At 41.8% G+C, this 72,089-nt stretch overlaps 3 protein-coding genes across 3 annotated transcripts in view; 2 read left to right on the top strand and 1 right to left on the bottom strand.

Annotated features, from left to right (window-relative positions):
• Positions 1-3,244, top strand: part of LOC134444601 (PI-PLC X domain-containing protein 1-like) — a 5,289-nt gene extending 2,045 nt beyond the window's left edge. The window contains exons 2-6 of the mRNA XM_063193860.1: positions 343-509; positions 1,044-1,178; positions 1,369-1,524; positions 2,356-2,548; positions 3,018-3,244. Coding sequence (XP_063049930.1) covers positions 343-509; positions 1,044-1,178; positions 1,369-1,524; positions 2,356-2,548; positions 3,018-3,244 — 878 coding nt within the window. The remainder of the gene's footprint in view (positions 1-342; positions 510-1,043; positions 1,179-1,368; positions 1,525-2,355; positions 2,549-3,017) is intronic.
• Positions 3,245-4,704: 1,460 nt separating this feature from the next.
• LOC134444600 (PI-PLC X domain-containing protein 1-like) lies at positions 4,705-8,022 on the top strand. Its single transcript, XM_063193859.1, has 5 exons — positions 4,705-4,926; positions 5,779-5,949; positions 6,485-6,640; positions 7,031-7,220; positions 7,787-8,022. The coding sequence occupies exons 1-5, from the start codon at positions 4,705-4,707 to the stop codon at positions 8,020-8,022; spliced, it is 975 nt and encodes a 324-aa protein (XP_063049929.1).
• A 9,694-nt stretch (positions 8,023-17,716) lies between these two features.
• On the bottom strand, positions 17,717-54,243 carry LOC134444599 (NACHT, LRR and PYD domains-containing protein 12-like). The gene is made up of 18 exons (XM_063193858.1): positions 54,188-54,243; positions 51,358-51,456; positions 51,028-51,126; positions 49,842-49,940; positions 49,671-49,746; positions 46,219-46,420; positions 44,346-46,116; positions 43,962-44,135; positions 43,608-43,736; positions 43,168-43,341; positions 40,943-41,095; positions 32,792-32,815; positions 30,485-30,498; positions 21,791-21,944; positions 21,397-21,570; positions 20,471-20,644; positions 20,004-20,177; positions 17,717-17,894 (listed from the first exon to the last, which is right to left on the bottom strand). Exons 1-18 carry the CDS (start codon positions 54,241-54,243, stop codon positions 17,717-17,719), a joined length of 3,924 nt encoding a protein of 1,307 aa, XP_063049928.1.
• Positions 54,244-72,089: the final 17,846 nt, after the last annotated feature.

Below are 72,089 nucleotides of genomic sequence, written 5' to 3'. Positions count from 1 at the left end.
TGTGTGTGTGTGTGTGTGTGTGTGTGTGTGTGTGTGTGTGTGTGTGTGTGTGTATGTGTGTGTGTGTGTGTGTGTGTGTGTGTGTGTGTGTGTGTGTGTGGTGTGTGTGTGTGTGTGTGTGTGTGTGTGTGTGTGTGTGTGTGTGTGTGCGTGCGTCCGTGCGTTTGTGTGTGTGTGTGTGTGTGTGTGTGTGTGTGTGTGTGTGTGTGTGTGTGTGTGTATGGGTGTGTGCGTGTGTGTGTGTGCGTGCGTCCGTGCGTGCGTGCGTTTGTGTGTGTGTGTGTGTGTGTGTGTGTGTGTGTGTGTGTGTGTGTGCGTGCGTGCGTGCGTGTGTGTTTAAAGGGAGCCATGACAGCATGACTTATTGCCTAGACGCTTCTGGTGAGCTGGAGCCCAATAGTTCACCTGAACTTGATGGGCTGAAAACCCTGGAGACCCTCCTGCAGCCAATCATGCCTCAGATCAACAAGGACATCAATGACGTCATCAAGAGCTGGGTCACCACTCAGGTACACTGGAAACCACCAACATGTCCAAAATCGCCACAGTGTTTTTTTTCATTGGCTTTTGAAAAGTAGCTGAGGTGTTTGATGCTGTATGTTTCTTTTCTTACATAAAAAAATGTGTTACAAAATCTTTACAGTGGTTAACTGCAAGGGGTTAACATTTGAGACAATGACCCTCTTATAGATTTGCTAATACCAAAATGGAAATGATCAAATTTCAACTGACAGCAGAACAGAAATTCAAAAGTCAGGCAAGTTTAAAAACCATGAAACATTTTTTAAACCATGCGTTATTATTTTTTTTATATATATAGGACAATGTTTAAGTAAATACTCTGTGTAGGTCTAATGTTATAGTAATAGTGAAGTCTTACCAACTACGACTAACACAGCATTCCGATGGTGGAACCAGCCGTGCATATGAATTGTGGGTAACACTTTGTAATAATGTCTGCTTATAGTGTTACCGAATTGTGTACTCACTGGTCGTCGTAATTAGACAAATCTATTTTTCACTTCCTGTTGTGGTTTCCTCAGGACCTCACCATCGTGCAGCAGCTTCATGCCGGTATTCGCTACTTTGACATGAGGGTCGCGTGTAAGCCAGACGAAGAGGATGGCAGTCGCCCCCTGTACTTCGCCAAGATGCTCTACACCACAGCAGAGGTGGAGGTAAGGAAAAACATGTCTACCATACATATGCACATGTACACAGACACACATAAACACATAAACACACACACACACATGCACACATGCGCACGCACACACACACACACACACACGCCATCTCTTTAACCATTAGGCCCCGACCGCCCCCAAAGTGGCAAGTTGACTTTGCTCCCTGTATTTGCTCCAATAGGAGACCTTCAGGCAGATGTCCAAGTGGTTGGCTGAGCACCCCAAAGAGGTCGTCATCATCTCCTGCAAGAACTTCGACGGCATGAACAGCGATGACCACCAGGGCTTCATCACCCAGCTGATGGACATCTTTTCAAACAAACTCTGCCCCAACACGGTTGGTGCATTAATCATTATTACTATGCTATTATTACATGTTTTTGTTTATTATTATGTATTATTATTATTATTATTATTATTATTATTATTATTATTATTAGGCCTATTATTATTATTATTATTACATGTTTTTGTTTATTATTATGTATTATTGTGTAGTCATTATTGTTACACTCACAAGCTACGTCTCATGTTTTATTTATAGATTACCACCATGAAGGCTTGATAGCCGAAACACTTTTGCTTGTGGACATGGTGGTAATCTATAAATAGATAATGAGACTTAGCTTGTGAGTGCAGATTTTTCTTCTTTAAGTTGATACCTTTTATCGCACACCCAAAGACTTTCATTTTTTCCAAGAAGTTGAGGGCGTCCTCTGACAAACCTGAAAACATCCTTTTACACCCATTTCCCAGTCAGCTACATGCAGACATTCATTGGCCAGATTTCCCCCTTTGAAGGTGCACCGTGTAATATTCTCAGTAGAATATTTCCAGAATTCATTCTGCCCATGCACAAACGGTACCTTTTTGATGAATACTTGCCAGAAAGGTGGATCTTCTCCTTGTCCTCTTCTCCTTGACCATGTGCCATGAGGCACCTTTAAGTATGATAGCAGTAGTAGTAGTAAACTCCAAGGTTTATTATTTTGCCAAATTCAAAAGACACCGCACACTGCTTACTGTTCTTTTTCTTACTTTATTTTTCGGAGCGAAGTCTTTGAATTTTGTTCATTGTTCACCTTCTCCTGCCTCACACCTGCCCCTGCATTGCTGAGGACTTGTGCACAAGGACTCTCTTGAACTATGTTTATTATTTTGGCTCCAGGAAACGCCTACTCTTCAGGATTGCTGGGATAAGAACTACCAGGTGATCTTGTCTTACGCTGACGAAGAGCAGGCAGCCAATCAAGAGTTCCTGTGGCCGTGGCCGGAGACCAACTACTGGGCAGCCAATCAATTTACTGCAGATGGGGTTCTAGAATACTTGAAGAAGCGCTTCCAGACAGAGGGGAGAAATGGTAAGTCAAAGCTCTTCACCAATTTACAGTAGATTGACATTTTAAGGGATACCAAAGATTTTTTTCATTCTAATTTCATTTAGATCGTCTCTGGGGACACTTTAGATTTTCAACATAATTTCGTGGCTTTTCTTTTTCAACCTATGCAACCAAAATAATACCAGAACATTTTAATTATTAATATTAATTATTAGTTCATAATCTGTATTGCTGTAAGTGTGTGTGTGTGTGTGTGTGTGTGTGTGTGTGTGTGTGTGTGTGTGTGTGTGTGTGTGTGTGTGTGTGTGTGTGTGTGTGTGTGTGTGTGTGTGTGTGTGTGTGTGTGTGTGTGTATGTGTGTGTGTGTGTGAGTGCTTGAGAGGGAGAGAGAGAGAGAGAGAGAGAGAAATCAAGAAAGAGAAAGAGAGAGAGACAGGACAGCCAGTCCAAGACAGAGATATTTATTTCTTTGCATTGTGTTTTTCACCAGCTGGGTTCTTCGCGACTGGTCTGAACCTGACTCCTGATGAGCAGTACGTGCTGGAGCATCCGTATTCCTCCCTCCACAAGATGGCCTCTTCTGCATACCCTCAGCTGATGCAGTGGGCCACCAAGCAGCAGCCAGGAGCTGGGAGAACCTGCATCAACATCATCGCTGCTGACTTTGTGGACCCCTACTTTACCCAGCTTGTTATCAATATCAACAGGAAAGAATAATTGCATTACTTGTATTATTGAACATACTGGATGAGTATTAAAATGGAAATTAATTAACCCAGTAAGACATTGCCCCTTTTATAAATAAACTGTCACCAGAATGGCAATGAATAAGTCGTAACGTATGACCAAAGGCCCTGTGCACTGTCATAGTAGTGTAGTGCTATGGTGGTAAAGCTTTTTCAGTGACTATTGCAGCTTTCCACTGGTTTAATGGCGTACTTTAAGGGGGCTTGTAGTAGTATGAAAGTTTTACCTTTGGCCTTGTGTAACCGCTTCAGCTATTCCTCTGGCAGAACTTGCTTGCGTGGAATAAAGGATGCCTGTGATTCAAGAGTTTGCCTGGCCTCTTGATATTCAGACGTTGTCGTGATTATTCATTGTTCACGGTGGGGACACATAGATGCGAATTTGGCCAAGCAAAGCAAACTTCGCCAGGAGGAGGCGAAGGCAAGATAACAGAAGCGGAGCGGAGCGAAATGATTCAACCAAGTTTAATATTATGCAAATGAGGAGCGAATTGCGCGTGCGGCGCCAATCAAATCAACAGCTGAAAATTTCAATCGATTTGATTTGCCGTGAGTACCTACGATACGATTATACTTTATTGTCGGTTTACACTGAAATTCATTTTGCATCCCTGAGCAAAATGAATTTCAGTGTAAACTGACAATAAAGTACCTGATGACGGTTGAGCTGTCAGAATGGAACACTGAATTTGGCCTCTCTTTGCCTCGCTCGTTTTGCCTGCTATGTGTTCCTAGCGTAATTCAGAGGTTTGTGTTGACAATATATATATGTAGTATATATTATTTTGGTTTCAGAATTAACTGGATGTCCCAGCTCTCTCCCGACCTGACCACGGCTCCCCTGTGGAACCTTGCCATTCCAGGTGAGTACAGGCTACCTGAATAGTTATGCCACCTGCTGGTAACGCACCGACATACCACGTGAGTATACTATGTGCTGTTACCTGCAGTTTTAGATTTTTTTCTGAGTTATCTGTAAAAGAGTGGTTCAAACCAATATTGCAATGTTTCCAGCTCGCAAGAAAAATGCCAACTTGCTTAGCAATGACTAGCCATTCTCAATCTGGCTCTTAATTCCATAGTTTTATTTAGTTTTTAAGTGGTGTTTCTAGAGATTCTAATAAGCTTATACAGGTGGAAAGTTCTGATCTATTATTAACCTGTCTTTTTTTACCCAAATGATTAAGCATCCACTTTCCACTTACTATTTCAATAACTATTATTGTTTATAAATAACAGGTAACAGTTGTGCTGATAATGAATGAATTAATTATTGTTTAGAAGTCATCTCTTGTCACTGCCCTCTTTTGTTTCCGTGTGTGTGTGTGTGTGTGTGTGTGTGTGTGTGTGTGTGTGTGTGTGTGTGTGTGTGTGTGTGTGTGTGTGTGTGTGTGCGCGTATGTGTGTGTGTGTTTAGGGAGCCATGAGAGCATGACGTACTGCCTGGACGCCTGGGGCCCCATAATCCCCGATTCAGCCAGATGGTTGAAGGAGAAGAACATGGAGCTCGTGGTCCCTGACATCTCCAGTGACTTTGCCTGCCCCCATGGCCATGGTGGGAAGCTGGGCCCCATCGGGTTCCTGCCTCCCCCCATCCCTAATCCCATCCCCCCTCCCCCCATCCCTTATGTCCAGAGATGGCTCACCTCCCAGGTACAGTATGAAGGCAATGGTGGTGGTGCACACATCCGAATAACAGCTGCAGGACAAGAGGCTGAATGTCCACACACTTGCTGCCTTTCAAAAAAGTGAAAAATCCTCCCAAGGGCATGTATTCCTGTCTGGGGACGAGTGTATGCTTGAAAATGTTCACTTAGGAAAACATTTTTAAAAAGCAGAACTACAATTTTCTGTTGCTAAATGAGCGAATGCTAAGCTGTGCCCTGACCAAAACTATCCCTAAACCTAACCTGTCCGAGGTGCAACAACAACTTGCACGTTGTCATGCGGCAGTCTACTTGGAAGCAGCGGGGAACATAGAACCCTTTTTTTTAAAAAGCGTCCTAAGTTCCCCTCATTGTATGTTTCCGTGTTTACAAATAGTGCCCTTCCCAAAACCATCCCTAAACCTAATCTGTCAGTAATGAAATGTTTCTGAGTTGTACATTTGTGCCCTGACCAAAACTATCCCTAAACCTAACCTGTCAGAGGTGCAACAACAACCTGCGCTTTGCCGGCAGTCGACTTGGAAGCAGCGGGGAACATAGAACCCTTTTCTGAAAAAAGGTTGTGGGGAACATAGAACCCGGGGAACATAGTGATGACCCGCCTGTGCCCTGAGCAAAATCATCCCTCACCCTAGCCTGTCAGTCCAGCATTTCCTCCACTTTAATTTAGCCAATAATAGCGAAACAAGCCAGAAAAACAAGCAAAATTGTGCCCAGACCAAAACCACCCCAACCCATTGTAGAGTGCGAGGGGGGGAAAAATCAGGAAAACTCATTGGTTCACAGATACTATTCTATATACAGTACATTAAATGTGGACTTGTTTTGTTGTTTTCAGGATCTCACCGCCATCCAGCAGCTTCACGCAGGGGTTCGATACTTTGACATGAAAATTGCACGGAAGCCATTCCCATTCCCAGGGCCCCCAAAGAGTGATGGTCCCATCCCTCCCCCCTTCGACTGGACATTCTACTTTGTCAACGGACTGTACTCCACAGTGACAGTGGAGGTAAGCAAGAACTCAAACACATGCATACATGGCATGCACATGCATAGTATGTACAAACAAACATCATTGGCTATTTATTACTGGTAATTGGTAGGAAGGGGGAGGAAGAAGCAATGGCTTATTGGACACTATCAAGGGTTTGTTGATTGGACACCTCAGAGTGAGTTGATTGCTCTCTCCATAGCCATCCTCAGAGCTGCAAAACGCACACAAACACACACTCGCACAGACACAGGCACGCGCACATACACACACACACACACACACACACACACTTAAATCATAAACAATATTTTCATCACTCTTTCACGTCTTTTTTTAAACATCCAATGTTAAATGTTCATTTGTTATTTATTACTAATCTCCCTCCTGTCTTGCACTGTAATGTCAGTCTGTAAACGTCAGTCCTGTGTATGTCTATGTCCTCATATGGTATTGGGAGAGAAACGTAATTTTCCTTGTATGAATTGTGCATATGACGAAAGTGACAATAAAAGCTGATTTTACTTGACTTGACTTGCACATTGTCCAACAGCACACCTTCAGGGAGATGGCCAAATGGTTGGCAGAGCACCCGCGAGAGGTCGTCATTCTGGCCTGCAAGTCTTTCGATGTCATGAATGACGATGATCACCAGAAGTTCATCTCCCAGCTGATGGAGATATTCTCAAACAGACTCTGCCCCCATACAGTTTGTGAATTAAACTTTGTTGCTAAAACAATTTATGAACATTTTTTTCTTCAGCACTGATGTACGTGTCAGTGCCAGATTATCGCACAGGCTAGATATGGCCATAGCCAAGGGGTCCCCACCTGCTAGGGGGCCCCTGATTGGCTGAAACTGAAAAAGTGGGGAATTGTGACAAGATGCAATATTGCTGTGTTGTGTGCAGTTGGTAAACATGTTAGCCTGAACTCCTAGCTCGTAACTATGACACTGCCTATGTTGATTTTCCTTCTCGGGGCCCCACGACCATCTGTAGCCTAGGGGCCCCAGGCCATCTTAGTCCGGTCCTGTACGTGTGAATCTATGTGTACCAAAACTCCAAGGTGATTTACACATGTACGAATTTGTCTCCAGGAAGCTCCTCCTACTCTTCAGGACTGCTGGGACAACAACTACCAGGTGATCTTGTCCTACGCTGACCGAAAGCAAGCAGCCAATCAGAAGCTGCTGTGGCCTGAGATTGACTGCTGGTGGACCAAGCGGGTTACCGCTAAAGGGGTTGTAGACGACTTGACCAACCGTTTGCAGACAAAGGGGAGAGGCGGTGAGTACAAAAAAAAAAGAGAAAATGGCTCTTCGACAAGCAAGGGAGACTTTTGATTTCCAACTGAATTCAGCGGCTTTATATTTTTATGCAAATCAGCTCTGCATTCAGAGATGGCCATATATCCAACCATTAAAAGTTGGGACCTCGAGTATTCCAAGCACCTAGCTAAATAATAAAGTTAAGCAGGTTAAAGGAATAGTCCACATGTGTCAATGATAAAGTATGTTTTTCTCTGACCTGTGATGAGTTCATCCCAACCTTTCTCTTCTTCGGACACGGCCCCAGTCAGCAAGGCACGCGGCGCAACACATTTGCATTAGTTTAGCTCAGCTTTTCCTTGGGGAGCATTATGGGTGCTTTAAATTATAAGTGACCAAATTGTTCCACATGTTCCCAATGCTCCTCAAGGTACAGTACTCCCCTGTGTTATGTCATAGTAGAGTAGTACTTTTCAATGACTTTTACAACATGACTCAGATGGTACGGTGTGCATTATGGGGCTACGGCAGTGTGTGCATGCATGCCCATGTGCTTACAGTATGTCTGTGTGTTCTGTTTCTTAGAAGATGAATTCTTCGTGGCTGGCCTGAACGTGACTCCAGATGAGCAGTACATCGCTTCTCACCCAAACTCCTCCCTCCAGAAGATGACCTATGCAGCGTACCCTCAGCTGATGGAGTGGATCCCTAAACAGCAGCCCGGAGCTGGAAAAACCTGCGTCAACATCATCGCTGCTGACTTCGTGGACTTCGAATTTATCCAGCTTGTCATCAATATCAACGCTTTCAAAAAGAACTAGTTGAGCCAACCTTTTTAAAAAAACAGAAGGCAACATGCTGTGGGGGATTCTTTAACATTTATTCAACTCAATGCCACGTAATTTGGCATAGACCTAGTAGAGGATCATTTTAAGTTGATTCAACTCAAAATCACAAGTGCAAGTCAACGGTTAATACAGAATACAGCAATTTCTCTGTGGTGGCAGCCTCAGGGACAATATGGTGAAGAAGTCATCCATGTGTCTGCTTACTATTGTCTGTTATTCGAACAGAGGTGTCAAAGATCTGGTCAAATAAAATAAACACCCAGCCACATTTTCCTTCCAACATGGGTGACTTCACTGAGTACACTGAAAAAACATTGCAAGCTAGTTATACATAAAAAGGTAAGTTGCCCTGCTGCCTTAAAATGTATGTTTGTAACTCGACATAAGGCTTAACTCAACACGAGGCTTTCGCAAGTTGAGTTAACTTACAAGGGCAACAGGGCAACTTACTTTTATACGTCCAACGGGCTGCAATGTTTTACAGGGTTGGTGATCTACATGTCTTGAGTACATCTGGATTTGAACTTGCAGCATCTCGATAGTTAGGCCAATTCCTTCACCATTGAGCCACCATTAATCTATATTTGCTTGAGCCAGCCCCATTCATTTTAAGCACATGTAAGTGTGATTTTAAGCCCAGTTGACCTGGTGATCCTCTTCTGTTTGAGTATAGTAAACTCACCATGATAGGGAATAAGGGTTGCTGACCAGAAATGGAAAGTGTGTTTAGTCTCTACTTACTTGTTTCATCTAATTAAAGGTACAGGTGAATCAACTTACTTATTTATGACACTTTTTCTTTAAACAATCATTACTGAATTCTATTTTCAGTTAAGTGTTACACAAGTAGGCTTGATTTCACAGTTGCTAGGAATAGGGTTTACATCCCTTAATGATGATTGAATTATCTGATTGGTTTAACTTAATGGTTTGCTTACTTTTATTATTGGGAGATGGCTATGAATTAAGATTTCACTGTTACCCCTATGCGACTTATCTGAACTATCCATTAATGGTTGATTCTTTCTTACTTCTAGTCTTGGGTAACAATGCAGAAATCGGCAACAGTGAGTGGAATAAAGAGTTCATATCAGTCAAGAGTCTGTGTGGTTTGTTGTCATCATCAGCATTTCATGACATATTGTGTTGACCTGTCATGTTACGAAGGAGATGTTTACGTGCACTGCTGAGGATCCCTCTGCAACCTCTGATTGTTTAGAAACTTCTGCCACTCAAAACATGTGCTCATGTGATTGGCTGCTTAGCGTCTACAGTGTGCGATTTGTAATAAAATCAAGAGATTTGTGGCTTAAACACACACTTGCTTCTTCAGGTAGAGCTGTCCATAGCAAGAGACTCTAAACTCCACACTTCCTCTTGTGGTAAGCAGGGCTAGGCATTTTCTGGCCTAGACCAGACCCTCACTCCCACCCCCATATTAAAATTATGATGGGCTCAATCAACTGTATATTAACGATGCAACAATGGGCTGCCCCATCTAAATTGTGGGCTGGTCTATTTGGGGAAATTTGAAACAAAGACCAAAGAAACGAAACAAAACAAAAAACAAAAGCATCGGCCCATCATTGCCTGTAACAGATGACCAGTCCAGCCCTGGTGGTAAGTCTGGTTGTTATTTAATATCATGGCTGCTACAAAATCCTTCTCAGATATAACATGATAGCTCATGCATACCCCCTTCTCAGGTTGGCATACACCCCAACCCTGTCAATAGCTCAGGTGACCTGTGAGCGGTCATTTTCAACTGTCTGCTACACCAAAAACAGACTGAGGAACTGTCTATCTACCAGCAACCTGGAAGCATTCAGGTTGATGTCCAGTGAAACGGATGTCCTTGTGTCCCATGATACTGATTCAGTGATTGACATTGTTGCAGAGAAAAGTGAATTGATGAAGAAAATGCTTTTGTATGGTAAGATTTATTATACAGAAATATACAGTAGCCTATATTGTTATGGTAGTTGATCTCATTGAAAAAGAAATCTTAATATGAAGTAATTTTTGTCTCTGCTCACTCCTCCTCTGTCAGAATGTCCTTGTTGCTTTCAGTTTATAATCTTCAGTTGGGTTTGTTCTTGAGCATCAGCATAAGGTCGTTACGAGTCTTAACTAGCAGTGTCTTAACGAGTATCACGTATATCAGACTGGTGTGTAACTGTTTCTTTTAGTCATTTGGGATAAATGCAGAGAAAGAATTTCTGCAAGGGGACCAAAATTGGCTCCAATCCAAATTGGCTCCAATTGGCTTCATTATTGAGTAGGGACCAGGCCAAAATCATCAACAGAGCACCGGGCAAATGCCCTGTATGCCTTATGACCAGTCCAGCCATGAACATGCACATGTGTGCATGCACAATTGAGTGTATCCAAGTGCATGGGCAACTGTCATTTTTTATGACCAAATGTTAATGACCCCTCAGTAAAGGTTTCTCAATTTGCATTATTAACAAGGAAAAAAATATTAACAAGGAAAACTTACAAACAAAAATCTTTGGAAGATGAGTGGAAGTGGGGTCTCTATCATGTTTATCTCTTGTATTATCTTGTTATTATACTATAACATTATTCTATATAAACACACCAGAGAAGTGAAACATGTAATAGTTGTTTCAGGCAAAAATGGCGGCTCACATGTACTCACTTGTTGACATTGATTCTGTAATTTAAAGTGAATTGTTTAATATGCAAGTAGCTGATGAAGCAGGTCATGACAAATGACATCCAAGTGATTTCCTCAATGACATACAGATTTCTGGCAAAGCCACATGTTCATTGAGCAAATCTGTGCAACCGTAACATAGCCAAAGTACCAGATGAATGTGTGTGGAGCAAGGTAGGATCACAATCATCTGGCAAGAGCCAGGTTTAATTAAAATTCAACAGATGCATTTAGTACAAATGTAAATCACACAGATATACAGGGGGTGGACAAAATATCTGAGACACCTGTCATTTTAGTGTGGGAAGTTTCATGGCTCAAGTGGACCAGCCTGTTGGCCAATCTTCATTAATTGCACATTGCACCAGTAAAGTGAAGTGTGAAGGTTCAATTAGCAGGGTAAGAGCACAGTTTTGCTCAAAATTTTGCAATGCACACAACATTATGGGTGATGTTTCAGACCTCAAAAATGAGAAAATCTTGGTGTACGAGTAACTGTTACATCTTTGACCGAGACAGAAAGTCTCTGTGATGTATCAAGAGCCACATCCAACAGGACTAACTGTGGATGTAAGAGGAAGCTGTCTAAAACATCTAGTAGTGTGTGTGTGTGTGTGTGTGTGTGTGTGTGTGTGTGTGTGTGTGTGTGTGTGTGTGTGTGTGTGTGTGTGTGTGTGTTGTGTGTGTGTGTGTGTGTGTGTGTGTGTGTGTGTGTGTGTGTGTGTGTGTGTGTGTGTGTGTGTGATTGCAATCACCAAAAGGCCAGACTATTTACTCTGTATAGTGTATCATAACTTTACAGTCTGGATTGCTGAGTAGAGCTGAGATCTGCTTCACACCTGAGTCTCCCAGTTTGTTATTATCTAGATACAGCTCAATTAGGTGTGATGGGTTTAATGTCAGAGCTGAAGTCAGAAAAGCACAACCCTCTTCTGTTATGCTGCAGTGCCCAAGACTGTCGAGAGAGAGAGAGAGAGAGAGAGGGAGAGACAGAAAGAGAGACAGAGAGGGGGAGGGAGAGAGAAAGAGAGGTTTCAGTTACATTTCCGTACTCAGCTCTGTTTGATGGTATGCAATCCAAAACATGCAACCATAATTGTAACACATTCACACATGCGTGCACACACGCAAGCATGCACAAACGCATACACACACAAGGAGAATAACTGTGGTAGTATCAGAACCTGACTGTTTCCCATGTTTTCTCTCTACTTCATCACACACTCTTTGTCTCTTTACTTACCACAGTCTCTGTAGTTTACAGTCTGGATTGCTGAGTAGAGCAGAGATCTGCTTCACACCAGAGTCTCCCAGTTTATTATTACTCAGATCCAGCTGTGTCAGGTGTGATGAGGGGTTTGATGTCAGAGCTGAAGTCAGAGCAGCACAGCCCTCTTCTGTTATACTGCAGCCACTAAGCCTGGGAGAGAGAGAGAGAGAGAGAGAGAGAGAGAGAGAGAGAGAGAGAGAGAGAGAGAGAGAGAGAGAGAGAGAGAGAGAGAGAGAGAGAGAGAGATGAACATAGGATAACATTAACCCTTTAAGCGCCAAAGTCGCAGAATTGCGACGGTGCGTCATCATGAACAAAAGCGCATGTAGATCAAACCAGCGGTCTTAATAGAGTTCATCCTTCCTACCAGTAGTTGGCAGACATGCTACCCTTTCAAACAAGACTACGATTGCGTCATTTTGTAGTTCACAGAGTCTTTGGTGAAGCAGTAAAAGACGCGACAAGTGACGCGACAACAAAATGCGGAAGTAGCCACTTTGCGTCTTTGACTCGAGGCGTACGAGTTGGATTTGTGTTGTTATCAGTGAACTATCAGCGAGCTATTTCATCATGGCTAGTGAGAAGTTGAATCGTGGTGAAGTTCTGGGCATGTTATTTGACTATTCTGACTCCGAAGGACAGTTTTTATCTCACGAGGAGGATAATGATCGGACGAGCACTCTTTGTTTACCGTGGCGAAACTTCCGAAGGCAGTGATGCCGACATGCGAAGCAAGGATGTTCTCTAAGCACACACACACATTGACACTCATTCGGTGACTTTATCCGATCTCAAAGGAGTCGGTGGTAGTGGCGAATGCAGTCGTAGTGTCCATACAGGTATTGGTGGAGGAATTAGGGGTGAGAGAAGTGGGTCTGGTATGTTAGCTTGGGCTCCCTCCATTCAGCCCCCGTTTATGCGGGTAGCCACCTATCCGGACGCAAACGCAATAATCCTGGGATCAGACAAACACTGTTCACCAAGCAGCACACACGCACTCATTCTGTCCCTCTTTCTGACTTCTACTGGGTGGATGGCAGCGGCGAACGTGGCCATATCTCCGTATGGAGAGGTTTTGGTAATAGAACGCACGGTGAAGAGAAGACGCATAGGCAACCCTAAAACATGAATGTTTTAGACTCGTTGTTGACAATCAGACTGGTCACAGCGTTTTGACTGTCTTTGTAAGAGTTATACAAATCAGTAGGCCTAAAACAGCAAATAGAGACGAAAGAGGTGGCGATATATTTCCCTCAAACGGGGGAGAGGGTGGAAGGGCGCTGCGCTCTCCACGCGAGGGGGCGGGGATTGTGTTCCTGATCGGCTTCAGGTGTCAGGCTATAACGTAGCCTAATTACGTTGGACACAATACTATGGACATGATACTTGTGATTTCATACCCATTATGTTGACAGTTTGCCCATTAGTTTTGTGAAATGTAAGTGACAAACTGTAGAAGCCACTGCTAGACTGTGCCATGATCAACCATTTTACTGCCTATACAGCGCCTGCTCCAAAGGCCATAGTAGGCTATACAGATGTAAAAATAGGCATAAATATGAATTGAATATGTGTGCTGACCCTTTCTGTGAAAGTTTCACAAGGTAAAAAGGTACAGGTTACAGATACAAACATGTTCGGCCCTCATGGCAAAAGTAGGCCTAGTAATTGTTGCATTATATATTTCAATATTATTGCATTATATTATTGCAATATTACAATATATACTATATATATTCTGCCTAAAACTACTTATTTCCTTGACCATAGTGTATGTGCACTATGTGATAGTAATGGAATGTCAAATATTGCTAAATAAATTCAATAATCTATTGAAAATTATCAATATTTTCCCAAAAATATTAAAAATTCAAAATGGCCGCCACCATATGACGTCATAATATGCAAATTAGGTATGCATATTTACTCCCAAAATAATCTTGGGGTCATCCCCAATATTTGTCTAATTGACAGTCAAGCTCTATCTGTTACCAGTGTCAAGCCACAGTCATTTGAATTTATCATGCCAACATTCAGCTTTTTTGAAAAATAAATTGTGGCGCTTATATACTATATATATTCTGCCTAAAACTACTTATTTCCTTGACCATAGTGTATGTGCACTATGTGATAGTAATGGAATGTCAAATATTGCTCAATAAATTCAATAATCTATTGAAAAGTATCAATATTTTCCAAAAATTATTAAAATTTCAAAATGGCCGCCACCATATGACGTCATAATATGCAAATTAGGTATGCATATTTACTCCCAAAATAATCTTGGGGTCATCCCCAATATTTGTCTAATTGACAGTCAAGCTCTATCTGTTACCAGTGTCAAGCCACAGTCATTTGAATTTATCATGCCAATATTCAGCTTTTTTGAAAAATAAAGTGTGGCGCTTAAAGGGTTAAGAATTATGTTCACGCACATGCACACACAAGGAGGTCATAAAGAGTTAGATATGCACACATATGCTTGAATATGCACACATATGCTTAGATGGTCGTTTCAATGCAATAGCATAGGAAGAGAAAACAATGCACTTTACGGCACAGATACCATGTGTTTTCCATGAAATTACTTAGCTGCTGCAGTTTAGTTTCTCTCATAGCTACCACCTAACTACTACGATGACACAGTCACTGTTTTCATTGCTATTAAAGGACAACTGCACTATTTTGAACATTTTTCTGAGTGGTCCGGATTATAACACTGTGCTGAAATAACGGCAAGTGATTGCAAATCATATCCAATGCCAATATCAGAGAGCATTTCGTCGCTGTCCAGAGAAAACCACTTATCTCCACTATTATTTTTAGTTTTTTATGTTCGTTCTTTATTTATTATAAAATATAAGACAGTACTACTGGTCAGTCTCCATGGGTATATGTGTATGATAAATAATTTAGTAGCCAACTTTAATGTTGCAATCATTAGGCTATTATTTTTTTAAAATGTGGTTTTATAAATCAATACATAAAAAAACAATGAGAAGTGGAGATAAGTGGTTTTCGCTGGACAGCGACGATTTACAATTGTAGGCTTTTAAAACAAAGTCCATTGTCCTCTTGTTTGCATATTGCTGGTTGGAAAGCGTGTTAACCGTTTGTCTGCCTTCGGATTCACTGCATTTACACACTATTGTTTCTTGCAGTGTTATCCATGGATTCCAACACGCTTTTTTTGCTTCCGACAACAGACGTCAGTAAACATACGAACGGGAATGTCCTATCTCTAAATAGGGTCGCCGACATCCCCACAGCAGCCCTAGTGGATAATAATGGGAACGGAACTGATATGGGGATGTCGGCGACCCTATTTAGAGATAGGACATTCCCGTTCGTATGTTTACTGACGTCTGTTGTCGGAAGCAAAAAAAGCGCGCAAACCGTTTGTCTGCCTTTGGATTCACTGGATTTACATACAACTGGACTATTGTTTCTTGCAGTGTGGTCCATGGATTCCTATTTGGAATGTTTCATCATTAGACACATTATGTGGCATGGCAAATCGATGGTGAAACTTTCATTTTACGCTGGAACCATCCTTTAAGGAACACCAGTGAATACTGCTGAACACTTGGTGAGTTGCACATTCTTGAAAACAAATGTTAAAGGTGATTTTAAGAACAGAGTTGGACATGCCCATAGACGGCCATTCTGAAGCTAGGTGAGATAAAATCCAAATTAGCCAAAAACAGAGACTGCAGCAAACATGAAATAAATGGTGAGTGGGGGCTGTCTGCAATATTGTCCTGGTGTTGGGGGGTGGGGTCAAAAACCTGCAATGAGATGAGACCAATTTAGCCAAACCAAGTGGGATCACCTGTGAATGTCAAGTCTTGAAATGTGTGTCTCTCTCTTGCTATCATTTGACTCTGAAGAAGGTGTAGCAACACCGAAACGTTGGTCGGGTGTGTGCACAAAATAAAGTCTTGAAAACTAAGCTGCAGTGTGCTCCAGCTTCTCCTTTCCAGCTATGCCAGTGACTTACTGGCAGTGTTGCCAGATGAGGCTGATGATTTCCAGCCCAAAAAATGCTCAAAACCCGCCTGGAAGCACTAAATCCCGCCCAATTCTATTGATGTCGATGGGAAAGATTGGGCGAGTTTTCCAGTAAAATGCCATTTTTACCCGCAGACGGCCATCCCAAGCAGCCCAATTGGGTGGGAAACAGCCCAATCTGGCAACACTGCTTACTGGAGCCTCAATGCCAGTGATTTCAAAAGCACTGGGGCACTGATCTGTGATAGGTCTGTTAGAGCATTAGGTCCAACCCCCTATGGGCGGGGTTGAAAAGGTGGGAAAAAGGCTTGTAGTCTCAACAGAAATCCACCTCTCTTACACTTCCTCTGTCGATGATGCAAAATGACAATTTTTACATCATTGACGGAGGAAGTGTTAAGAGATGAATGCGGATTTCTCCTATCTCAGGTGGAATTGAGAGATTTTTGCAAGACCATTCAAAAGTATGACTGGGTGTCTAGCAATGGAAAGTCTAATGCAAAATGGGTGGAGTGTCCCTTTAAAGAGATGGACTTTCAATTAGAGCAGTGGTTCTTAACCTTTTTTTTGAACGCACCCCCTTAGCTGCTCCCAAGACAAGCTGCGCACCCCCATCTCAAATGTCTACACGTGTATACGCACCAAAAAAAAAAATTAAGTGATTAATTACAATGATTCTTACTTTAGACGTTAATCAATACTTTAATGAATTTACAAGAGGACGAAAACATGTTTTAATTTGTTCTTGATTTGGACTAATTATAATTTTTGGAAGCATAATTTTGGTCACAACCTTAACACAAACAAAATTCCGCGCACCCCCAGGGGGTTCCCACACCCCAGGTTAAGAACCACTGCATTAGAGGGTTGCTAGTTTGAATCCCACCCTTCCACTCCCTAGCTCAACCCATGGCTGAGGTGTCCTTGAGCAAGGCACCAAACCCCACACTGCTCCAGGGACTGTAACCAATTTGTAACTTACAAAGAAACCTGTAAGTCGCCTTGGATCAAAAAGCGTCTGCTAAGTGTAATGTAATAATATTTTGCTGTTATTAACTAGGAACTATAGCGTAATTGCACTGGAAACCGTATGGTTATTTTTCTGTTGTTAATAAAAACAAACAGTTATTACCATGGAATTACTCTGTAATTGGGGGTGCTGTGGCGCAGTGTGCTAAGCCCCCCACATTTGCATGCCCATGGGGACCCCAGTTCGAGTCCGGAGTACTTTCCCAGCCCTACCCCATCTCTCTCTCCATCTCATTTCCTGTCTCCTCTCAGACTATGCTGTCATAATAAAGGCCCAAAAAGCCCTCCAAACATACCGTGCTTCAAAAAAAGTAAATTACGATTAAATTACCACTCATTATTAGCAATCTGCAATGTTAAGTGTTACCAATTATATTGTCTTGGATATATAATGGATAACCTCAGTATCTCCAGTTCACATTTTGGGTTCTTCAGTCCACTGCACAGTAGTTGGAGTCCATCATCTCCAATGTGGTTGTCACTGAGATCCAGGTGTCTGAGCTTCGATGAGTCTTTGCAGAGGATGGTGGCTAATGTTGCACAGCTCTGTTTAGTAAGCCAACAGCAACCAACTCTGAAGGGGTAAATGACAACCAGTGACTACAAAATCTACTGACAAGAATCAATCAATAAATACAGAGGTATACTGTATAGTATAATAAAAATGCCTTTGACATTTACTTCAGTGCCTCCAGAACACATTTTGGACTCCTCAATCCACTAAACAGTAGTTGGACTCCAACATCTCCAATGTGGTTGTCACTGAGATCCAGGTGTCTGAGCTTTGATGATTCTTTGCAGAGAATGTTGGCTAGTGTTGTGCAGCTCTGAGCAGTGAGCCCACAGCTATCGACCCTGAAGGGGTAAAATGCAAAAGATGACAAAAACTCTATTGAGTTCTATACACTCGCCTCCAAAAGAATTGTCGCCTATCCATCTGTTTGGAATAACAGCTAATAACCTGACTTTCAATTAATCACTTGGCTTCAGAAGTCACTCATATGAAAGCTACAACCCTCCCGAATGAAAATGTATGTACAAAAATAAATTTCATGCACCAAAGAAAGATTGACCCTTTATTGAACACAGACAGGGCAGATTTTCACAAGACAAAAGTTTTGTCGCCTATCGAACATAATGTGAAAATGAGCAGATAAGTCACTTCAAAAACACTTCAAATACACAGATTGGGTGTCATACTTAATCACTGAATCACTCTCACCTCTCCAGAAAATCGACTTTGGCCTTAGGTGTATGTTTAGGGTCATTGTAATAATGGAAAGCAACACAATGAAAATCAATGGAGTTCAATGAGAGATGGTGACATATTCGCTATTCGTAGAGCAATACATGTTTAACTTCATGATTTAATCAATGATAAAAGCCCTCAAACACCTGCAGCATGCATGCAGCTCCTCATAAGATCTGTATCTGTACCATGTTTCACTTTATGCACCATTTCTCTTTTTTCATATTCTTCATCTCCAACACCATATAGTTTTGATGCTATCAGTTCTAAAATGGTTGATCTTGGGATCTTGACTTCAGAGTATGAGTCCCATTAGCCTTCATTTTTGTCAGAATTAGGCCTGACAAACTCTTGGCTGGCTTTTTTGAGACAGGACCGTGGGAGAGACTTCTTTGGTGTTAAAGGTGAAGAATTGGGAAAAAATCAATGTTGCCTAAAGTCAAACATGGGAGGGATACAGCTCTTATGTGGAGCTGCATGCATGCTGCTGGTGTGTGAGGGCTTTTATCATTTATCATCACATATCAAAATGTATTGCTCTACGAATAGCAAATATGTCACCATCTGTCATTGAACTCCATTGATTTTCATTGTGTTGCTTTCCATGATTACAATGACCCTAAACATACACCTAAGGCCAAAGTTGATTTTCTGGAATGGTGTGAGTGAATCAGTGATTAAGTATGACACCCGATCTGCGTATTTGAAGTGTTTTGAAGTGACTTATCTGCTCATTTTCACATTATGTTCGATAGGCGACAAAACTTTTGTCTTGTCAAAATCTGCCCTGTCTGTGTTCATTAAAGGGTCAATCTTTCTTTGGTGCATGAAATGTTTTTATGTACATACATTTTCCTTCGAGAGGGTTGTAGCTTCCATATGAGTGACTTCTGAAGCCAAGTGATTAATTGAAAGTCAGGTTATTAGCTGTCTGCTCTGTTTTTTCTCCTAAAAAAGTGCCGAATTGTTCCCCTGCACTGTTGACCGTAACACAGTTGAGTAACACGGTTGACTGTTTTGAAAGTGTTTTTGTGCTATTGATCCCTTATGTGTTGGAAAAATCTTATGAACAGACACTAGGGATTATCTCTGGAGAAGGAAGTCTTGTGTAAGGAGGGTGACTAAATTCAAATCAGATGTTACAGGGATTTATAATGAAAAAATTGTCATTCTGTATCACAGTGAATCATAAAATCCTACTTATGAAGCTCAACAATCACATTTTCTATATCAGTTGCACAGATTAATGACAACATTATTGCTAAGGGAGATGAGCACTTTCAAACGTATGTTGTTTCAACTCTGTAGTATTTTTATATATGTTTGAAATGACATAGTATTTGTCCATAACACTGTTGACAAAATAATCAAGCAAATGTTCGCTTTCATTAGAGTATTTATCAAATGATTTAAGATTAAGCTTGGCAATTTGTTTGTTTGGAAACTTAAATATATACACTATGTAAACATCTAGGTCATTTAGTTGGAAAAAAATACTGATAATTAACATTTTGCAGCGTAGGCAAATCGTAGAATCACTCATATATAAAACATAGTATATACTATAGAAGAGAGTAAGTGACACATGTGATTTATGAGTTTTGTCCAGCCTGACAGCACACTATTAGCATTCAAGAACCAAAATCCTGTTGAAAACACCACCAACAAACATAAATGAAAACCTCTCCTGTACCAAACATTTTGATATCACTTACGTGATTGTCTTGGCTCTGCAGTGTGAATCTTCCAGTAGAGCACAAAACTGCTTCGCTCCTGAATGTCCTGGTATCTTGCCACTCAGGTCCAGCTCAGTCAAGAGTAAGGGGTTTCCACCAAGAACGGTAGTCAGATACTCGCAGGCTTCTTCTGCTGAACCAGTCTTCAACAGTCTGCAACGTAATTTAAAAGAAATAATATTACTTACTGTATTTTGTTTTTATTATTATTTATAAGCAAATATAACATGGTGCCTCTCAATTCAGGTAGTATACTGTATAATCACATGGATGCTTGAGTAGTTTTTGAACGGTATACTTTGATGCATCTGGATTGTTCACTGATATGCATATCAACACTTGTGTTGTCCATTCATCTAGCATTAAAGCTGAACTGAGCATGGAAAAATAAAATTTACAATCATTATAGTCACTTATTAATAACTTAAATTAATACATGTTCTTGCCTCAGTCTCTTTAGTTTACATTGAGGGTCCTGTAATAGATCAGTGAGTAACTTCACTCTGGAGTCTCCAGGGTCGTTTCCTCTCAGGTCCAGCTCCTCCAGGTGTGAAGGGTTTGATTTGAGAGCTGAGGCCAGAGCAGCATATCCTTCTCCTGTTACACCACAGTCTGACAAGCTGGAGAGAGAGGAGTTTAGTCTGACAATCTGGTGAGAAAGGTCTATAGTGTGATGTTGCTCATTGGCTATGTTTACATGCTGACATGGACACTTTTCTCTTCATCAGAATAGATCTAATCTGATAATCTGATTCGAATATTACATTACATTACATTTAACAGACACCTTTCACCAAAGCGAGTTACAAGGAGGAAATTCAAGCAAATACAGAGTAAGGGATCAGCGCAGGTGAGTAGAACACAAGTAACTAGTAGCAAAAAATCTATAATAAACCAAGACATCCAGGCGCAGTGTACAGTTGCAACACTGACAGCATTGTCCAAAGTGTTAAAGACAAAGTGTATACAATGAATAGAGTGTTTCTTAACAATCAAATTGCACATAGGTATCAACAATGCAATAGACATTATATCATTAAAGTCTTCCTGAAATGCAATTGGAAAGGGTGTACAGTATGGATCAGACTACAGAGTATAGCTAGTCGTACACGGTAAAGTGTTAAAGTGACTGGATTATATTCAGAATCTTGCCGGCAAATAGTCCATCAGAATCATAGTCCATCAGCAATAATGAGCTTAATTCATGCAATTACGAAATCTACAACATAAATACCCATAGGTCTGTTGTAAAGTAAAATGTAACACAACTACTTCTTAAGCAATTAGCATGCAGATGTCAAACATCAACGACAGGTAGGACAGTGGAATTTATATTATTATGAAAATATCATATATGTATATTGTATATAACCTTAGTGTCTCCAGTGCACAGTTGTGGTTCTTCAGTCCACTACACAGTAGTTGGACTCCAACATCTCCAATGTGGTTGCCACTGAGATCCAGGTATCTGAGCTTCGATGATTCTTTGGAGAGGATAGATGCTAGTCTTGTACATCTCTGAGCAGTGAGCCCACAGCTATTGGCCCTGAAGGGATGAATGGCAACCTGTGACTATTAAAAAGGACGTAGGATATGTATATAAAACATAGTATATACTATAGAAGAGAGTAAGTGACACATGTGATTTATGAGTTTTGTCCAGCCTGACAGCACACTATGAGCATTCAAGAACCAAAATCCTGTTGAAAACACCAACAAACATAAATGAAAACCTCTCCTGTACCAAACATTTTGATATCACTTACGTGAGTGTCTTCACTCTGCAGTGTGAATCTTCCAGTAGGGCACAAAACTGCTTCGCTCCTGAATCTCCTAGTATCTGGCCACTCAGATCCAGCTCAGTCATGAGTAAGGGGTTTCCACCAAGAACGGTAGTCAGATACTCGCAGGCTTCTTCTTCTGAACCAGTCTTCAACAATCTGCAAAGTAATTTAAAAGAAATAATATTACTTACTGTATTTTGTTTTAATTATTATTATTTATAAGCAAATATAACATGGTGCCTCTCAATTCAGGTAGTATACTGCATAATCACATGGATGCTTGAGTAGTTTTAGAATTTAGATTATACTTTAGATTATACTTTATTATCATGCAAGCATGAAAATTGTCTTTGGTCTCACAGGGTAAAAAACAGACGGACGGAACGGACGGAATGGTATACTTTGATGCATCTGGATTGTTCACTGATGTGCATATCAACACTTGTGTTGTCCATTCATCTAGCATTAAATGTCCCATGGCATGAAATGTTCACTTTGTAAGGTTTTTAGACCTTAAAATGAGTTCCTGTGGCCTCCTTAAGTCACCCCAGGGGTTAACATTTTCATAAGGTGTTTACTGAGCTGTCCTGCATTCGGTCAAGATTTGAAAAAAGGCGCGTCCAGGTGGCGCGCTGATTGGGCCTTCCCTTCTCTACGTAGCAGAGGGAAAATGGTCAACGCCCTGTTTCTGGGATCCACCAATAGAGCTAGACACTGTTTCCACCCACTATGGATTGCCCGCCCATCACATCAGCAGAGAAGAGCAAGTTCAACAGACAAGAAAAATGGCGGCGCCTAAGCAACTGAAACATGGAGGATGTGCTGTTTCTGGATGTGATAATATGGGGAAAAGCCTGTTTTCACTCCATATGGGAGAGCCCCTGAAGACACAGTGGCTTGGTTTTATTTACCCAAATAATTTGCCAACGAATCTACCGAAGGCGTTGTTTGTGGGAAGCATTTTCGGGACGAGTGTTTCCACAATTTGGGACAGGGCCGGGTTCGCACAGCATGACATGGATCCGTACCAGGTCTCCCTGCGGGATCAGCAAGCTCCGAACAAGTAAGTGAATGGATTATAAATATTGTTAATGACCAGATTACTTCATTTTGCTATGCTACGGGTGCCACCCATTAGCGTTGCAATATCTATCTTGGCTATGTGCAGCTAGCACGAACAATTTCCTGGACCAATGGTACTCTGCGCTACAAACACACCAAAAGCAAGCGTTACGCTCTGATCAACTGAGTTTAGTCTGGAAAATGACTGTGAAGTATAACGTTCCCGGTGTAAATTTAAACACATGACCAGATTACTTAATTTTGCTATGCGGGTGTCACCCATTAGTGTTGCAATAGCTATCTTGGCTATGTGCAGCTAGCAAGAACAATTTCCTGAACCAATGGTACTGGTACTCTGCGCTACAAACACACCAAAAGCAAGCCTTACGCTCTGATCAACTGAGTTTAGTCTGGAAAAAGACTGAAGTATAACATTAACACCCGGTGTAATCTCTGCTCTGACCTCGAAACCATTAGTTAATGTCGAGCTTTCGTTCACTTTTCAAGAGGGACATGCACATTTTTGAACCATTTTGGCTACCACTGGGAAATTACTCCAGTGTTATCAGGATGTTTCCATCAACAGTTGTCATTGAGTGTAAGAAGACACCGTGAATTGTTGTCGTTTTGCTATCGTGGAATCACAATGCCTAAAGTACTGTAATTTTTAACCAGATTATTATTTTCATGATGCATGTGTAACTACTGTATTGCAAGGGTTTTTGCACACTGTTGTGTGGGTTAGGCGATGGGGTGTCATGGCTATGTGCCTGGTTTGTAGAGTAGAGTAGAGTAGAGTAACTTTATTGATCCCCAGGGGGGAAATTCAGGTATCCAGTAGCTTACATAAATACACAAATCCACAAAAGCCCACATGGACATTTCAAGACAAAAATAAACACAGGAATAGTCATCAGGGTGGGGAAAAATAAAATAAAATAATAGAGATAAATGTAGAAAAGGTAATTGTGCAAAAAGACATTCTGTGGGTTGGGATAGACCAAAGCAGAAAAAAACATACTCTGTCAGTTAAGGTAGACAACAAGTGTTGATGGATACATCTATGATATAGTATAGTATGTAGAAGTAGGCAGTGTACAGAGTATGATAGGGGTTGAACATTCTTACAATGTCACAGTAAAGTACAGGTAAGTGTTTTAGGCAAGCACACACACACACACCACACACACACACACACACACACACACACACACACACACACACACACACACACACACACACACACACACACACACACACACAAAGAGGTTCCCCAGTAACTGGGCCAGCTCCGACAGATCACAGTCTTTGCTTGTGGTAAGCAGGAAAAACAAGTATGTCCAGTGGTCAAGGGTCAAAAGTTCCTTAGTGCAGTTATTGGACAGCACACACACGCACGCACGCACGCACACACACACACACACACACACACACACACACACACACACACACACACACACACACACACACACACACACACACACACACACACACACACCACACACACACACACACACACACCAAGAGGTTTCCCGGGCTGGGCCAGCTCTGGCATCTCAGGCAGTCCAGTCCCCTATGATGATGTTCTTCTTAGTGTCCTTCTGTGTGTTGTTAAAGGATAGTTCCGGCGTAAAATGAAAGTTTCACCATCGCTTTCCCATGCCACATAATGTATCTAATGATGAGCCATTCCGGGCAATGCCGCGCCGTTATGGAGTTAGCTTATTTTAAGCTTTTTGGTGAAAAACGCAGCCAACGCATCACGGCGGGGCCAATTATAAACCTATTCTTTTCTGATGTTTCCCCGCTATAAACAACTTCAAAAACGCTACACACTTCATCACAAAGGTCTCGTCAATCAAACCGAGGCACAGAGAATGTCATCGGACCACACAATCTTTCACTGGCCAGTGTTTTCAGAGGTGTCTCACTGTTGCAACTCTCTGACCCGGATGCAGGCTACTCAATCAGGTGGCTAGGTAGGCTAAACATGGTCCGCGGTTCGCACCGGCTACGACCGTAAAATGAAAAGCTGGAACCCCGACCGTTTTCACCGACTGCCACTGTCTAAACCAGCCATATTACGGGAATGGCTAATAGCATTAGAAGTGGACGAAACTGGCGTAAAAACCCGGAGGGATCGCTACTACCGTGTGTGCAGGCAGCAGATTTGAAGAGTTGCATGGAGAGTACAGGTAGGCAGACTACTCTTACAAAGTAATTGCAACACGGTATAATATAACATGGATTCAGCTTTGTAATAACACACCACTGGTGGTGTACTTACATCTGTAAGAGTACTTCTAGTACGACTTTATAAATTCCTCCAGCCCTCCTCCGTTGCGTAATGGTCCTTCTGGCCTCGCGCGCCCTGGCATCCGGGTCAGAGAGTTGCAACAGTGAGACACCTCTGAAAACACTGGCCAGTGAAAGATTGTGTGGTCCGATGACATTCTCTGTGCCTCGGTTTGATTGACGAGACCTTTGTGATGAAGTGTGTAGCGTTTTTGAAGTTGTTTATAGCGGGGAAACATCAGAAAAGAATAGGTTTATAATTGGCCCCGCCGTGATGCGTTGGCTGCGTTTTTCACCAAAAAGCTTAAAATAAGCTAACTCCATAACGGCGCGGCATTGCCCGGAATGGCTCATCATTAGATACATTATGTGGCATGGGAAAGCGATGGTGAAACTTTCATTTTACGCCGGAACTATCCTTTAAACAGCTGAATTGCCCATGGGACAAAGGACTTCCTTAGTCTGTCAGTCCTGCAGGTGAAAGCACGGAGTCTGTGGCTGAACAGACTCAGTTGGTTAGTGAAGGTGGCGTTAAGGGGGTGATGCTGATTGTCCATAATAGAGTCTAGTCTGCTCAGTGTTCTGCTCTCGGTTATTGAGGTGAGTGTCTCCAGTTCCATGCCCACCACTGATCCCGCCTTCCTCACCAGTCTGTCAAGGCGTCCAGCATCTCTCTTCCTGATGCTTCCTCCCCAGCACGTTGCAGCAAAGAAGAGCACGCTGGCCATGACAGACTGGTAGAACATAAGCAGAAGTCGGCTGCAGACATTGAAGGACCTCAGCCTTCTGAGGAAATACAGTATATCACGAAAGTGAATACACCCCTCACAGTTTTGCAGATTTTTGAGTATATCTTTTCATAGGAAAGCATTACAGAAATGTCACATTGACACAATGATTAGTGACATTTTAACAACATATTTAATCGCTTAAATTTCTTGTTCACTCAGAAAAAAACAAAATACAGCCATTAATGTTTGAACATGTACTCACAAAAGTGAGTACACCCCAGATTAAAATCCGGTAGAGAAGGGGCTATGTTGGCTCGAATCGTCTCAAAATGAAACGAAATGAAAAGGGATGACAAGGGAGGTCATTGCGTTGCGTTTCAACCTTTCTTTGCATTGAACTTTTACATTTTGAGTCTGCATCTGGCTTAAATAGATTGGTGTGAGATTTGAATGCAATCCTATGGAAAATATCATGATCTGCTTCAGTAGTCACAGTGCATGGTGACATGCATGTTTCTTTTAGGTGTATTTCAGATTGCCAATGTTGACAGCATTCATGCATCCCCAAACCATGTCAGTCCCACTACCATGCTTGGCTTATGAGAGGATACACCCTTTTTGTAAAACTCACTTGTTTACCACCACACATGCTTGACACCATCTAAAGCAAATTTGTTTATCTTGGTCTCTTCAGATCACACGACATGGTTCCTGTGATCCATATCCTTGGTCTGTTCATCTCTCTTGAGACCAAGATAAACAAATTTGCTTTAGATGGTGTCAAGCATGTGTGGTGGTAAACAAGTGAGTTTTACAAAAAAGGTGTATCCTCTCATAAGCCAAGCATGGTAGTGGGACTGACATGGTTTGGGGATGCATGAATGCTGTCAACATTGGCAATCTGAAATACACCTAAAAGAAACATACATGTCAACATGCACTGTGACTACTGAAGCAGATCATAATATTCTCCATAGGATTGCATTCAAATCTCACACCAATCTATTTAAGCCAGATGCAGACTCAAAATTTAAAAGTTCAATGCAAAGAAAGGTTGAAACGCACACTGATGACCTCCATTGTCATCCCTTTTCATTTTGTTTCATTTCGAGACGATTCGAGCCAACATAGCCCCTTCTCTACCGGATTTTAATCTGGGGTGTACTCACTTTTGTGAGTACATGTTCAAACATTAATGGCTGTATTTTGTTTTTTTCTGAGTGAACAAGAAATTTAAGCGGTTAAATATGTTGTTAAAAGGTCACTAATCATTGTGTCAAAGTGACATTTCTGTAATGCTTTCCTATGAAAAGATATACTCAAAAATCTGCAAAACTGTGAGGGGTGTATTCATTTTCGTGATATACTGTAGAGCCTGCTTTGGCCCCTCTTGCAGAGTGCACCTGAGTTTGTGGACCAGTCCAGTTTATTGTCGAGGTGCACTCCTAGGTACTTGTAAGTGCTGACAGTCTCCACTTTCTCTCCCCCAATAGAGACAGGCACCAAGGGTGGGATGGAGCGCCTGAAATCAACTACCATTTCCTTGGTTTTGGTGGTGTTCAGGTGCAGCTGATTGTTTTGACACCATCCCACAAAGTCGTCAACCAGTCCCCTGTACTCCTCCTCCTGACCATCTCTGATACACCCCACAATTGCAGTGTCGTCTGAGAACTTCTGCATGTGGCATGTCGCAGAGTTGTAGCTGAAGTCTGTCGTATACAGAGTGAACAGTACGGGGGAAAGCACCGTTCCTTGTGGTACTCCTGTGCTGCTCACCACTGTCTCAGATGTGATGTCACCCATCCTTACAAACTGGGGTCGTTCCGTGAGGTAGTCAGTGATCCAGGTCACCAGGCCAGGCTCCACTCCCATCTGCACCAGTTTATCTCTCAGCAGCAGTGGTTGAATAGTGTTGAAAGCGCTGGAGAAATCAAAAAACATGATTCTCACAGCACAGCCACCCTTGTCCAAGTGAGAATGTATCCTGTGGAGGAGATACAGGATAGCATCCTCCACTCCCACGTTCTCTTGGTAGGCAAACTGCAGAGGATCCAGTGCGTGTCGTACCTGGGGCTTGAGGTGGTAGCGCAGCAGCACCCGTTCGAATGTTTTCATTAGATGTGAGGTGAGGGCAACCGGTCTGTAATCGTTGAGTTCCTTGGGGTGTGCTTTCTTTGGGACGGGTATCAGGCATGATGTTTTCCACATTGTGGGGACCTTTCCTTCCTGCAGACTCCTATTGTACAGGTGATGTAATGGCTCAGCTAATGCCTCAGCACATGTCTTGAGCAGTCTTGCACAAACGCCATCAGGGCCAGCTGCCTTGGATTTTAGTTTTTTCAGTACCCCTCTGACTTGTTCAGAGGTGATAGTCAGTGATGGTTGTGGTCGAATGAGGTTTGGGAGGGTGGGAGGGGTGGATGGTGGTGGTGGGTAAGTTGTTTCCAGTGGCAGAGGTGAGGGACTGGAGCGGGGGGTAGCGACGGTGGGGGTTGTTGGGCCTGCTGTGTCCATCAGTGGGGGTGCTATGGCAGAGTTGCAGATGGTCGGGGTGGAGGCCATAGGCAGAGCTGGGGGATGGGTAGATGTAGTGTCCATGTATTTGTCACAGGGTGGAGTGTCGCTGAGAGTGGGGGGTTCTGAGTGAGGGAGATCGGAGCCGGCTGAAAAGTGATCTTCAGGGTCGTTGCCAGAGTCGTTGTCAAGTGCGGGCTGGGGGGGTGAGGGAGCTTGAGAGGTGACGACTGAGTGACCTCCCCCAGTGCCAAAGTTGCCAAACCGGTTGTAAAACTGGTTTAGGTCATTGGCCATTGATGGGTCGCCATCAACCATGCATCTCTTCTTCCCACAGCCGGTGATGTTTCTAAGCCCCTGCCAAGCCTCTCTGGAATTGTCGCTCATTTTCTTTTCCACTTTCCTCCCATATGCAACCTTGGCCTCCTTGAGGGTGCTTTTGAGCTCTCGCTGTACGCTCCTCAGCTCTGTGAAGTTACCCTCCTTGAAAAGTTTCTTTTTCCTATTGAGGAGTTGTTTGACCTCACTGGTTACCCAGGGTTTGTTATTTGGGTAACAGCGGACAGTCTTGGTTGGTGCAACAATGTCCATGCAGAAGTTGATGTAATCTGTTGTACATGCTGTGGCCTCTTCCAGGTCATCACTGCCCTGTAGTAAGTGCCAGTCTGTGATCTCGAAGCAGTCCCTCAGCGTCTCCTCTGCTACTGGTGTCCATTCCCTGAAAGTGCGTGTGGTAGTTGGAAGTCTCTGTACTTTGGGGACATACAAAGGCTGGAGATGGATCAGGTTGTGGTCAGAGGAGCCCAGTGGGGGAAGGGGGGTGGCGCTGTAGGCATCTTTCACGTTTGCATACAGGAGGTCGATTGTTCTGTTCTTTCTTGTTGCACAGTCAACAAACTGGTGGAAGTTAGTGAGGGTGGAATCAAGGGTTACATGGTTAAAATCTCCAGTTATGGCAAAGAAAGCCTCTGTGTGCTGTGTTTGTAGCTTTGCAACAGTTGAGTGAATGATGTCACAGGCAATGTCTGGAACAGCTCGCGGTGGGATGTAGACACAGATGATTATGACATGAGAAAATTCTCTTGGAGTGTAGTAGGGACGTAGGCTGACGGCCAGTAGCTCCACATCTTTACTGCAAACCGTTTCCTTCACAGTAACATGTCCAGGATGGCACCACTTGTTGTTAATGTACATGATCAGTCCACCTCCTTTCTTTTTCCCTGAGAGTGTTTGAGTGATTACAGTAGCAACGTAACTTGCTGGCTACCCTTGACACCCTCGTTGGCTTGCTTGTAGCACAGTTTTGAGCAGTCAGTCGTGGCTCGTCACGTCGTCAGTTTATCAAATGCTCGGATTCCGAACCACGAGATGTGTTATCTGCGTCTCGTTGGGTTTACCCATAGATCTAATTCAATGTATTAATTCTATGGAGTTTACCAATACCCTTAGCCAGGCTCAAACTCTACTGCCGTGTGTCCGATTTTGACGTCAGGGTGCACAGCACACTTGAAGAGAATCGCAGCTGTGGATATTCCTGCTCGCAACCACCCAGACAATGCCTAATGGTAGTTGTTATGAATGTATAAGCTTACAATCACTAACACCTAGTGCTGTTACATCAGTGTTAGTGAGTGCATGCAGACACTCGCTGATAGCAATAGGGCCTATATGTTGTAGTTGTCAGTACTACATTCATTTAGCCACTACCCTCTTATAACGTGTGAAATAACCTAATAGTTATCATAATCTTATGCCACGGATTCCTCCTATTTCCTTTGTGTGTCCACTTGAAATTGTGAACAAAGCTGGTTACTGGGGCAGTAATGCAAACATGTGTGCTTTCAGTTAGAAGACTCACTCTTTTGTCCCTCACAATTGCTACGTGTACATGATGTTTTTGAATCGGATCTAATAGATCGGATTAAGAGTTATTTTGCGACGTGTATACATGGCAATTTCACTTAAATGCGATTAAACGTCTGGGGAAAATAAAGCATTGCGATTGGACTGAGGACGCACGTGCTGAGTGAGCCAAATAAGGCGTGGGGGCGTGGTCGCCAAACCTCCGGGGAACTACTGGGACACAAGCTTATCTTCAGCCCGAAAATGAATTCCCTCAGTGGACTCAAGGCTGGTAAAATCCCCTTTGGGTCTGGTTCTTTCAAATGCTAGTTAGCACCCTCCTAGCTTAGAAAAACGAACTGGTGAAAGGGTGATGTGGAGTAACTTTGTTGTGCTTAATTACTTCGTGGGGCACTTTTACATCAATATATGGAAGCCACAACATTTATAGTCGCTTAGGGACTTTAAATTAAGCAAAACTTTCATGTGAAAATCAACAGGAAGTGCCGCCATCTTTTTCTCACTGACAAAGAGCACGGGCTGTTGGCGCCATCGTGTGGTCAACGAGCATGCGTGGAACGACCGGATTTATTGTAATTCTGATTAAAAGGTTACATGACAGAGGAACGTGTTTAATCGGATTTAAAAGAGGAATAAACCACCCACTTTAATCGGACTTGAGTTTAAATCGGAATAAACTTAAATCCTGTTCGGTAAGTGTTTACATGATGTTTTTAAAGTGGAATTAAGTTTTAATGAGATTTAAAGTGAGTTAAATCGGATTTAAATGCCTCATGTAAACGTACCAAATGTCTTCTAACTATGCAGAACAGGATGTGGCATAATGGGTGGGTGGGGGGTGCATATTGGTGCATTAGCCTAAGTGTATTTCTGAATCTCATTGTTCCGTCAGACCAGGTCTGCGGCTGTTTTTGTTTTAATTTTTAATTCTTAATTCCACTGGGGTGAAAAAAAAACACTGGGGAAAAAAAGTAGAAAAAAATGGGTGGTGTTTTGACTGCGTGCCGCGCAGGCTGATTAGTGAGAAGCGAGTCGGCTGACCACCGTCAGCTGTGCTCGTTTCAGCTGATTCAGTTTGCGCGGCAAGTGTCAAGCGCAGGTGTTTTAATTACGCTTTGCAGCTCAGTTGGGAGAAAAGGCTGCTGAGAGTCACACGCAAAGACTGCTGTGCCTACTCCTACACAACTTTTGACAAAACTGTGCAAATGTAATACTGGAAGACTGGAGAGGGAACCGGTAACCGTTTTGTCTTTGATTAATTATTAGCGAGATGCCTCGTAGCACTTCTACTGCACTCGGCATGTTTGGGGTTTGCCGTGGGAGTTGGGGTTAGTGCCGGTTTCTTGTAAACTATTGGGAACCTTTTGCTGGTGGGTTGATTACTTTAAACTTTAAGCTCAGTAGCCTGGGCACAAGCTGCATTTACCGTTTAATGCTGAGATTTGTGTAGATGATGGTTGCAGCGTACTTCATGGATGATTTTCAATACTACTATATACAGCCAGCTGGCCGTGCGCTTTTATAGTGCAGTTGCTTAAACCCAAAAATATTTTCTCTTCTCAATTGTCTTGTAATTTTATTCATATAATTGTATTGTTCTACTATATCCAATTTCTGGTTTAAACTATATTGCAACATGTATTTTTGATATTTATTGTAAGCATTATTTGCACATTGCATAGTTGCATAGCTCACATTTGGAGCATTGTATTTGCACTGAATCATTGCACATATTTACTGAAAAGTAATTACTGTTTGTATTTTCCTTTTGTGTACCTTAGGTTTTTTACCTAAGGGGAAAGACTGAACAACTACAAAAAAGTGTTACTTCCTGCTGCTAACCTCACACATGGACTTGTGCCCTGAAATTAAATAAAAGGAAAAAAAGAGGAAAAGTCAAAAAGGAAACCACTGTTGTCTGTCACATCCTTTCGAGTGAATTCCAGTGCCTTCAGTTCATCTCCACCAGTGTCACACCTTTTTCAAGTTGGGGAAATGCACAGTTAAACCAAACCAAACAAAACTGAAAAACAAACAAACAAAAATCAAAACAAAACCGACAACTTGACACTCATTGAGTGTTGTTGTCTTCACAGGCCACCACAATAAGTGTACACGTCCAGACATATACTGTAGTTCATGGCTGCTGCCTGCCAGACAGACTGCATTGCCACCCGGACTACAGCCACACCAGTTATCCTTGAAGACATTGCCGCCCCAGTCATGGAGTAAATGTATGTAGCCTACTGTATTGGTTGCCATGGCGGCGCATTCAGATGCAGCGGCTTACAGCTCTCCCTACTTTCGCACTTTCTAAATGTTTTTTGTATGTATTTTTTTGTTTTGTTTGTTGACATCGGACAGTAATATGACCTACAATCGTGTGGAATTAATTGACATTGGTTTTCAACAAAAGAGGATGATCTGCCGTGAGTTTCAAAACTTCCATAACATTCCGGACGAAATAGCGAGACCGCTTGGATCACCGTGGATTGTTTGCGCATCTTTCAAGCGTCGCAGGCGGAGAAGAGAGAGGAAGCAAAAGAGGGGGTGCAGGGCTGGACTCTTGACTAAACTAAGAAAACGGCCACTCAAACCTCCGCTACCAAGCCTTTATCTCTCAAATGTCAGGTCCATGGTACACAAAACGGATGAGTTGGAATTACTGCTCGCTGGGAATCGCTGCGTTCGAGATAGTTGCGCACTTATCATCACGGAGACGTGGCTTCACGCAGAAATCCCCGACGCTTCGGTGCAGCTTGAAGGACGCACGCTACACAGGTGGGACCGGAATAACAACTCTGGGAAAAAAAGAGGAGGAGGGCTCTGCATCTACGTGCATGAAGGTTGGTGCAATAGCAGTGCTGTTTTGGATAGCCATTGTTCTCCCGACCTAGAGTGCATGTCAGTGAGATGTAGACCATTCTATCTGCCAAGAGAGATAGCCGCTGTTGTGATCACTGCTGTTTACATTCCCCCAGACGCTAATGTTAAAATAGCGCTCTCTCTGCTCCTTAACATCATTAATGACCATCAGAGAACCTACCCAAACGCAGTACACCTACTGGCTGGCGACTTTAATAAGGCCAATTTAAAAACGGTATTGCCTAAATTCCATCAGCATGTTAAATGCCCAACAAGAGGAGAAAAAATCTTTGGACCATGTATACTCTAACATCAAGCATGCATACAAAGCCACACCCCTACCCCACCTCGGCCAGTCTGATCATCTCTCCCTATTCCTAACCCCCGCATACACCCCCCTCAGCGGCCAATCAAGGCCCACACGCCGTACAATTACCACCTGGCCTGACGATGCTCTCCCCTGTCTGCAGGACTGCTTTGAGCAGACACACTGGGAAGCTTTCCATCATGAGGATCTGAGCACATATACCGACACTGTACTGTCTTACATCAAGTACTGTATTGGCATGGTCACTGTGGAAAAGACTATCCGGGTTTACCCAAACCAAAAACCATGGATGACCAGCCAAGTGCGCACACTCCTTAGGGCCCGTGATGTAGCTTTCAGGTCTGGTGACAGAGTGCAATACAGCAGTGCTCGCGCCGACCTAAGAGGCATCAAGGCAGCCAAAGCTGACCACAAAATGAGGATTGAGGAGCAGCTGAACAACCCCCGGCAGATGTGGCAGAGTATTCAGTCCATCACTAATTATAGGGGACAGTCTGTGTCTCATGGAGATGGAGATGCAGCACTAGCGGAGGAGCTGAACAGCTTCTTTGCCCGCTTTGAAGCGCAGGCGCAGCATTCAGGCGTACCACTCCAGCCCCTGCAACAACCCACTCCACACCTTAGCACCCCCCCACCCACTCTGGAGGTTGCGGCTGATGACGTGAAGCGAGTGCTTCGTGCTGTGAACCCGAGGAAAGCAACAGGCCCGGATGGTGTACCAGGTAAGGTGCTCAAGGCATGTGCGGCCCAACTAGCACCAGTCTTCACTGACATTTTCAACCTGTCACTGAAACAAGCCACCATCCCAGCCTGCTTGAAATCTGCCACCATCATACCTGTTCCAAAGAAGGCATCTACTACCACCCTCAATGACTTTCGCCCTGTTGCACTCACTCCAGTCATCACCAAGTGCTTTGAAAAACTTGTGCTGAGGCATATAAAGGCCTGTCTCCCCCCAACCCTAGACCCTCATCAGTTTGCATACCGGGCAAACAGATCCACTGAGGATGCAATAGCCATTGCTCTCCACTCTGCACTGAGTCACCTGGAAAGACAAGGAAGCTACGTCAGGATGCTCTTCATCGATTATAGCTCAGCTTTTAACACCATCATTCCTGACATCCTAATCCCCAAGCTGAGACATCTAGGACTTCCATCATCCACATGCTCCTGGATCAAAGACTTCCTTGTTAATCGTCCCCAACAGGTGAAACTAGGTCACCATCTCTCAACCACCCGCACCCTCAGCACCGGCTCGCCCCAAGGATGTGTGTTGAGCCCACTTCTCTACTCCCTCTACACGTTTGACTGTAGCCCCATCCACCCAGAGAACATCATTGTCAAATTTGCAGATGACACAACAGTGGTGGGGCTGATAACCGAGGGAAAGGAGGAGGCCTACAGGGATGAGGTCCTGAAACTTGGAGAGTGGTGTGCACTCAACAACCTGGCCCTGCACATCTCCAAGACAAAGGAGCTCATCCTGGACTTCCGGCGTAACAAAGATGCTCCTGCCCCCCTGTACATCAATGGAGAACGTGTAGAGCAAGTGAGCTCATTTAAATTCCTAGGTGTACACATCTCCGCTGATCTCTCCTGGTCGACTAACACCTCGGCTCTGGTAAAAAAGGCCCAGCAGCGATTGCACTTCCTCAGAGTACTTAAGAAAGAACAGTTAGACTCAAGCTTGCTGGTGACAACCAGCAATTGCAGTGTCATTAGACGCAATGAAAGCCTACGACTACTTGGGGTGGAAATATCTATTTTATGTATTGCCTAAATATGGATTTGGGCCAATGATTATGAACTGGATAAGAGCATTATATTTTAAACCAACCGCCACAGTGAAAACGAATGGTATTAAATCCAAACTTTTTGAGCTCCATCGGTCAACCCGGCAGGGCTGCACCGTGAGCCCCCTTATTTTTATCCTGGCATTGGAACCATTAGCGTGCGCCATACGCGCCCAGAAGGACATATGCGGCATAACCATTGGCAACCACGAGTTTAAAGCCAATCTATTTGCAGATGACATTCTACTAACACTAACTAATCCACAGCAATCAATCCCACAAGTATTAAAAATCATAGACGACTTTGGTAAATTGTCTGGATATAAAGTTAACTATTCTAAAAGTGAATCCATTCCTCTGAACAATTATACTTTTCAGTCGCACCTTGGCTCCGCCCCCTTTAGCTGGAAACCAGGAGGAATGAAATACTTGGGAATCAAGATACAGGCCCCTATTGATAAAGTGGTTGAACTAAATACCTCAGAGATACTAAAGTCTATGAGGGATGACACCAAAAGATGGTCTGTGTTACCTATGTCTCTCTGGGCCAGAGCTGAAATTATTAAAATGAATCTCTTACCAAGATTGACTTTTATAATCTCGTCCATCCCACTTAAATTCCCCACAAGCTGGTTTAAGGAGGTAAATAAAATACTGCATGGATTCCTATGGAACTATAAAAAACCGAGGATTAGCCAGAAAAAATTGAATGAACCACGGTCTAGGGGTGGAATAGCATTACCTGACATCTACCAGTACTATATTGCATTTAATTCACGGTATCCACTGCAATGGGGCTATAATACTGAGAGAAAAATTGGAAGCTGGGACTGGCTGGAAGAAAAGATAATCTCAGAACATTGTAAAGAGTTGACATTAAGTAAACTATGGTATAACCCAAAGACGCGACTAAATAACCCAATACTCAAATTCTCATGCGAAATTGTGTCAATAATACAAAAAGGCTTGTCTTTTACTGGATATTCACTGCCATCCTGCCCACTGTGGCAAAACTTCTTGTTTGAAGCGGGAGGGGTAACACTTAAAGATAACCAATGGCAGCAACATGGTGTAAACCAGGTGGGGCAAGTAATACAGACTGGGAAAATAGTGGCTTTTAATGACTTGAAAGCAGAATTTGGGTTGACTGATGTACATTTCCTAACTTATAATAGATTTTATTCCATATTTAAATCATTGATGTCAAAGGGTATACAGCTGGGAACACACAATGACCCGGAGAACAAGCTAATTACAGCCATAAAAGGAAAAGGCACTGTGTCAAAGATTTATAAACTACTATCTTCAGCGAAACCATGTGCGAATTTACCAGTAGAAGGTCACTGGGAACGTGAAATGGGATTGCCCATCTCCGAGTCACAATGGAATGCAGCGCTTAGAAATAGCACAACTAGTTCAAAATGTGTCAGATACAAATTGATCCAGTTAAAAACAATTCACAGAGCTTACATTACCCCAGAAACATTGAATAAAATGGACCCTTCTGTGTCCAATAAGTGCTGGCATGGTTGTGGCTCGGTAGGGACATTGACTCACATGTTGTGGAATTGTCCTGCTGTTAAGCAATTTTGGCAGGACATCATTAACAAGTTGAATTCTGTATTTAATATATGTATTGCCCCTTGCCCAATTGCATGCTTGCTTGGAAATGAAATAGAGGGAGTGCAAGCAAGGAGAATACAACATGTAATCTGTCTAGCATTTCTGGTGGCAAAGCGGACAATCCTCATGAATTAGAAAGTACGCAAGAACAGCTGCTTCAACATGGACCAATGGCAAAACGACTTTATGGATACCCTAGCCATGGAACAGGCTGCCCTATCTTTAAAGCCAACAGAGAGGCCTGGTGGCACACAGGGACCCTTGGACTTTATAAGAACACAAATCTGAACTGAACTCTGAACACTGCAGCCCCCCCCCCCCCCCCTTTTGTTTTGTGTATGTGAAGGTATGTGTATATGTCTGTGTTGTATGATTGTGAGAAAAAGTAATTAAAAAAATTCAATATCATAAGCTTGCTGGTGACCTTTTACCGTTCCACCATAGAGAGCCTGCTGACCTACGCAATGTCAGTGTGGCACTCAAGTTGCACTGAGGCTGACAGGAAGAGACTGCAGAGGGTGACCAAAACAGCACAGAAAATCATAGGCTGCCCCCTGCCTCCCATACCCACCATCTACAACTCACGCTGCGTAAGTAGAGCCAGGAGTATCATTAAAGATCCCACACATCCTGGCTTTCATCTCTTTACACTGTTGCCCTCTGGCAGGCGCTACAAGGCATTGCCAGCCAGAACCAATAGGATGAAGAACAGCTTCTTCCCCAAAGCTGTTACAACAATGAACACACACTTACTGGACAATGTTCATCTATAAAGGACTGTGCACTACGTAGGGAAGCTAAAATCTCGGTATACGTTGTATACTGACAATAAAGGCTTTCTATTCTATTCTATTCTATTCTATTCTATTCTATTCTATTCTATTTCCAACGTAGCTACTGTTTTGTAGCTTCAAAACGGTTAATTAATTTTTTCCTTGGTTGTGTAGGCCTAATGATTAGTCATTACACTATATAAGTTACAGGTCAAAACATTAAACGAGTAATAAAACTGTATCAGGGTAGCCTATGGTGCAGTCATTGATTGGAGTCAGAAATATGATAACATGATAACACTATGAACGTCTACTGAGCCACATCAGAAATTACAATGACGGCCACTGAAATACCCGGGGTGGGGAAGGTGACGGCATCTTATAGGCCTACAACATTTTGGTTTACTGACCAGTGAAAAATGCAGATTAGAGAGACTGTGCAAGTTTTTTTCCTCAAGCCATCCACTTTTTAAATTATTAAGAGAACATGTGACTAATAACATTTTGAAGTGTTTCCATGCCATTTCTGCCTGTTCTGACTCACTTGTCTTTGAGTTTGAGTGCCTTATTGTGGATCATTGTTTTAAGTTGTGTGCAGTATTCTTCTAATGATTTTGCAATTCTCATCAACAAAAACTCCAGTCAAGACAAGTAAAAGGAAGCAGAATGACGTTGCAAAGCTCATCCTCAGATTCGCCACAAAGAATATTGACTTCCACTGTATTAGAATGTTGCAGGTGAGAAGATGGACGTTGTTGTTCTTGAAAGTTGGTGCCTGAAATGTCATTATTTAGCAGGGCATATCTTGCTTTAAATGGTAAGAAACACCTACCATCATATGTTCTTTCCACTATCTAAACTCCTGTCGTTCCTTGTGTTGCTTGTGGCCTTGAGATGACATTGCAAGATACATAATGTTGAATGGGGGAAAGTCCCACAAAAGTTGTTGTGCCTAGGCTGACTGCATATAACAGGGAAACTGCATTATTTTCTCCACGGATGGTGGGAATCAGGCCACAAGCACAAGTAGTGGACATGAGTTTGGATAATGGAGTGGATCCCTTCACTAGGCCCCCTGAAAACTTCTGTTGTGAATGAAATTTCTATATTTGCTTTACCAGAAAATGTATAATCTGTTCACAAATTGTCTGTTGTACTTACAGATGGCTCTCCTCTACAATGAAAATTCAAACGAACAACCGGCCCTATGACTACCTGCAGGAGGTGTACCTTTTTTCAAAATTGCCAAGACCAAGAAGGGATAGTGCATCAACCATCAAAAGATTGAGCCAACCTTTTGGTAAGTTTTCAAAATAATGCATTCAATTCAACTCAATTTGACATTACATTTTTTATTGGCGTTACTTCAATAGCACATTAAGTCTACAAAAGAGGAGAATTAGAATTCTAAACAATATGTGTGTTTTTTTCTGTATGTTTTGTGTGAAAAGGTTATGTTCATGTTCATGGAACTCATTCTGGACAAGGTCTTTGGGAACCCTGCAAAGCAGACTGAGGCAATGTTGGCGTTGGTGCAGTTCACAGACGAGCCAGCCAGATAAAGAGGAGGTCACAGCAAGCCTTGTGTTGAGGTTCATGCGTACTGCAGTCTGAATCCCCGGTGTAGTGTCCTTCGTCATCAAGGAACTCAGCATGGATATGCAAGACAACACGGGAATCACTGTTGGACTTGAAGCAGCTGGAAAAATAGAAAAGACAGTTGCAGAGATTGTTATTGCCGTCATTCTTTCACTACAATATTTGTCTTCAATAAATATCCCCATGTTCCTATGGAATACTCTTGATGCTGTTGTAAATAAATGTTCACACTGTCTTTACATAGTCTGCATAATTGAATTAACAGCCTATGTGGGGGTGGGTGATCCTGCTATACAAGTTGTTACTCACTATTAAATTAAATCAAGTGTGCATCTCCTATTATAATGATCAGATTAGAGATGGTAAAAGTTTCATCTTATTCACAGGTATCTCTTTCTGTGGGCATTGACCACGATATCAGTTTTCCACACTAGCACCCAAGCTTATTATTTTTTTTTTTTAAAAGCAGTTCTATGATCGTGTTAGGTTTCTTGGGTAAACATGAGATAAGGCAGACACACATTTCACAAGGGAAACACTTTGGTGGCAACTCCTGGGTAAGTGTGATGTCAACAGGTAAGCTGGATCATTTCACAAATGTATGCAAGCGAGAATACATGGAAAAGGGAAGGCTGACTATTCCGGTGCAGACATCAGTGCACATATTTTCCCCAAACAGACTGGTCAACAGTGTACACAGCTACTGTGGTGTGATCAAATGCGGGAAGCACAATGATAGACCTCCTTGTGGAAGCATCTCCGATACAAAACGATGTTTGAAGGGGGTAAAAACAAGTCTTGGGTTCTGAAAATGACCCGCCTCGTTCATTAATAGCACATTTATTTTACACTTGTAGCATCGTATCATAAATGAAGGACGTAGCATTAATGTACAGAACTAGTTCATGCTTTCCACACTGAGAAAGTTGCTGGGTTTAGAGACAGTGGAGTCGCGATGCCAGCAACGTGCACACATAGCAAATGAGGTTGTGTAGAGTAGACTACTTATATGTAGGGCCTACTACTGTAAGTAAAAGAAGAATATTGGTTTTGATGATGTTCACTTGCAAGGTATTCTTCGCATGGTGAATACACTCGTTGCTGCTATAATAATTACCACCCAGTCACTGGCTACAACAGGGCTTTCAGACCTACCCAAAAAATGCAAATTCCAGCCATAATATTTCAAACTCACCCTTCTGAGACATCCTGCGCTGAAGTCCATGAGCAGGTAGCTCTCTACATGTTTCATCTTCGGGTCAAATGCGTCAATTCCCCCAGTTGCTTGACGTGCCGTTGTGAAGAGCTATAGCTACTAGTTAGCAGCTAACAAACAAACACAGCTTCGTCGCCACCACCCACATGAGCTTGGTCCCGCCCCCACTCCCCCTTGGGACACACCTCTCCCCTCCCTCCCACGCCTCCCTCCAAACTGACGCACTGGAGAAAGCGCTCAAAAGAGTCCTTCTGCTAAGAGGCCAAAATGACGTGTTTCAGCTTTATACTGAGAAAGCCTGCGGATATAACATCCTGACACCCCCGCAAGCCAATACAAAGCACCACAGGACCATGCCATGGGACCTTTAAGGCTCAACTGAGCATGGAAAAATAAAATTTACAATCATTATAGTCACTTATTAATAACTTAAATTAATACATGTTCTTGCCTCACTCTCTGTAGTTTATATTGAGGGTCCTGTAATAGATCAGTGAGTAACTTCACTCTGGGGTCTCCGGGGTCGTTCCCTCTGAGGTCCAGCTCCTCCAGGTGTGAAGGGTTTGATTTGAGAGCTGCGGCCAGAGCAGCATATCCTCCTCCTGTTACACCACAGTCTGACAATCTGCAGAAAGAAGAGTTTAGTCTACCCTGACAGCATTGTCCAAAGTGTTAAAAATCAAGTGTTAAAGACAAAGTGTATACAGTGAATAGAATGTTTCTTAGCAATCAAATTGCACATCGGTATCGGCAATACAATAGACCTTATATCATGAAAGTCTTCCTGAAGCGCAATTGGAAAAGGTGTTCAGTATGGATCAGACTACAGAGTATAGCTAGTCGTACACGGTAAAGTGTTAAAGTGACTGGATTATATTCAGAATATTGCCGGCAAATAGTCCATTAGTAATAATGAGCTTAATTCATGCAATTACGAAATCTACAACATAAATACCCATAGGTCTGTTGTAAAGTAAAATGTAACACAACTACTTCTTAAGCAATTAGCATGCAGATGTCAAACATCAACGACAGGTAGGACAGTGGAATTTATATTATTATGAAAATATCATATATGTATACTGTATATAACCTTAGTGTCTCCAGTGCACAGTTGGGGGTCTCCAGTCCACTAAACAGTAGTTGGACTCCAAAATCTCCAATGTGGTTGTCACTGAGATCCAGGCGTCTGAGCTTTGATGATTCTTTGCAGAGGACAGATGCTAGTCTTGTACAGCTCTGTGCTGTGAGCCGACAGCTATTGGTCCTAAAGGGATGAATGGCAACATGTGACTATTAAAAAGGACGTAGGTTATGTAGCCTATATAAAACAAAGTATATACTATAGAAGAGAGTAAGTGACACATGTGATTTATGAGTTTTGTCCAGCCTGACAGCACACTATTAGCATTCAAGAACCAAAATCCTGTTGAAAACACCACCAACAAACATAAATGAAAACCTCTCCTGTACCAAACATTTTGATATCACTTACGTGAGTGTCTTGACTCTGCAGTGAAAATATTCCAGTACTACTTCTTAGGCAATTAGCATGCAGATGTCAAACATCAACGACAGGTAGGACAGTGGGTCAGGCTGTAACGATATTGCACTGAACCGAGGGATCGCGGTACACAGACCCACGAACCCCTATACTATTGCAAACCTTCCTCGCAGAACGGCGATGCGCCCCTTCAAAATTGTTACCTCAGTCTAAAATAGCAGGCTTACATGCAGGAAAGAGTTCACATTCAGTTGTGCTTTAAAAATACAAGTAGAAAAGGGGCGCAGACGTGTGGGAAACACTTCTCTTCTCTAACACCGCTTTCTCTTATAAAATGCTACTGTATGATCTAAGCCTAGTAATAATTAGCCTTGGTGAACTTTAATGTTGTGTTTTGATGTCAACACCTGGCGAACAGGTTGCAGTGGTAGGCCTAGCCTACCTGTTACATCATTTAGTAGACCTACAAAATTAATGTAGACAGGTAAATGCAAAAAGCAATTAATTAAAAACTGTAGCCTATGTATATATATACTGTATATATATATTTTTTCCCCTCATATATATATACTATATATATATATATATAATTATTTTTTTAAATTCTGAAATTGTTGGGCGTATCGAACCGTGGGTCACATATCGTGATACAAACCGAATTGTGAGTTGGGTATATTGTTACAGCCCTAACAATGGGATTTATATTATTATGAAGATATCATATATTTATATTGTATATAACCTCAGTATCTCCAGTTCACATTTTGGGTTCTTCAGTCCACTACATAGTTGTTGGACTCCGATATCTCCAATACAATTGTCACTGAGATCCAGTTCCTTGAGCTTTGGTGATTCTTTGCAGATGACAGACGCTAGAGTTGTACAGCTTTGTTCAGTGAGCCCACAGCTATTCACTCTGAAGGGATGAATTGCAACCTGTGACTATTAAAAAGGACTTTAATGCTCTTTGTCAATTATTTAAGAGCACATATATATATATATATTGTACATAACTAAGAGAGACAATAATTTGTTTACATGTAACTTACAGAGTTGAGAAGAATCCTGCCACTGTCTTAATGCTTTTGCAATGCTGTCAGTTTTAAATATATATATATATATATATATATATATATATATATATACTGAACATGTACTATATTTGTACATATATTGCTATGGAAATATATAACCTCAGTATCTCCAGTGCACAGTCTGGGCTCTCCAGTCCACTACACAGTTGGTTGACTCCAACATCTCCAATGCGGTTGTCACTGAGATCCAGGTGTCTGAGCTTCGATGAGTCTTTGCAGAGGATGGTGGCTAATGTTGCACAGCTCTGTTTAGTGAGCTTACAGCTATCGACCCTGAAGTAGTAAATGGCAAGCACTGAGTATTAAAAAGGACTTTGCTGCTGTCTGTCAATTTTTAAAAGAGAATATATGTGTATAACATAACTCACAAAACAGAGCCAATAATCTGTTAAGATTGCACTTACAGAGTTGTTTGTGACTCCTCCACTACTGGCTGCAGCCTACATTTTAACAAATAAAGAGGTATATTATGATAGAATGCCTTTGAAATTTACCTCAGTGTCTCCAGCATACATTTTGTCCTCCTCAGTCAACTGCACAGTAGTTGGACTCCAACATCTCCAATGTGGTTGTCACTGAGATCCAGGTGTCTGAGCTTTGATGAGTCTTTGCAGAGGATGGATGCTATTGTTGTACAGCTCTGTTCAGAGAGCCCACAGCCATCGGCCCTGAAAGAGAAATGCAACAGGTGACAAAAAGCTGTATTGATAAGGCTCCTGCCACTGTCTTAATACTATTGCAATGCAAAATTTCAGTTTGGCTGGCCGAAAAGATCACCGTACTTGCCACTTTGACCCATTAGTGAGTGAATGTTTGGCTAGTAAAATTAACATCTACTAGCCATTATGGCTGGTGATGTAAAAAGTTAATTTATAATGATGGAAATATATAACCTCAGTGTCTCCAGTGCAGAGGTGGGGATCTCCAGTCCACTGCACAGTAGTTGGAGTCCATCATCTCCAATGTGGTTGTCACTGAGATCCAGGTGTCTGAGCTTCGATGAGTCTTTGCAGAGGATGGTGGCTAATGTTGCACAGCTCTGTTTAGTGAGCCCACATCTGGCAACCCTGAAGGAGTTAATGACAAACAATCTTGAGCATTAAGAATCGATAAGTACATAGACTAATTCAATTTTCCAGGTGTCTGAGGACAGATACTAGTGTCACACAGCTCTGACCCTGATTGATGCTGGCATAACACTAATGCTATGCTGTCAATTGAAAAGAAAAATAAAGACTCACAAAACAGAATCAATCATTTGGTAACATTTAACTTACAGAATCGTGTAGGATTCCTCCAGTACTGGCTTCATCCTCAGGAGAGCCTCATCAGATCTGGCGTACTTCTTCAAGTCAAACACGTTCAGATTCTGGTCTGATGTCAGCAGCATAAACACTAGAGCGGACCACTGACCAGGTGAGAGTTGAGCTTCAGAAAGAGACCCTGCACTAAGGAAGCTCCTGATCTCCTCCACTAAGGAGTTGTCATTCAGCTCATTTAGGCAGTGGAAGAGGTTGATCATCCTTTCGCAGGATGAGGCCTCCCTGATCTTCTCCTTAATGTATGTGATTGTTTCATTATTGCCCATCTTAATTTGTCTAGTCTGTATTAGACCATGCAGGAGAGTCTGAGTTGACTCCACAGAGAGGCCAAGAAGGAAGCGGAGGAAGAGGTCAAAGCGTCCATCTTCGTAAGCCAAAGCTTTGTCCACAGCACTCTTCTGCAAGGTGATTATCGATTTCATCACTGGAGGTGAATGTGGTGAGGATATTATGTCTTTCTTTTCAATACCCAACATCATCATCGCGTACAAAGCGGCGAGATACTCCTGGACAGTGAGATGCACAAAGCAAAACATTGGTCTTTGAATAATCCCTGATTCTTCTTGGATGATCCGGGTGCAAAGGCCAGAGAACACTGTTGCATCTTTGTCATCAATGCCACACTCTCTGAGGTCTTCTTCATAAAAGATCAGATTGCCCTTCTCTAACTGATCATAGGCCAGCTTTCCAAGATGGAGGATCAGCTTATGATTCTGTTGTGTGTTAAGGTCATGCACATTGTCAAATTTGTTGTTTCTCTGTCTGGTCTGAAACATGAGGAAGTATGTGTACATTTCTGTCAACGTCTTTGGAATCTGTGTATGTCCTGAGGAATAAATCGTCTGCAGAACCATAGCAGCAATCCAGCAGAACACAGGTATGTGGCACATGATGTGGAGGCTCCTTGTTGATTGAATGTGTGAAATGATTCTTCTTGCAAGTTGCTCCTCGTTGATCTTCTTCTTGAAGTACTCCTGCTTTTGGGAATCATTGAAACCCTGGGCTTCTGTCACTAGGTCAACACACTCTGGAGGAATTTGACTTGCTGCTGCTGGCCGAGAGGTTATCCACAACAGAGCAGAGGGGAAGAGATTACCCTTGATGAGATTTTTCAAGAGTACATCCAGTGAGGTGACAGCTCTCACATCAGACACATTTTCATTTGTTTGAAAATTGAGATGAAGTCGACACTCATCCAAACCATCAAGGACAAAGAGCATGTTATATTTCTTCTGACAGCCAATTGTTAACTGCTTTGTCTCTGGAAAGAAGTGATGAAGAAGATCCATCAAAGACCACTCTTTGTCTTTCATAAGGTTGAGCTCCCGAAAGCATAGTGGGAAGATGAAATCGATGTCTTTGTTGTCATGACCCTCAGCCCAGTCCAGGATATATTTGTTCACAGAAATAGTTTTGCCAATGCCCGCAACCCCTTTTGTTAGGACTCTTCTTATTGGTTTGTCCTGACTAGTTGATGGCTTAAAGATATCAGAACATTTGATTTGTTTGTCCTGTCCAGCTGCTCTCTTTGACATAGACTCAATCTGCCTGACTTCATGCTCCTCAATTACTTTCCCACTTCCTCCCTCTGTGATGTAGAGCTCTGTGAATATATTTTGCAGCAGAACAGAGCTTCCAGATTTGGCTATACCTTCAGAGACATTCTGGTACCTGTTCTTGAGGGTTCTTTTCAAGTCATTCTGACAAATTATATTGAGTTCATCTAGTTAAAACAAATACAACATGAGCAACCATTTAGACAGAGCGATACAGAAAAAATGGTGTAGCTACAGTATTTCATATAACTACATGTTACTAACAAAGAAATTCTTACTTTCATTCAGTTTGTCAGCAAGATCCTGATGCTCCATCTTACGGAGGAAGTGTAGTGCCATCTTGAGAGCTCCTTCTCTGGCATCACTCTCATCCCCTGCTTTCATATCATAGTTTTCTTGGTAGTCTGGACAGAGGATCATCCTAAATCTCTGCAGCTCTTTCTTTAAAAAGGTGATGATATTCTCCTCAAGCTCCTAAAGCAGACGTACATCACACATGCCCTTACTGTAAAGAACACATCACATATGCCCTTACGGTAGAGTACACATCACGCCCTTTTACTGTCGGGACCTGAGACTTGTTTGTTTTGCCCTTTATTCTCATTGGCCTAAATATTCCCATTGGCCCTTAAGTCTGTTCTCCGTACGGACTCTATATGTGCTTTCCTCTTTCGTGGATTTCTGAAACGTTGGCACACCCCTGGCGGTTACCTCCTAATTGCAGGGCATAGCTCAACATGGGTGTGATATAGGCTAAATTGGGGCTGAGTCTTCACCACGTTCATCAGTTGTGAATAGTAAGAAACCATGGAGCATGTTAAGTGCACAACACACCCTTTTAAGATTTACTGTCAGGACCAGAGACTTGATTTGGTCTTTACTTGGGTCTGGGTGCGACTGCCATTTTCTGGATACATACAGCATACAGCAATATGCAGAAATTAGGTCATATTTTAACTTCCACTATGGCCTTGGTTACCTGTAAGTGGATATGTTTTGAACTGATCTGCCTTTTTCTTTTATTTGATTTTGAAACCAAACTGTCCAATACAACATCAATGCACTTTTTTTAAAAGGTCAATCAAGTCAAATTGACATGCGATCAACTATTTACTAGTAGTTGTTTTTTTGGTTGTAACCAAAAAGGCCCAAATGATTTACATAAATACCCATTTACATGTAAATGAAGTCTATGTGTTCATCAGAGCTTAAAACATTGCACCAATTATGTATTCACTGACTGATAAGAGAATAGAATACAATAGAATAGAGTATCTGAAGAGTTCAGATGCAAAACCCCCTAAGTGCCTTTTCAGAAAATAATCTTAATTATTTTTTATTATTAAATATTTACATATTTTCTATTTTATTTATGTAATATAACTATTTATATGTATTATCAAGTCTCTCTGCCCTCCATCCAGCCCTCACCCACTTGGACAATAAAGACTCATATGTGAGAATGCTGTTCATTGACTTCAGTTCAGCATTCAATACCATAATACCACAACAACTCATCAGAAAACTGGACAAACTAGGTTTCAGCACCTCCCTCTGCAACTGGCTGCTGGACTTCCTGATGCAGAGACCACAAGCAGTACGGGTAGGGAATAACACCTCAAGCACCCTGACCCTGAGCACGGGGGCTCCGCAAGGTTGTGTTCTCAGCCCCCTGCTGTTCACGCTGCTGACACATGACTGCACAACGAGCCACAGCACTAACCATCTAGTGAAGTTTGCGGATGATGATACAACACTGGTGGGCCTCATCACTAAGGGCGATGAGACCCACTACAGAGAAGAAGTAGACCTGCTGGCCAGATGGTGCAAAGACAACAACCTCCTGCTGAATGTCAACAAGACCAAGGAGATTGTTGTCAACTTTCAGAGGGGCCAAAAACAACTGCCACCACTGACCATCGACGGTGATGCTGTGGAGAGAGTGAGCAGCACCAAGTTCCTTGGAGTGCACATCAGCGACGACCTCTCTTGGACCACCAACACTACATCACTGGCGAAGAAGGCCCATCAGCGTCTCTACTTCTTGCGCAAACTAAAGAAGGCAAGTGCTACACCCTCCATCATGACAACATTCTACAGAGGAACCATAGAGAGCGTCGTGTCCAGCTGCATCACAGTGTGGGGAGGAAGCTGCACGGAGAAAAACAGGAAGACACTCCAGCGTGTTGTGAACACAGCGAAGAAGATCATTGGAGTACCACTCCCCTCCCTGCAGGACATTTACACCGCACGCCTCACCCGAAAAGCACTGATGATCATCAAAGACACAAGCCACCCTGCACACAAACTGTTCAGCCTCCTGCCCTCTGGAAAGAGGTACAGGCGCCTCCGTTCCCGTACCACCAGGCTTGCAAGCAGCACGATGCATCAAGCAATCAAGATACTGAACACTCAACCCACTCTCCCTTCACTGTCAGCCTCTAGCCAGCCAGGCCACTGACAACGCTCCCCCCCCTCATCCCCACCACCATATCTGCGACTGAACATTCCACCTGCACTACTACATCTGTGACTGAACTTTCAACCTGCACTAACTCAAAACATACACATGCACACACACACACACACACACACACACACACACACACACACACACACACACACACACACACACACACACACACACACACACACACACACACACACACACACACACACACACAAGCACACTGCACTTTCTGCACTAAACCCAAACATACACACACTGACACACAACTCATACTCACACACATACACACACACACACACACACACACACACATACACAGGTACACACACACAGACGCACACCGCACTTTCTACCTGCACTAAACACACACACACACACACACACACACACACACACACACACACACACACACACACACACACACACACACACACACACACACGCACACGCACACAAAACACATACAAACACACACACACACACACATACTGCTGCTGGTGTATTTAATATAATTATTTATTTCTTCAAATGCTACTATTACTATGTCAGAACGCTATAAAGGACTTTTAGAAAAAGAACAACAAAATACCTCCTCTTAATGTATGTTCTCTACAAGTCTTCTGTTGTCCAGTCTTGCACTTTAAATGTCTGTATGAGCAATGTCTACGTCCATACTGTCTATGTCCATGTATGAGTACTGTCTATGTCTATACTGTCTATGTCCTTACCTAGATTAGTCTATGTCTGCATGGGAGAGCAAGAAACGCAATTTCAAATTCTTTGTATGACCAGTGCATGTAAAGAAATTGACAATAAACTTGACTTGACTTGACTTGAAAAGAAAAAGTACACGAATGTAAACCAAACCAACAACGGGGTTCTCTAAAAATATAGAAGTGCCGATCTTCAGAAAAGGAGTTAGGGGGTTTTGCATCTGAACTCTTCATATTTTATTGGTCATTGTCGTGAGTACAATACAATTAAGCATTCCTTGTTGAAGCAATAAATACTATAAATGAAAATAAAAAAGTTAGAAGAGTATATATTAAATTATGCTTTGGTTGCATTACTGCCGTTATACCGCTGGGTAATAGATGTTTTTCAGTGTATTTGATAAATATGTTTCAATCAATTAATCAACCAATCAATCAATCAGTCAGTCAAGCAATATTAATAATTCAAAACAGATGGATGTATTGAACAGAGACTCTGCTGTGGAAGAGTGAAGTCAGATGGAAACTCTGAATTACTGACCTTAAAAATATGAAGCAGATCTGATTGCTTATCCTGACTGCTGCTGGTGTCTAGGTCGTATTCTATCTCTTGTTCCCTAATGATAAAGAAAAAAGGCACAACTTCTATTCTCGGAATAATGTTGTTTCTGATGTTAGGAAAAATTGCATGTCAATATCTGCCTATGCCTACCTTTCTCCTTTTGCCATGTAAGGGGGCTCTTCTTTTGACCAGTCCGTCCTCATAGATTGAGCTCTGGACACACCAGACCCTGTTTCTTTTCTGGAGTGCCTGGTACAGAGAAAGTTAATGCAGAGAGACAACACACCCTTTGTAACCTGAGGGTGTGTTGAAGGTCTTGGAGTTGTTTTGATATCGGTGGTGTCAAGTCTACCAATCGTTTTTCACAGATGGTTTTAAAATAAATTACACTTGGGTTAAGGTGACCAATATATTCGCTCCTGTTGCATAATTTTTATTTGTATATACAGTGTTTGTGATTGAAGAGAGATGATTGTTTGACCACAGCATTTGCTAAGCTAAGCTAATTTGACCAGGAAACAATGTTACGTCACCACACGAGGCGAGCAAGCAGGTTGAGAGCGTGTGGAATTTACGTACATATGTATCACAGTCGTTAGACTCCTTACTGCACTGAACGTTGCCTAACAACAGAACTGTTCAACAAAAGTCACTTTACCCACTATAACCTAACTCCTCATATGGGATAGCTGCTCTGTAATACCTTGGACTTCTGAACTGCACTTAGAATCTGCACATAGAACAATTACCCAGGACAATCGCTTTTCACCACACTGGGCAAGTGTGTATATGTGTGTGTGTTTGTGTGTGTGTGTGTGTGTGTGTGTGTGTGTGTGTGTGTGTGTGTGGGGGGGGGGGGGGGGTTTGAATTGAGGAAGGGCTAACTGCTGTAATGAATATACTTTATGTTTACTGCAGTGTGCTATAATATGTAGTAGGTCTGAGTTTGTGTTTGTATGTGCGTGTGCGCGTGTGTTTGTTTATGTGTGTGTGGGTGCGTTTGAGCTAGAGGGAGCATGGATGTGTGTATGTTAACTGATGTAAGGCTTTTTTCTATACCCAGACTGTGCTATATGTTTATTGCAATGTGCCATACTGTGTATTAGGTCTTTTTGTATGTATTGTATCTGTATATCTATGTAATCTGTCAGACACATCCATTTCCCTCTGGATTAATAAAAGTGCTCTAATCTACTCTACTATACTCTACTCTACTCTACTACTGCTTATGAATCCTTACAGTAGGTTATTATTTCCACTCCACTTTCCACCCTTCATGCATTTAAATATCTTTGAGGCAAGTTCACGTTACAATAGCATGTCAATATCTGCCTACCTTTCCCCTCCTGCCATTTTAGGGCCATCATCTTTTGACCAGTCACTCCTCATGGATGGAGCTCTGGACACACCAGAACCTGGTCCCTTCCTGGACAGCCTGGTACAAAGAGGAGTTAATGCAGAGAGACATTATTAATGAATCCTTATTTTATTTTATTATATCCACTCCAGCTTTCAATAAAGTCAAGTCAAGTTGGCTTTATTGACGATTTCTTTACATGCACTGGTCATACAAAGAATTGAAATTTACTTACTTTCCCATGCAGACATAGACATAAAACATATAATTGAAATAAGTTCACATGCTGCGATTGAAATATCTGCCTACCTTTCTCCTCCTGCCATGTTAGGGCCATCATCTTTTGATACATCACTCCTCATGGATGGAGCTCTGGACACACCAGACCCTGTTACCTTCCTGGAGACCCTTATGGAATAAAGGGTTAAAACAACATGAGCAACCAGGCAGACAGAACGATAGTAGCTTATTACGGGCTACGCAGAAAAGCTGCAAGACACGTACAGTATACAGTGTAGTGGTTGTAATAGTTCTTATTATTCATCTTTCTTCCATTATGGAATCTGTATGGCAGTTGTTTTATCAACATTGTCATACTCTTTATATTTAGTGCAGTATTTTAAAGTCTTAATTCAATGAGAAATAACCGTTTAAGGATTTTTTTCTCCCCATTTGAGGCTAGTTTACAGTTTTTCTCGATTGCTTACACAAATTTTTCGGAATCAGTTCTCGAATTCTCAAAACTCTATACACAAATCTCCAAACCTCACACACAACGGGCAAAACTCCTCACTACCTCTGAAAAATGCACGTCTCTTCTCAGAACATTCTCATTCTCTCTCATTTTGTTCTCAAATGGCACACACAAGCAGTCATTTTACAGTATTAGGAACCATCAAGGAAATACAGGGATATCTTTCTTTTTAATAGTTAAAAATTGTTTGAATTTATACTAGCATTTCAGGGATGATATGATTTGCTGTCCCCTAATGCAATATTCAGTGTTTATCAAACATGTTGTTTAGCTCAAAAAAATAGGCTATTTGTGCATTTAAAAAATGTGACATTCATGTCGCGCTAAAGGACAGAAATGCAAAACTGAGCCAGAAACAAATGCATCAACATGATTACTTGTCTTTTGATCATAATGTAATGTTGTAGTCAATATGGACCTGCACTACGCTTATAAAGTCTTAAAGTCATAGATTATCAACATATGCTAACACTCAATGACAGATAGCCATGTGGTCATTAAGTTTAACCAGCAGAGCTCATAAGACTGATCCTGAAGTGTGACCTTGGTATGTAATTTACTTCAGATGTTACAAGCTAGAATCAACAAACTTTAAGGAAAAACAAAAGACAAGTAATACCATCACACTTCACCCTCTTTCTTTAGGTATGCTCTGATTACCGCACCATTGAACACAGCTCTCCACAGCATACGTTATTCATCTATACTTCTCTCTACTCTCACGCTCATTTTTCCTTGACTGTTACCACTCTATTTCATGGTTTCAAATCACCATTAATTAAATTTCATATCATTTGACAGTCTCCAAAATCAACAGCAAATAATTCATCAACAATGCATCAATGTATGATTTCAAATGGCCAATATAGGAATAAGTTATTTGAATACACAATATTTATCGAATCAAACTATAAAAAAATGTATAACCAGTTGTTTTAAAAGCTATTTCTCAGATATAGTCCTTTAGTGTGACCTGTTTGTCCTTTGGTGATGGTAAAATTCCACTGGTGTGACACTTTGGAGCACCGTCACACCATAGGACTTATGAGCTTTTGAGTCCATTTAAAGCCCTGTGGTTGCCAACCAAAATTAAGTTTCACATTTGCATACATCTGCATTACAAAAAATGTGAAAAATTCACTACTTTTAAAAATTGTATTTTAATGGCTGTCACATGATCAAATGACTACCATATCAACACATGTTGTGGTGGTAAAACATTATTGATTGACTGAAGAACTCTGAGAGAAAAACCTAAAATCCACCCTTGCTATTGGCTTCTTAAGGGTTGCAAGTTGCATTTCATGTACAGCTGGAGCTTCAACAATAATTATGTGGAAATTACCCATGTCAGTATAGAAACATGGTGTCACACCATAGGACATTGTTTTCTGTGACAAAGTTTCATAAATCCATACACTCTCAGAAAAAAAGGAAAAATAGACATCTTGAAAAATATACCAGCGTTGTTTAGAAAAATTACTGAACTTTGATTATTTATTTTTCAAAGTTTTAATATGGAGAACCAGGCTTGTGACAGTTACACCATTGGACAAATGTGACATTTGACGCAAAATTTAGATAACTTATTTAAAGTCTGGATTCATTACACATTACTTTTTCACACAGAAACAAGTTTAAACATTTAAAACATGACCAAAGTTATTGATGTGTTTTTGGAGAAGTGTCAAATCCGGTCACTGGTGACTGGCTGGACCTCAGGCTGTTAATAGCCTGTGACCCCAAACTTGCCACATCACGTCAACTACCCATCTGCATGCAACCTCTGAACTGGAAAGCTGAGTCTAAAATAACTTGGGGATCCCCTGGTAAGGCTAGTTCGATCCAAACTATGACTTCGTTTTACATATGAGATATGAGACTTACATATGAAATATTACATAAACAAAAGTGTATAGACACATTTCCAACACATTATTTCATCAATAAGCCACGAGAGTGTGTTAATGTGTTTATGCTGGATTTACTTTGTAGTAGAATGGCTCAGGAGATTGGACACAAAGTCTAGTGCAACAATACAGTATAACTCCCCTTAATCGCTCTGAATCCAGCACACTGGACTCGATTTTGCATAGACTTGCAGTGTGACATCACCAATTATGGTCCAAACCCCACCCCTGGTTTAGGGACTACTGTGGTCCTTTGCTTGGAACAGCCAATAACAATCAAGAATCAAACACAGAGTTTTAGATGGTCTTTTCTGCAGCAAGTTGAAGGCACTGTGTTTTACATGAGCTATGAAGACTATAGGCTATTTGCACAAAGTTCACCATCAGGTTTAGGAGACCTGCCAGGTGTGAGGTTGAATTTGAAACTGTAACTGATGATACCTGTGAGGTTGAGCTGCCCTTAATGTAATGTTACCTGTGAGCCTCCGGTTCTTCCCCCAGCTGGGACTCCTGTTTGCCAGGGGAACTCATCCTGAGGAGCCTGTACTGACCCTTTCCTCCACCAGATGGCAGCACCTCAACTCATCTCATTACCTGGTCGGGAGACACAAATAACATAGAGCCAGATTCAGAAAACAATATAGGGTATGTTGTTTATAGAATCATGTTTGAGGTTTTTTACATTTTTAATGTCCCCTGACAGACTGTTACTTTGCCTACTTTCAACTACTTATGTAAAAGAAAATCAAATTCAGTTGTGTCTTCTAAACTAACATTAGTTGCTTCTTGCGTTACACCCATATACTGATTTACTGTAACCCTGTTGTACTCTTTAGTCTCATTGACTTTCTTACTTTCAGTCCATCGGGCTTAACCTGCCAAAACATGAATGGGGGTGAATGGAGCATTCAAGAAACGTTACTTCAGTTTTTGTGCGAATCTAGGTAATAGTCTAGACACCTTTTTCATATTTGTGAATGTTAGAAGCATTTTTTAGTAAAAGTTGGGAACCTATGTACTTAACTTAATTTAAGTGTGCTGAATTCAACTAGACTGGTTCCCAAGCTGGATTTTGAGGTTTTGACAGTTAAATTTGAAAAACAAAATGGCTGCCAAAATACGCTATTTTTGACAGAGCATTTTTACCAAGTATTGCTGTACTTGGAAATAAATGTTCTTTTCTAACATTTTGTGTCCCAATAATATTTCTTGATGAATGTATCTACTATAGAGGATTTTAAAAAGTATAAAATAGCTTCGAGAATGCTAATAATGTTAATATTGTAGTTGTTAGCCTAAACGTTTCAAATATTTAGCTTTTCTAAGATATTTGTAGCTTATGTGTGTTTATATGGATAAGAAAGATTAGAAATACTTAGCATAATGTGCAGTGTTTAGTGTGTCCAAACTGTCCAGAAATCGCTAGATGACACCATGATATTACATATAACATAACTTATTTTGTGTCATTTTGAAAAATGTTCAGACATATTTTACTTATTTTATAAGATACTATTGCATACATTTTAGATAATCTATACATGCTACTCAGCCTGATTGTTAGTGGCCAGACATCTCTTGAAGATGATGGAATTGGTAGCAAGGAAAAACTTGCTCAAAGTACAGTTCTGAATGAGGCTTAAGTCCTTGTTTATTGTGTCAGTGATGGCAAAAAATGGACTCCGAAACATGTCAGTCTTGCTTGTACTCTTCATCAAGCTATTGGGTAAAAGACCTAATACGACAATTCAACCTGGCAGGTCATTGTCTGAGTTACAACCAGGTCCTCCAAGTACAGATCCTCCTTAGCTGAGAGCACTGTAAAAACACTGAACCAAGAGAGTGGTGCCATTATTCCAACAAACATTGCAGCAGATAAATTCATCCACTACACATGTAATAACATTGACATCCTGGATGAAACACTTGATGGGAAGAATACTTCCCATGCAACACAAATGGCAGCATGGCAGAGAGGCCAACAAATTGATGATTCTGTTTAAGATATGAGGTGTCCACTAGACATGGGCCCTACATTAAATGTGCCTAATGCCCTGATGGAACTACATCCTCTCAGGATTACTCCTAGGACCTTCAAACCAACTTTTTTAGCACCCATTACTGATTCATGCTTTGGAAAATCTGGAGAGGAGCATAAGTATGCTAAACAAGCAAAGGCCACGGACCTAGCTTTCTTCTTGCACTGTCAAAACTTAGACATAAAGACTTCTTGGTCAGTGTTCAATCAGTCACTGTCATCAAAGGAACAACAGACTGCTGCGTTGTATTTGCCAATAGTCCTACTATGCGCTACTGCACACGTTTTGCACACATTTTGATACTTTGAATACAAATGCATTGTCATATCTTCACATTTTGGACAGGAACATACAAGTTTAGCCAGATTCTGATCAGGCTATGAAGTGGGTAAATGTCACAGGCAATAAAAGAGCATCATTGCGATCACCGAGACAGCCTCAGCTTTGTGTAGGTGGACACTCTCTTTTAACCTGAGATCACACATTGCAGATCAAGCATATGGAATGTACAGTTTCCTCCATGGCAGCAAGAAACTTCACAATGACGGAATCTACTCACCGCAGATTAGAAACAATACGGAGTAAAAGTTCTTTACACACATTTGTGCGTACCCAGTTCCTTGGACTCACGTCTCCTGACTGAGGTCACGAGTACCCTGAACGACACGAGTTACGAGAGCTTGACTAGTTCTAGCCTGCTCTGTCTCTTTGTTCTCTTGACTACGGTCGACTACTGGCAACGCATTTCAGTGGAGCCGGACTCTGACTCCCCCCTGGCAAAGTGCTTTGATCTCCCGCCTAAGGTGGACGACTTTTCATCCCAACTCCCTGCCACCACAGAGAATCTCATACAGCAGGGACTGACCACCACCCTAGTGGCTGATGTGGCTTCCCCGGCTCGAGCAGCTGCCTCGGAGCCCCTTGGCCATCACCGCAGGCCATTGCGCTTGGCACAAAAGCGCACCCCGTCACCATTCATGGCGCGCTTGTAGACTCCAAAAGTCCTGTATAATACACCACGAGCGCCTTCGTCTGACGCCTCCCTTTTTCCCCTCCTGCAAGGAGGCGAGATTTCTCAGGGTTTGTCCAACCTTAACCCACAGGGCTCAGGGGCCTCAGCTGAGAGCGTAGGGGCTTCGGCCCCTCCTGCTACTTTCCTCTCTCCTGCAGGTTCGAGTCTGGCACCGGACCAGGAGGACATCCCCCAGCCCAGGGGCCACCTGCCCCTATGAGTCTGGCAAGGGAACATTTGAACCTAACCGGTTTTCTGGATAACGTTATCAGGACAGTTCAAGGGGCCAGGGCCCAATCTACTGGGACACTGTATAACCTGAAGTGGTCTGTCTTCGAACGCTACTGTGACCAACGCGACAAGACAACTTCTCAGTGTTCAGTACCGATGGTGTTGTCCTTTCTACAAGACTTATTGGGGGGAGACTATGCTTTGGCATTTAAGTCTACCTACTGATTTGATTGTGCCAATCCTACTGTAGGATTCAGTTCCAACACTCTGAGTGCCCATCCACTAGATACTTACGCCCCGTGCTACGTCACCTGGGATATCTCTCTAGTACTGGAGGCTATGTGTGGGGCCCCTTTCGAGCCCCTCCAAGAGGGGTCTCTCCAAACTGCTTTTGCACACCACCTTTCAGATCCGTGGAAGAGAGGGGACAACACAACTTGTGCCCTGTGCACGCTTTACGCATGTACATGAACAGGACAGCTGTTTGTGTGCTTCATAAAGCCCTCTACAGGGCTCACAGTTTTAAAATAGAGGTCTCCAAATGGTTGGTTCAAACCATTGCCCTGGCATATGAGTCCAAGGGTCGCCAACCCCCGGCTCAGATTAGGGCTCACTTTACCAGTGCGGTCTCTACATCTTGTCCTTTCTTCAAGGGTGCAGCAGTTTCAGACGTGTGCAGAGCGGCTGGTTGGGCCAACCCCGCCACCTTTGTCCGGTTCTACCGGCTAGATGTGACAACATTGCCACAGGAACATAGGGTTCTGGGCACGACCACTGATTGTCTGTAGGGTGATAGGAACGCTATCCTTACAGGAGGCTCTTGGAGTTCTGCCTAGGTTGGACCAGCAATCGGGAGTGATTATAACTCTCCCATAGATATGCGAACGATTCAACTGAAAGAGAACATTAGGACATGAATATGTCCCTGGTTCTCTGAAGGAGATGAGTGAGCCGTCTCTCAAGACACCCTCATTGCCGACAGCCGAAGAGAGGTTTGGCATCAAAGTGGCTTATTTTCAGTTTTGAGAAAGAGGACATCCCGCCCACGACGCAGTGGATTGGACCTTTGGCGTGATTGCAAAGGTCTTCAGCTAATCGTACAGCTGAGAGTGTGCTCCCATAGAGATGACTCACTCATCTCCTTCAAAGAACCGGGGACATATTCATGTTCCAATATTTAGTTTTTTAGATAATACTATCTTCTTTCTCTCTCTTTTTCTTTCCAAATCTTATTGAATGACAATTGTGTATGATAATGTGCTTTACGGAGGCTATTGCTATTGAAAGCCAGTTTACGAGGATATCACATTATAAAAAGGCATAATTATAGTAATTTTTTATCTTTTTTCCATGACATTTTGCCTTTGTGTAAGTGTAGGAATATATCTTAAATGCAAATATGTGAGCATTGCACATTTATTTCCATGGAGAAGTGATACTTTCTAACGTATTCTGCCCAAAATCAAGAATTTCGGCGGCCATTTTGTTTTTTGCCCATTTCATGGTCAAAAACTCAAAATTCAGCTTGGGAACCAGGCTAGCTGAATTCAGGGTACTCTAATTGTCTTAAAAAACTAGGTTCCCAACTTTTACTAAAAATTGCTTCTAACACCCTTATAAAGGGCCTTCTTCTGGAAATGCTTCTAGTCTATAATAGACTACAAAGTGTACCTAACGTATTTGATGTAAAACAAGGCTGGAGGTGCACAGCTAGCCCTACCAGACATGCGACTTTTGTTTTGTAGTCCAAATATTTACACATTTTTGCATGCACAAAACTCACAAATCACTTGACAAGTGAACTCAACAACCACCATTGTTTATCATTAATGCTGAGGTACAGCACATGTGTGATCCAGGAGAAAAGGCAAGGTGGATCGAAAAATAGGTTTGATCAGCCCAGTAGAGTCCAGTCATTTCTTTTTTTACTTTCTAATGAATTAATGAATGAATGAATGAATGAACATACCTTTATTGCCCCAGGGGGAATTTGTTTTGAGTTTTGGGAACACTTTGGGAACATACAAACAATTACGACACTATACAAGGACAGGACTAAAAAAAAAAATAAAAAAAAATAAACATACAAAGTATTCAAATAAAAATGAAAAGTCCTGGCAGAATAGTAGTAATGGTAGATGACTGTCCATTACTTGCTGTAACATTTGTAAGCCCCATGAGCTGCCCTGAGGGGATAGATACTTAGGTACCCCATAGAGCAATGTCCTTCATTAGTATAAAAGTTACTACCAAGTCATTATTCATCATAGCCAATGCCAATGGTTAGTCAAGGCTTTAAAACCCTCAATTACAATCAAGGCTGACTTTCAGGCAAGGCTTTCAGTCCCCTCTATGCCAACAAGTGTCTAACTCCATACTATGCTAACATCAAACAACAAGTCTGTATAATCTGCTGCAACAACAAAATTGACACCACAGCTCTCCCTGTTCAAATACATTCCTCGCAACAGCTAGTACCGCACAGGGAAATGTCTACTTACGATGCGGCTCTATAGTTCAATTTGAGCACTTCAGTTAAGGCAGACACCTTGACCACAAACTCCTACCACATTGACTAAGTCCCCTGAGAAAAAAAAACAAATGTTGTGAGTGTATTTTCTAATGTGTGAGTTGTTGACTGTTGAATGTAAATTGCTTAAAAACTGCACTGCATACAGAGTAAACATTTTCACTCAACATCATTCTGAGAATATATGTGGCTTTATTCAATATTACTATTCGTTTTAGTCTGAAGTTAAACTTTCTCATTGTAAATTCAACTCTTAAAGTCAAAACTAATTAGAAACATATACATATTCTCAGAATATATGATCTTTCTTCTTTCAGGCACATATATGGTGCAAATACTGTACGTGTCACTTTAACGTTGGAGAAACACATTATTTATTTCACACAGAAGCGCTGATGTAGCATCATTGTTGTTTTCATGGTTGATATTATTTACCCATTTGGCAAGCTGTCCCAACATTTTCTGACATACGACAGGCTACTCAGTGAAAACACTTGACATTTGAAATCTCCTCTAACATTAGGCCTACCTTTTGGGTGAATTTGTTTTATATTTACTTGAAATAAAGACTGATTAAATTATGGAAGACTAACCTTTTATGTAGATGTTTTCTTCTTGTTCATCTGCTCTTTGCTCCAGAGGGCTTACTCATCTTATCAGGTGAAGCCAGCTTTGTTGTCTCACAGGGCAGTCAGGTCACGAGTCAGATGTCAGTAAGAGGAACTGGTTGTGTTGTGACATGTGGAAATGAAAGAAGAAACAAGAATCTTGTTCGTGAGGTAGCCATGGGCGTTTTTTATTGAGTGGATGACTCAGCAAAACAACTAAAAACGCTCTTTTAACTTTGCCAGGGAGTTCGTTTTCACGCCTTTTACGACTAATTGAAAGTTGAGGCCCCAAGCACTCTGCTTATGCCTAGTGCTGGCTCTGCACTCATCCCACAGAAAGCTTCTAACACACACACACACACACACACACACACACACACACACACACACACACACACACACACACACACACACACACACACACACACACACACACACACTCAAAGTAGGCTACACGTAGTTCCATTGGAAAAAGTCTTTATTTTTAATCAGCACCAGCTGCAGACGTCACAAGCCATAAAACATGACTGTGTGTGTGTGTGTGTGTGTGTGTGTGTGTGTGTGTGTGTGTGTGTGTGTGTGTGTGTGTGTGTGTGTGTGTGTGTGTGTGTGTGTGTGTGTGTGTGTGTGTGTGTGTGTGTGTGTGTGTGTGTGTACACGGACAAGGGATATAAGATTTTACACTTTCGCCAAAGGGAGAGTAAGAGTGGAGCGCTTTTCAGAGAACGATCTCTGTCTCATAGCGAACCGATCTGGACTCTGACTTGGTCAAGCAATACGTTTTTATTCCCTATTTCACATCATTGTGGACAATTACAAATCACTTCCTATTTCTAACATGAGCTGTCTGGTTTCAAGATCCTCAAGTATTTAAAATTTTCAGTTAAGTCAGCATTCTGAAAGAGCATCTTCTGAACTATAATTTACCTTCCTTCTGAACTCATGACTTTCACAGAGCTGCACAAAAGACATTTACAACTGATGGTAAAAGCAATTTTAAAAGCGGGGATTTATAATGATTCTTACAGTGTGTGTGTGTGAGCACTGTATGTGCACATGTGTGCGCGTGTGTGTAAGAGCATAAAGCTGATACCACATGCATATAGTATACGCCAACAGTATTGCCAGATGTGTCTGACCACATCCCGCCCAAAAGCTTCTCAAAAATGCGCTAAATTCCGCCCAAATTCAACAAATTACATTGACATCTAGAATGCGTCGCATCATCAGCTATGATTATTTCCACAGCGAGCAACCACAGCTGATGATGCGACGCACTCGGGAATCTACTTTGTGGACTTTTGTGTCAAAAAGTTGGCTTGACCGTTCTGTAGATATTGTCAAGTTAGTAGCTTCACAAAACACATTCTGCAGACCTTTCAAGAATACATGAAGGGCTTTGGACACTTTGGTTTATGTGTGGATACCCTCAACATAAGACTTTAAAATGTTGTGTTTTTGAAATGTGTGTAACCGCCGAGAAACGATGCCCGCAATCTATCATATTGCATAGCTGATATGGCTAACGAGGCTAACGTGATATTATCAAACTTTCTCAAAACGCATCCTTTTGCCTTGATTTTGCTCTAGAGTGACTGTATTTCACCCCAAACATGCAAAAATGAGGCAAACTTGTTCCAACTCCGGATAAATCCTTTAACACAGTCCTCAGGGGCTGATGTAGTCGGGCTTCCTGCCTTTTCTTAGATGGGTCTGCATGAAGTGCCCCTGCTTTTTATGGTCCCAGCTCAGTTGTGTTTGTGATGTGAACTTCATGCACGCTGCAGCAGACACCTCTGCGCCAACTTTGTACCCAAGTGGAAAAGTTGCATAAAGCTGGAAAAGTTGTAGAGCCCTATCTTAATGATATAGTGGGGTCGTAGGCATGTGCAATTTTTCTCAGTCATTTCAAATTGGTGTTAAAGTTTGGTTTTCACTTTCAAGTTGAAGTTTAGGGTCTATAGAACAATTTGAGTTCGAGTGTCAAACACACAGATAACAAAATGGCCTGCTGGGGGCGCTCTAAAATGTATAAACTGCTATAACTTTTGATTATATAAACCAAATTTAACATATGAGGTATGTATGGATTCAGCATTAAGAGGAGAAACTGGTGAGCTAAGTATTTGGTCACCAGATTAAAGACACACTATGTAATAAACACACTTTTAGCCCATGGACAGCAAAATTCAGGGTTTTTTTAAGATAAAGGGTGGAAATGCCCCCAAAGTTGCAATGAAACATAATTTATTGTTACAAGCTATTGTAAATAAAGCCTGGGATATCATTCAACTTGATTTGTTCAGAATATCCCTGAAGCACAAAGATACCTTGTACTGTATACCTATACTCAAATATGGCTGCATAAAGCCTATGTGATATTTACGACCCAGCTTGCAACTTTGAGTTTATGAATTTAGGATCATGAGTACCAGCTTTTTTCAATCAAGCCATACTCTATTAACACATAAAATCACAAAAAAATTATATCTGGAAGAAAATAAATCAATAGTATTATTATTATTATTATTATTATTATTATTATTATTATTATTATTATTATTAGTAGTAGTAGTAATAAGACTGCATTTCCGGAGAGACAATGCTATTAGTATGCTTGGGGCTTCTGCACACACACACACACACAAACACATACAGAGCTGTCGTATACACACACAGAAACACGAGGGAAAGAGATAGAGCTCTCTCTGTGTGTGTGTGTGTGTGTGTGTGTGTGTGTGTGTGTGTGTGTGTGTGTGTGTGTGTGTGTGTGTGTGTGTGTGTGTGTGTGTGTGTGTGTGTGTGTGTGTGTGTGTGTGTGTGTGTGTGTGTGTGTTTGTGTGCTGGCACGTGCATGTATGGAGATGCTTCAGGTGCCTTTCAGCAATGGGTGGGTAAGGAGAGGTAAGGGTGGGATTCAAACATGCAACCGTCTGACAGACCAACACCCTACCCAGTAGGCCACTGCCACTTACTGTATAGAGTGGCCACAGTGGCCACCTGGACAACCACGGTTGTCCAGGTTCTACAAGGCTGCATGTGTGTGTGTGTGACAGTTTGGCAGTCAATAGCTGAGTAATATGTGCAGCCTTATCTCCAAAAGTTTTACAAGTTGTCAAATGATTTTGACACACAAATGGCATAATCCTGTTCTTCATGTCAAAGCTGAGATCACTTTTCTAGGTCAAATGGTTCAGTCAAAAAGTGGACATATTCAGGCCTATGCGCTGAGCTGTTCACACATTTTTTCTAAGGGGTCACATCATAGGGATTTTAAAACTGCTCTCTCTCTCAAACATTTTTAAGAGTTGGCTAATGATCTTAACACAGTTTGTATTCAGAGCCAAGACCTCTCTGACAATGCCTTTACCTAGTCGAAAGGTGAAGCAGTTTATTTTATTCTATTAAAAACCCCAGGACAGGTCACCTCTCACTCTAGCTGCCACAGTTTGTGACATCATCTTGACCATTCTACCATTCATTTCAATGAGGGGGAAAACATAGAGAAAACTGAGGAAAACGAATCGGGTGAACGAATGAAAGGGGGTAGGCCAGCGAAAACTACACCACCTTGAGCCCTTTCCGAACTGTTCGTTTTGGCACTCAAAGCCACCATACTAATGAATGGAGGTGAATGGAAAAACATAGAATAATAATAAACTGTCGATGAACAATTAGTATGCTTTCCCGCAAGCATACTAAATAATAAACTGTCGGACAACAATTAGTATGCTTGCTGGGGGCAAGCAGAGGCCTTTGGCAAGCATACTGAATAATACTATAGGACTATTTCATACATGGAAGACACAATCATCTGCTGTTATGAAGACATCTCTGTCATCTGGGAACTGTCCATTTGTTACCAGCACAGTTGACAGGAATAAAAAATCTTATTATCTGCATTTGCCAGAAATGCCTGCCAATCTGGTAACAAATGGACAGTTCCCAGGTTTGGACTACACTACCAAAGATGCCGTTGCCAAATATGTATTCCAACTAGAGGTGAAGTGCAGCTGTACTAGTACTTGTATAAATACACCTGCCAGATCTTGGTGCAAGTGCATGAAGGCAGAGTTAAAGTGCACACGTCTGTGCAAGTGCACATGCAATTTCTAAGACTGACCACTGACTGTTATTGTATCTGTTCTCTGTCATAGTTATTGTAGAGTGGAGTATTGGGATAAATGTTAGCCATATGTCTTCTGTTTGTTTTTGAATGCCGGAAAAACTGTTGTTCCTCATAGTATATCATCATCATCATTATCCTTGTCATTATGATTATTATTATTATTATTATTATTATTATTATTGATTTACTTTCTTTTAGATATGAAGTTTTTTGTGAATAAAATGATAGCTTGATTGAAAAAAAGCTGTTACTCATGATCCTAAATTCATAAACTCAAAGTTGCAAGTTGGGTGCTAAGTATGACATAGGCTTTATGCAGCCATATTTGTGTATAGGTATCCTAAGTATCTGTGTGCTTCAGGGATATTCTGAACAAATCAAGTTAAGTGATAACCCAGGCTTTATTTACAATAGCTTGTAACAATAAATGATGTTTCATTGCAACTTTGAGGGCATTTCCACCCTTTATCTTAAAAAAAGCACGGATTTAGCTGTACATTGGCTAAATGTGTGTTTATTACATAGTGTGTCTTTAATCTGGCAACCGAATACTTAGCTCACCGGTTTCACCTCTTCATGCTGAATCCATACATACCTCATATGTTATATATACACTAATAGGCGTGGCATCTGTTTCATCCCCGAGAGAGAACACAAGTGCATGCAGTAGTCGGGGAAGTCACTGCAGTTCAATGTCACAGTTTTTAAAAAAAAAAAGTAATTATTAGTTGCGTGTGCGTGCATGGCAGTGTTAATTTCGTCAGCTTTTTTTGATTTAGTCTTAGTCTTAGTCACAATGACGAAAATCAATTTTAGTCTTAGTCATATTTTAGTCATTGCCTTCCCAATTTAGTCTTAGTCTTAGTCAAAATGACGAAAATCAATTTTAGTCATAGTCAAATTTTAGTCATTTTAGTCAACATTTCAAATTTTAGTCAACATTTCAATTTTTAGTCATTTTAGTCAATATTGTGTAAAATAAATAACCTACAATGGCTATTGTTATTTCACAAAGTATTACTAATATTGCCTATTGCAGCAAATATTCACCTTGTTACTTGGTAATTTTCCACCAAAACCCAAATCAGTAATTTCAACATCATAGAGCAAAAGAGCATCACACACACACACACACACACACATCCAGGTGCAGGCTGCGCTCTCTCTCTCTCTCTCTCTCTCTCTCTCTCTCTCTCTCTCTCTCGTGCATTAGAAGCTGCTGCATATTATATTTCATTTTGAGTTTGATCACGGAGGAAGCTACATGCTCTTCTTCACCTGACCGCGGGACTTAAAGCCTGCAGATTGCCGGCAGTGGGAAGACCAGACATCCCAAGTCTGCATGAAGTTCAAGAAGTCTCCCTGATAGTGGCTTCCCGATGACCACGAGTCAGATAAAATACTGCTGATGGTAGACTATGCAAGTTAGCGGTTTTTGTTTTCAATTGGCAATGCGAGCAGAGAACGATAATGACTCGTGCGGCATGTGTGGAATAGGCTTAAATAGATTGCGCGAGCACACTTCGTATGCCCTGCAAAAGTCCCAGGAAAAATAGTTAGGCAGGGGGGGTATGCGGACTGAACGATAGAAAGGACATACACATATTTAAACACTACTGCTGTTTTGTTTGTCGGGGATGTCGAGGCTCGATAAGCATGACCTGGAAAGAGTTTTTGGAACTTAGGAAGACGCTGAAGACGCACGGAAATGCTGTCGACTTCCTTGGGTCTTTTAGCGTTGCTCTCGACGAGAACAAGTTTCAAATCTCAACAGTTTAAAACTCCTTAGCGATCGCCCATCCATTGATTCTTTTCAAAACTGGGCTACAGCCGTGCCTCTGTTACATTAGACAGGCCAACTTTCCCCCTGCTGGCGCGCGCTCCCGCGGTGACTGATTTAAATACATTCACAAATCCGACCTTCATGATTTGCTTGCTGCCTACTGATATGGTTAAACAACAAATATAGCAAACATTATTAAAAAAGAACAGGCAACGAACGCCGGGCTAAGACAGCCTAAGTGAAAAGGAGAATAGTGGAAGCTCGAGGAGGTTTAACATGACTGTCATTACCTACTGCAGAAACACATGTCTTCGTCATGGATAAGAGGGTTGTTGAACATGTTTCAAAATGAACACTTCCCTCAACGTCGGCTATTTTTTCTCTTTCTCTGGGAATGTTTTAGGACCTAAACTCAACTTAAATGGACTCACTGAACTACTAGGCTACAGAACTACTGACTGAGCCGCGCCATGCATTGGCTGCCAGCAGATACAAGCGAGGCGACACAGCGTGAGCGCGCAATCACCTATGAAGTTCATTAGGCTTATATTACAATTACAAATTACAAATTAATTATGAATAATTATATATTTTTAATGTCCATTCGTCCATGGCTTGTAAATTTCGTCTCGTCTTAGTCTGCTTGACGAAAATATTTTTTTATTTTCGTCATATTTTGATTTGCTTGAGGCAATTTTTAGTTCGTCATCGTCTCGTCATCGTCAAGGGAAAAAGGGGCGTTGACGAAATATTTTCGTCATCGTCATGGTTGACGAAATTAACACTGGTGCATGGACTGCACCTCGAGAAGTGAAACCAAACGGTTTTCAAAACAGTGGCTCTATAGGCTACAGACTAGCTTGTCACCGTCAACAGGTTACCTTGTTTCCTAAGATGAAGCAATAAGAAAAAATGACGACTGATTTAAAAAAAAAAAAACAATGTCAAATACAGTGGGAAAATGAAAAGGTTGTTTATTCAGTCAAAGCTGCAAAATACATAACTAAATGTTACCACAGTAAAGGTTTCCCAATTTGCACGTTCTAGACCCCCTAGGAAACTAAGTCATGGGTATAGTTAGTAGGACTAGTAAGACCAGGCAACAATACAAACAGATGGATGGCAACACGTCACTCTTACAAGGAAAAACTACTAACAAGGAAAAAAATGTGGAAGTTGGTGTCTGTCATTTTTATCCCCATACGGGAAAGAAATATTACATTTATACACAATTCTTACAAGTTTTATATGAATTCTGAAAGATTTTATATGATTTTTTGTATTTGTTTTGGTAGATTAGTGTAAAATGAAGCATAACATTTTGGCAACTGCTAATCCTTTATATGATGCCAGTCCCTCATAAATTATCCATACAAATAACAGATAAAGTTCTTCCTTACCAACACAATTTTTTTGTTAGAAATGTGTAAAATGAAACATGTAAAATTTTGGCACCTGCTAAAGCTGTATATGATGACAGTCCCTCATACAGTATATAATGACAGTCCCTCATAGAGTATCCATACAAATGTCAGATAAGGTGTAATTCCTTAACGACTTAGGCTATGACTACACTGGGGTGCGTTTCTCGAAAGCGTAGTTGTTAGCCAGTTAGCAACTTGGGTTGTTGTCAATGGGAAATTGCATTCCAAACAACAAAGTAGCTAACGTAGTTAGCAACTATGGTTAAGAGAAATGCACCCCTGAGTAATGATTAGAAAATACCTAGTGAAATTAAACATGAAGAGATAGGCAACTGTCTGCACAAGTCTGTGTGTGTGTGTGTGTGTGTGTGTGTGTGTGTGTGTGTGTGTGTGTGTGTGTGTGTGTGTGTGTGTGTGTGTGTGTGATTGCCGTCACCAAAAGGGCATATTATTTACTCAATATAGAATATATTAACTTTACAGTCTGGAACACAGATCTGCTTCACACCCGAGTCTCCTTGTTTATTTGTACTCAGATACAGACTTGTCAGGTGTGATGAGGGGTTTGATGTCAGAGCTGAAGTCAGCGCTGTACAGCCCTTTTCCGTTATACTGCAGGATACAAGCCTGGAGAGCGAAAGAGAGAGAGAGCGATTACAGTTGCATTTACATACACAGCTATTATTATTATTAGGCCCTATTATTATAATTATTATTATTATAATACAGGAGGGGGAGGCATCTAAATCTTCATGCACTAATCTATAGCCTACAGTAGGCTATATGCCATTTCACTGTCCAACAAAAAAAACGGGGAGGAAATCAGATGCTACAATTAATAGTAGGCTATTGTAATGAAACCAGTTGGTAGTAATGCTGCTAGTTCAGTAAGCATGAGTTTACATAGGTCAACTTCATGATGCTGGTTACTGGTTAGGCTACTGAACTAGTAGCCTGACTAAATGTAAACATACTACAAGCTAATCCAACGGTTTCATGAGAGCGTTTGACTCTTGAAACACATGTGGCGAAACGGCATGTATTTCTAATTAAACAGGGAGGCGTAGTAAGGAGAGGAGCAGTAAACTTCCCTAACTTTGTTTGCTGCGCTTTTAGACACAGCAGATGCTTGGTCAACTTGACACAGTTTGCGCGCACTGAACACTACTTATGAATGCTCCTCGTACTACATCTTGACTACTTTGATTAATTGCATTCTGTGCTAAATTAGCCTCACTTTTTCCTGTTATTGCGGAGGTCATTGGGATATGCCATCACGGTAAAGTCTTTATCAGCAAACCCAGAAGTTCATTAGTATCTATTTTACAATCAGATTCAAGAGGTTTCCTGTTAACAATGCAAACTCCTGCCTGCATTTGTACGTTTTAACCAGTCGCTATTATTTGAAAAGTTGTAAGAAGTTTTGGCACAACACATAAAAATCAACAGCGTCAAAGAAGGATGAGATTAAATGAATCATGCGCGCTTTGACTGATGCCATAATTCTCTGTGTATGCGAGCGCGCGTCTGTTCTTTCTTTATTTGCTACGGGGGCAGAAGTGGCTCAATCATAGCCAACACGGAATTCAACATTCAAATAACATTGAGGACCATTTATAGCACATTGCCACTGATCCGATATTGACGTTGTCGGACAGGCATTGTAGGCTATGCGAGGACCTCCCGCAGGTAATCGCAAAAATGCGAATGAAAGGGTTGAAATAGCCTACATTCAGAACAATACTTATTTATATTGGCCTTCCCGCTCCTGCCTGCTCCCGCGAAATATTATTCCTGTCCTGTTCCAATCTTGAGATGGAAAAAAGTTTGACTCCTGTTTCACGTCAATCCCGCAGGAATCATGTGTCCTGCGGGAATTCACGAAAAATGTCATCCTCTAACACCAGAGCCGGTTCTGACCTCCATGGGGCCCTAGGCAAAAATATGCCACGGGGCCCCATAAAGCGCACAACACCCCACCGACCCCCCCACCGCAAAACGCGAACCACAGACACAAAATTTGACTCAAATCAAGCTTAATTAAAAAGTCTCCCTTTCTGCGCTCTTGAGACAAAAACATCAATAATGTCATAACATATTGTGAACATGTAGACAACGGTGGCTGTACTGAACATGCGACTACCTCATCAGCTGCAGGTGTACCTGGCTCATCTGTGTACTGCCTGAACATTGTGCTGGCCCTCCACTGGCTGACTGACTGGAGTCTGAGCTGGTCAGAAACTTAAGCATAGCACCTGTAAAATATAACTAAGGCTTCCATTAATTTAGCTACATCAAATTGTTTGCATTTAAAATTACCATATTTTATAGCCTGCCCCCTAGTAGCTTGCCTTTAGTAATCTGGTCTAAAACGTTTTTTAAAAAATAAATGAATAGGCCTATGATAAGAAACTCATATGTAAAATAAATTATTTAGCTATATAACATGTGTTATTATGAATGTTATCACACATTATTGTGAATAATGTTGTGTTCACTATTTATTGGGATTCACCTTCGTCACAAGTTTCAGTCATTCACCAAAGGTCTATCCAAGCAAGCGCGCCCCCTTGCTATAGTTATCATCACCCCCACACACACACACACGCACGGCACTCCTTCTCTCTCTCCCTCACTCCCTCCTCCTCCATTGCTTAGACTGCACGGACGTCTTATCAAAAATCTTAAGCGCCTGTCAAAACCAAAATCAATGTCTGTGTATGTTGATATTTGTTTCTAAACAATCGAGAGGCAGCCACGCATACAACAGCGCGCGCTCAAACTCGCACACACACCATACACACAGAAAGGACACCGCTTCTCTCACTCTCCCTCCTTCGACTGCACTGACGTGTCATGGGCTAAACGAACGGCTCGTCAGATTATGATTCAACTAGTACACCTTTCGAAACAACAGTAAAACGTTGACAACACCACCCTTTCCTCTCACATTCTCTCTAGCCTAGGCTACCTGTGTTGATTCAGTTGAACTAATTGCAAAAGCTAAACGAAACGCTACTCAGCTTGTGGTTCTCAACAACTTCTACCTTTTAAAACAACTAAAACGTGAATCCCCATTTTTACAACATGTGACTGTATCGAAGACCTGGGCACTTTTTAACACGGCATTGTTGTGCAATACAAAGGCCCATTGACACTTCTGCTCCATACGAAATTAGCCACAGAAGAAGGATCACAATGAGTGGAAGCATAACCTTAACACCAGAGGAGTTACGTTGCCTACCTGACTGCTGTTCTCGTCGGTCATTGTCATGAATCTTTTTCTTTTTGTCGTTTCCGCAGGGGAAATATCGTTTCATGTTGGACGTTTCACATTTTGTGTGACGGAATCAATAATAAACAGTGAAATCAGTTCGCGGCTTTTTTTTTTTTAATTGTCAACGTCAGTGACGTAACGGGTCGCGCGAGGCCGTACGCTGAGAGCGTAGTGAGCGTATTGGGCGGGCCGGCTCTGTCTAACACACACATACACACACACACACACACACACACACACACACACACACACACACACACACACACTACACACACACACACACACACACACAGACACAGACACACAAACACAGACACACACACACACACTACACACACACACACACACACACGGTGAGAATAACCAGGGTTTAAATTGGGGCGGAGCCCTTCGGAGCGCAGTTCCGCCTCCTCATCTCGGAGGGACAGCCAGACGGAGCTGCGCTCCTGTGCTACGCCACCCTCAGTGTATTTCACAGTTCATATATTTTCACCTCTTCTTGAAATGTCATATTTTCATTAAATTTTTCCAATGATAGCAACATACAACAAGATTAAGGGACTCCCGCATTATTTCAGTTATTATGCATCTGCATTCAGCACATGCGCTGCGAGACACTACAATTTGAATTTGTACCAACGTTGCAACGTTGCAACAGTTGAGCGGGGCGCTTGCCCTTTCTCGCAGCAAGAACTACTCGCTTCGAGTTTGTCACTACTTTCAGCCTGTCCTCCATGCTTTCATGTTCAATGTGCAGAGTTAATAGGCTAGATACAATGCCTTTAACAAAACAGAGGTAAGCTGTCATTTCATTTGTTTTAGCTATCAGGCAAACAAAGTTATCCAGTCATGCAGAATAGCGTGGTGTCTGCCTACTTTAACAGCAGTTTGTTACTGGGGGAAAATCACCATCAAGTTTAGGATTTCCGTCGATGGTTCTGTCAGAATGTGTAGCCATTTGATTGTAGGTTACTTTTATTTATTAAAAATGCCAGGAACATATTAAAAGTTTTAAGACGGTAAGCAAATGACAGGGATTCCTGCGTGTCCATCCTAGCTTTGCATGTAGACAGTGCACCGTCTCTCTCGCGCTAGAAATAACTTGCAGCAATTTCCAATCTATTGCCGCCTTTGGCCAAAATTATTGCTTTAAACAAAAAAACCTTTACTTGACGCGACTGAAGTGTAATTGAAACATATGCACGGAGCGAGATAGCTGAACTAACTATACTACTGAAATAAGAACTTTCCTAATAATCAGTCAGCCAAAGGGGCAATCTGTATAGAAGACGTGCCCGAGTCAGAGGATTCTCCGCAGACTCTGCCTGATTTAAAGTGACAGTG

Source organism: Engraulis encrasicolus, unplaced genomic scaffold (assembly GCF_034702125.1).
Source record: "Engraulis encrasicolus isolate BLACKSEA-1 unplaced genomic scaffold, IST_EnEncr_1.0 scaffold_61_np1212, whole genome shotgun sequence".
NCBI classification, from domain to species: Eukaryota; Metazoa; Chordata; class Actinopteri; order Clupeiformes; family Engraulidae; genus Engraulis; species Engraulis encrasicolus.
This window is presented reverse-complemented; position numbering and strand designations above follow the sequence as displayed.

What these genes read in the sequence shown, in the direction of transcription:
- LOC134444600 (XM_063193859.1), top strand. Translation starts at nt 4,705, where the DNA reads ATGACGTACTGCCTGGACGCCTGGGGCCCCATAATCCCCGATTCAGCC. An exon ending in AGAGATGGCTCACCTCCCAG is followed by an intron (nt 4,927 to 5,778) that starts GTACAGTATGAA and finishes TGTTGTTTTCAG; the next exon opens with GATCTCACCGCCATCCAGCA. An exon ending in ACAGACTCTGCCCCCATACA is followed by an intron (nt 6,641 to 7,030) that starts GTTTGTGAATTA and finishes ATTTGTCTCCAG; the next exon opens with GAAGCTCCTCCTACTCTTCA.
- LOC134444599 (XM_063193858.1), bottom strand. Translation starts at nt 54,243, where the DNA reads ATGAGTTCCCCTGGCAAACAGGAGTCCCAGCTGGGGGAAGAACCGGAG. An exon ending in AAAATGGCAGGAGGGGAAAG is followed by an intron (nt 49,941 to 51,027) that starts GTAGGCAGATAT and finishes TCTCTGTACCAG; the next exon opens with GCACTCCAGAAAAGAAACAG. An exon ending in GATCTATTACAGGACCCTCA is followed by an intron (nt 32,816 to 40,942) that starts ATATAAACTACA and finishes GCACCCCCTCTT; the next exon opens with TTGCTTCCTCTCTCTTCTCC.